Source organism: Aegilops tauschii, unplaced genomic scaffold (genome assembly GCF_002575655.3).
Source record: "Aegilops tauschii subsp. strangulata cultivar AL8/78 unplaced genomic scaffold, Aet v6.0 ptg000500l_obj, whole genome shotgun sequence".
In the NCBI taxonomy this organism is placed as follows: Eukaryota; Viridiplantae; Streptophyta; class Magnoliopsida; order Poales; family Poaceae; genus Aegilops; species Aegilops tauschii.
The window spans coordinates 24114-95136 of NW_027332738.1; the positions used below are offsets into that span (position 1 = coordinate 24114).

General features: G+C 43.4%; 3 protein-coding genes and 3 long non-coding RNA genes across 9 annotated transcripts in view; all 6 read left to right on the top strand.

Annotated features, from left to right (window-relative positions):
* The first annotated feature begins 9089 nt into the window (after window positions 1–9089).
* LOC141031176 (LEAF RUST 10 DISEASE-RESISTANCE LOCUS RECEPTOR-LIKE PROTEIN KINASE-like 2.3) lies at window positions 9090–15120 on the top strand. 2 transcript variants are annotated; one of them, XM_073506205.1, is made up of 5 exons: window positions 9090–9151; window positions 10246–10719; window positions 11313–11687; window positions 13013–14055; window positions 15018–15120. In XM_073506205.1, exons 1-4 carry the CDS (start codon window positions 9112–9114, stop codon window positions 14050–14052), a joined length of 1929 nt encoding a protein of 642 aa, XP_073362306.1. In that variant the 5' UTR covers window positions 9090–9111; the 3' UTR covers window positions 14053–14055; window positions 15018–15120. The 2 variants fall into 2 exon arrangements, with proteins under 2 accessions (XP_073362306.1, XP_073362305.1); XM_073506204.1 differs by having other exon boundaries at window positions 13013–15120.
* A 1669-nt stretch (window positions 15121–16789) lies between these two features.
* Window positions 16790–17139, top strand: LOC141031173 (uncharacterized). Its single transcript, XR_012193230.1, has 2 exons — window positions 16790–16902; window positions 16977–17139. It is a non-coding gene; the product is annotated as an uncharacterized lncRNA (long non-coding RNA).
* Window positions 17140–18290: 1151 nt separating this feature from the next.
* LOC141031172 (uncharacterized) lies at window positions 18291–21000 on the top strand. Its single transcript, XR_012193229.1, has 4 exons — window positions 18291–18332; window positions 18412–18521; window positions 18609–18662; window positions 20632–21000. It is a non-coding gene; the product is annotated as an uncharacterized lncRNA (long non-coding RNA).
* Window positions 21001–31219: 10219 nt separating this feature from the next.
* On the top strand, window positions 31220–43446 carry LOC141031174 (LEAF RUST 10 DISEASE-RESISTANCE LOCUS RECEPTOR-LIKE PROTEIN KINASE-like 2.3). 2 transcript variants are annotated; one of them, XM_073506203.1, is made up of 4 exons: window positions 31221–39046; window positions 39640–40014; window positions 41340–42382; window positions 43345–43446. In XM_073506203.1, the coding sequence occupies exons 1-3, from the start codon at window positions 38536–38538 to the stop codon at window positions 42377–42379; spliced, it is 1926 nt and encodes a 641-aa protein (XP_073362304.1). In that variant the 5' UTR covers window positions 31221–38535; the 3' UTR covers window positions 42380–42382; window positions 43345–43446. The 2 variants fall into 2 exon arrangements, with proteins under 2 accessions (XP_073362303.1, XP_073362304.1); XM_073506202.1 differs by having other exon boundaries at window positions 31220–39046; window positions 41340–43446.
* A 92-nt stretch (window positions 43447–43538) lies between these two features.
* Window positions 43539–50877, top strand: LOC141031175 (uncharacterized). Of its 2 annotated transcripts, XR_012193232.1 has the most exons (3): window positions 43539–44777; window positions 44954–48255; window positions 48950–50877. It is a non-coding gene; the product is annotated as an uncharacterized lncRNA (long non-coding RNA). The 2 variants fall into 2 exon arrangements; XR_012193231.1 differs by having other exon boundaries at window positions 44954–50877.
* A 15247-nt stretch (window positions 50878–66124) lies between these two features.
* LOC141031170 (LEAF RUST 10 DISEASE-RESISTANCE LOCUS RECEPTOR-LIKE PROTEIN KINASE-like 2.3) overlaps window positions 66125–71023 on the top strand; it is a 14275-nt gene continuing 9376 nt past the window's right edge. The window contains exons 1-4 of the mRNA XM_073506199.1: window positions 66125–66757; window positions 67852–68325; window positions 68919–69293; window positions 70619–71023. The exon at window positions 70619–71023 is cut by the window's right edge and continues 1809 nt beyond it. Of these exons, the coding sequence (XP_073362300.1) occupies window positions 66718–66757; window positions 67852–68325; window positions 68919–69293; window positions 70619–71023 (1294 nt within the window). The 5' untranslated portion in view covers window positions 66125–66717. The remainder of the gene's footprint in view (window positions 66758–67851; window positions 68326–68918; window positions 69294–70618) is intronic.

Here is a 71023-nt window from a genome sequence, read left to right on the forward strand (position 1 = left end):
TACATTTTTCGGTATTTTCAAGCCGCGCACTACATAAAAGAAAAACTCAATTCGCCCTGGTGGGGCGGCCAAGTTGCCTCCTGCCACACCCAATGATCTCTGCTGCCACCTCGACAATCCCTTCGAAAACCCACTCAGGGTTTAAACTAGGCCGGAATAAGAGTTCAGTGTGCTGATTTCAGGGATTAAAAGTTTGGGGTTCAATTTAGCAATCGTTTACAAGTTTAAGGTTTGTTTCTGATTTTTTTTCCTTAGATCTTTGCCTCAATCTAACAGCGCGCGAGCGACCTGCGGAGGGTTCGGCCGGTCGACCGGACCGAATCGTTTCCCTTATTCTTTTTTTTTGTGGTGTCTGCGACATCGTTTCCCTTAATCAAGTTGTGCGTTTTCGACGTCGACTGGTCGCTCATTTTTTGTTTCGATCCCAATCTTTCTTGGCAAGAAAAGTTGAACTCAGAAAAGGTTGAAAGTTGGCATGGTATCATAATTTCACCCACATAGCATGTGCAAAAAAGTACAGAGGGTTACCGCAAAAACTGGATGCACTTCGTGTACAAAATGGACAATCTCTTTCGAAGTATCAGGGTTTCGGACGAAAACTCATCTGTTACAAAGGCATTTCATTTTTTAAATAACCTAAGCATTAACAAATTGAATATAATGATAAAACACACTAATATTAAACATAAGAAAAAAGAATCACTGAAAAATCTATTTTCAAAGTTAAGTTATTCACAAACTAGTGATTCACACAAATTTCAAATATTTCAAAATTTAAACTATTCAAATTTGTAAACTACCGGCACTAACAGAAAGTTTGTAATTTTTTGTACCTAAAGCAAAAATATTCACAAAAAAACTCTAAATACAGCAAAAAAACAAATCAAAAATAAATAAAGCAAAAAAAAAGAAAATTAAAAAGCCCACCTACTGGGCCAGAGCGGCCTGCATACGACTAGAAACCCAACCTGTAGTTGGGCCAGGATGCAGGCCCGCAAGCCCAGTAGGCCCACATGCAGAGTAGGAGAGGTAGGCCCAGAAGGCCTACTTTTGAGAGGAGCTCAAAGCAGTGCCCGCGCCGGGGCTTATAAACTGGTCTGGGCGCTCCTCAACTAGCGAGATGGGACTAAACTTCTGCGCCCCTCGCCTGGCAGCGCACACCCTTTAGTACCGGGTCGTGGCTCCAACCGGTACTAAAGGGGGGTCTTTAGTACCGGTTGGTGCCACCACCCGGTACTAAAGGGGGGCACTTCCCGCCGCTTGGCCTGGCCAAAACAGACCTTTAGTATCGGTTGGTGGCTTCAACCGGTACTAAAAGGTGTGTTCTATATAAGAAAACACTTCAATTTTTTTTTTCAGTTTCTCATCTCTCCCTCTGCTTCTTTCTCCTCTGCCCCGTCGCTGTCCGTGTCGCTGTCCGTCGCCGGCCCGGCCGTCCCCGTCCCCGTCGTCCTCGTCGCCGCGCCCCGCCCCGTCGTCCCGTCGTCCCCGCCCGGCCCGTCCCCGTCCCCGTCGTCGCCGCCCCGTCCCCATCCCCGTCGTCACCGCCCGTCTCCGTCCCCGTCGCTGCCCCCCGTTGCCGCGCCTCGCCGGTGAGCTCCTGCCCCGGCCGCCATGTCCACACACACATTTTATTTTTTTGACATTTCCATCATTTTCTTTTAGTTATTTTAAAACTGAAAAGGCGATCCAGGGGGTGCAAAGAAAGTTAGTAATGGCGCACCTTCATAAAGTGCGCCATTACTATGTGTATGACTTGGTCAAAGTTAGTAATGGCGCACTTTGTGTAGGTGCGCCATTACTAAGTTTGACATAGTAATGGCGCACCTATGCAAAGTGCGCCATTACTAAGTTTGACGCAGTCATACACATAGTAATGGCGCACTTTGTACATGTGCACCATTACTATGTCAATTAGTAATGGCACGCTATCATGTGGTGCGCCACTGCTAATAATTTTTTTTTCAAAACTAGTAATGGCGCACCACACATCAGATGCGCCATTAGTAATATGTCAATAATGGCGCACCTGTATGTGGTGCGCCATTAATGTCCATATTAGCTATAGCCCTTTTCCTAGTAGTGACATGTATGACATCATAATCTCCGCACTGGTTCACCTCCTCCTTCGACATTGGCATAGTTTCAGACTCATACGTCTTTACTGTTGCCAACTTGTCGGTTTTTTATATTTATTTATTTTGTTAAATTATTCATTTGTGGTTGCGTGCATCTTAGCTATAGAGGCACATCCGACAATGCACAAGTCAGCTCAAGCTACATCTAGCAACACTATATCTCGTCAATAGATAATAGCATCTATAGCAGATTCCCTATCCTAAAATTTCAAAATGCATTCCTCATCCAAAAAAAACTATTTTCAGGGGATTATACTTTTCTTCATCTAGCAAGTTCCCTATAGCTTTATCTCTCAAAAAATTATTTTGCCAATCGATTCAAACCTTTGCTCAAATAATTGAAACAAATTCATCACATTTCAAAGCAACATAAACTATTCAATGCACCACAGCATAATTGAACTACGAGCATAGATAAAGTCCAACTGATCCATCAAACAACTAAACATAACCATAATTTGTGCTAAAAGGTACCGAATGAATGAGTTCGTTGAAAAAACCAAACACATGGTGGACAAAAAGATCATAGTTCACATACGAACATTCTTTTGTAAAAGTGAACAACTTTTGAAAATGCAAACAATCTATGAATATTTTCCGAAATCTTGAACAATTTTGAAATTAAAAACATTTTCTGAAAACATGGAGAATTGTTGATTTTTTTGGAATAGCGAATCATTTTAGAAATGTCAACCATTTTCTGAAAATCTGAACAATTTTTAAAATTATGAACATTTTTAGAAATTATGAGTATTTTTCTTAGAAAATGCAATTAAAAAAAAAGTAACATGTTTTGAGAATATGTGAGTTTTGGGGAAAATTATAAAAGAATAAGAAAATAAAAAAAACATAAACACAAGTAAAGTAAGCTAATGTGAAAAAAATGCTCAAGGAACCTTCTAGAAGGTTCTAAAACCGGTAAAAACCTAAGCCGGCCCATATCTTGATGTTCGCTCGGTCGCATGTACGTCTTGTCAACAGTTTGCAAGGTGGCGAATAGGGAATTCCGGCTAAGCAAGCGACGCTAAATCCTGCGCCCTCTGCACCCGCTATAGTACAATAGTGCTGCGATCCAAACGGGGGACGTCCTGCTTAATTGTACACTGCAGTAACCACCCCGCCATCCCCAACTGGACGTGCTAGCTTTCATCTTTTTATGTCTTTTCTTCGTTAATTTTTCTTTTGTTTTTATTTCGTTTTTTGTTTTTATTTTTCTTCTTCCTGGGTTTGACGAACGTTTTTTTTTCAAATTCGATGAACTTTTTCCAAATTTAAAGAACTTTTTTTCCAATCCGATGAACTTTTTTAAGATTGGTGAAATTTTTTCAAAATCGATGAACTGTTTTTCAAATCTATGGTATTTTTTAAAAAGTGATGAAGTTTTCCCAATTTCATGAACTTTTTTCCGAAATTTGATGCAAAAATCAATGAACTTCTCCAAATCGAGGAACTGTTTTTCAAATTTGATGATTTTTTTTTGAAAAGTTAACACAGTCAACTGCAAAGCGGTCAAACGTTTAATGGTCAACACAGTCAACTCAATTGAACGATCAAAGCGGTCAATTGAACTGAACGAGCGAGTTTCTTTTTGTGGAGCGATCGAAGGAAGGAGAGCTCCTCCTTGGCGCCTTCAGCGCCCGCTGGCGATTCCAGCGCCCACTGTGTCACTAGCATGGGCCTGGCCCAGCAGCGAACGCTGGCTGCTGCCGCTCGCTTGATCGCTGGCTATCGCTGCCCGCTCGATCGCTGGCTCCCGCTTGATCTTTTTTTCTTCATTCTAAAAATGCTACAGTACAGACTATTTTTCTTAGAAAAAACCGGTTTGCTACTGTATGTACACTTGTCTTAGAAAAAAGTTCATCAACTTTAAAAATAAGTTCATTGAATTTGAAAAAAAAAAATCATCGTGTTTCAAAAAAGTTCATCGAGTTTGAAAAAAGTTCATCGAGTTTCAAAAAAGTTCATCGAGTTTGAGAAAAAGTTCATCGAGCTTCAAAAAAGTTCATCGAGCTTCAAAAAAGTTCATCGAGTTTGAGAAAAAGTTCATCGAGCTCAAAAACTGTTCATCGAGTTTGAAAAAAGTTCACCGAGTTAGAAAAAAGTTCATCGAGATTTTAAAAAAGTTCATTGATTTTAAAAAAAGTTCATCGAATTTGAGAAAAAGTTCACCAAAATTTGAAATATAAATTTCATCGAATTTGAGAAAAAGTTCATAGATTTTGCATCAAACCCAGGAAGAAAGAGAAAAAAGAAAAACGGAAAATGGAAAAAGGAAAAAGGAAAAAGGAAAAAAGAAAAGACAAGGAAGAAAAGAACAAGAAAGATGCACGTAACCACATTACGCTTGCTAGCGTGGTGGTTAGTGATGTGTGCTGCTGAAGCAGGAGGTTGCTTGTTCGAATCCCGGTTCACCCGCTTTTCTTTTGCTTCGCGATTTTTGCGGGAAGCAAAACGGGCCGGCCCAAAAACGCGACGCGAGGAGAGGGGGGTATGCGCCCGATTGCGGGAACAACTAAAACGGGCGAGGCGCCAAATAGGATTTAGCTGAAGGAAGGGATCGATCCAGATAAGTGGGCCGGCCCAAGTGAGCTTGGACATAAGCGCCATGAGGCAAAAGCAGTGCATAAGGCACCAATGAAGAGGACTCGCAAGCGACACGCGTTCGGAGGCGAGAGTGGTTCATGGGCTGGCCCGACATGTTAGGCGAGCAATATTAACGCTCATCAGTACTACCTCTATATACCATTTTTTATTCAATTTGCATGGGATTCAGGTAGCACCGCGAGTGCCATCGATAAACCATCTTTTGTTCGTCGATGACAGCCTGTTGGTCTTCAAGGCAAACGATATGGGTGCTACAGAGGGAACCTAGTTCTGTACATATACTATCAAGCAACAGGGCAACGAATCAATTACTCGAGGTCTTCAATTTTCTTCAGTAAAGGGTTGTCGGATACCACACGCCAAGAAATAAAGTCTCTCCTCAACGTCCCAAATGAAACCTTGGGCGAGAACTAATTGGGCATGCCGTCCGACATTGGAAATTCCAAGAACGGGGCCTTCAAGTATCTAAAGGACCGATTATGGAGTAAGATTCAGGGCATGTCCAGTCCCAGAGGTGCAAGCCATGGAAGCAGCGTGAGGTCCAATCCTATGCCCGAGAGGTTCATATATCTCAGGCTCTCCCAAGATCACAATAAATTTGAAGGATGGCCATCACTTTGGATATCCAACAAATTCGAACAGAGATCAAGTGCTCCAGATGCTCCAAAGAAAATAGGGATAGACGCCTGTTAAATATGTTTTCCGGCCATGGTATTGCTGATCACAAATCGACTCATTATTTCCATGTTGGAGCTCCAGGACATGTCCAGTCCGGTTGCTGCACCGGACACCGCTCCACTAGCAGTAGTCGCTGCCTTTCCGCCACGAGACGCTGCTCTGGGCCATGGAGAGAACCGCTGCTACCGGACCTCTAGGTGCGTCAGATATGCATGAATGGGCAGGATCAATTGACCAATCTATTTCAATATACCCCCTTGAAACGTTTGCATCTAGCCCCTGAAAACATCATGTCTTTGCAACTTACTCTCCACGTCCAATGGATTAGCATATAGGCAGGCCAGCAAATTGACATATACCCCCTTGAAACGGTTGCATCTAGCCGCTGGAAACATCATGTCTTTGCATCGAGTAAAGTATATATAGCCAGCGTCATAGAACATTGTTCTGAATCAAAAGAGCCGGAGAGCATTTCACAGCCAATTGGCATATGTGTGAGATAAACCAAGAAAAGTAGCTTTCCTGACTGTGAAAAGATAAACAACAAACTCACTGAATACAACATGTGCGTGAATGGGTGTTGCAAAATCTCTTTTCACAAACTAGGTGCTTGACTAAAACAAACAAATATAGTCACTTTCAGTGCAATCAAGAAGCAATATTTAATTTCTCCGAAGTTCCGAAGTTCTAAATTTTAAGTTTCAAAGAAGAGCAGATTGCTTAACACTTCTTTGGAACTGAGTGGCCATTCTAGAGGAAGCTGTACACAATTGTATGAAATGTTTCAGAGAAACAAAAGTAAACTGCAAATCGATGTTTGGCCATCAACCTATTGTAAAATTGGGGATGCGTTGACAATACTGTCCATGGGTAGAAACAAAGGCAAACTGCTAACCGATGTTCGGCCTCTCCTTCTCTCTTATTCAGCATCAATATCTCTAAACCACAGTCGGCCATGTCCTAGAACCAAGTGACCGAGGTGAGAGGTAAAAACATAATCAAAATGATCAAAATGATATGCTCAGGACTATGATCAAAATATAAAACATGTCAACCCTTAAAATACCAAATCAATAGTATTAGATTTATCATGAAATATATTTTCATATGATATGTGTACTATTCCTACATGTTGTAGATATAGATAATTTTCTCTGTAGTTTCGGTTAAAATTTATGAAGTTTGATTTTTCCTGAAAGTCAATGCGCAATATATGACGGAAAAGGTAGCTTCCTCGATGGCTCCATGGTGCGATGTGATTATTGCCGTCCGATGTCATGCATGAATCGCAGAAATTTGCCAACGTGGCCTGACATGAGAGAATCATTCGCTCCCTTGTGTTTCATGCGCGACACGTTCATCACCGTCAGATTTGCTAGACTCCACCTTCTTGGATCTTCTAGTCACAAACAATTTTCAAAGAGAAACACGGATTGAAAGAAAGAATGGATGCTTGTATTTTGATAATTTGTTCAGGCTTATATACTGTCTGAACAGTCGTTTACAATGTCAGTTGTTACATGTTTCCATCCTACGGAAGAGGTAAACTGCCATACACAATGTTTGGACAAAGTAGGTCTTCCAACTGCTGGTAGTTTAGCCTAAAGATAACGCTAATTGTCTATTAGCCTAATGCTAACTACCCATGACAATTTTGACCAACAGATAGCCAACACCACGTCATCCCCTTTCCATCTCGTTCGGATTCGTCGCTATCTTGAAGCCTATGCTCTACAATATGTTTACCGTGGTAGGTAGGGGAGATTCTACAACAACTCTCATCGCTCGCTCGGGGATTGGCTACGAGCTACATCATGCGTGAGACTTCCCTGAGAAAGCACATATTGGGGGGTATTAGGGGTGTTGATTTCGGATGAGGAAATTTGAAGCCTCACTGGACTACAATCTATCTGACGCCAACATCTACGCGTGAGATTTTCCATGAGAAAGCACATATTGGGGGGATTAGAAAAAATGTTTATAATATAAAAACTATATAGAAAATAAAATATGCCAAATGAAAAAAATCAGGAAGAAAGAAAAAAGAAGGAAAACCAAAGCCAAAATACGACACAGGAAAAAGAGGAAAAAACTCATCAGCAGCCAACGACCGAGAACAACACAGCGAACCCACGCGTACATATCCTAAAAAAAGACGCCGATAAGTGCCACACGTGTGGGCGTTAGGGGGGCTGCCCACACATTTTGTGTGGTGTATAAGAGGAACAGCCCACACACCCACGTGTGGGCAAAAAAAGTAATGCCCACACACCTCTTTTTTCCCTCCCGACCCCTCTCACACGCGTGCGTGTGGGCGAAATAGATAACGCCCACACGCCCCGTACGTCAGGCCTCGTACCTCGTGGTCCCGCATGCCCGCGTGACAGTCACCGCGCGTCCTGCAGTTGCCATGGTCCAGACCCTCGTCCATGTTCGTTTAACTGCAGTTGCCATGTCGCTGAACTTCGGTTGCCATGTCAGACAACTACAGTTGCCATGGTGCTCAACTGCAGTTGTCATGTATGATCTGATCTACTGTAGTTGCCATGATTTCAAAACTTTAGGAGTTGCCACCCACTAAACACTAGCAGTTGCCATGTAGCACTACAAGAAGGCATGGCAAAAAAACATGTTCGGGTAAAAAAGAGAGTTGCCATGTGCTCACAAGCACGCTAGGGCAGTTGCCATGTAAAAGAAAGAGTTGCCATCTGCTTACGTGCACGCTACGGCAGTTGCCATGTACCATGCAAAAACACATGGCAACTCGGGTAAAAAAGAGTTGCCATCTGCTTACAAGCAAAGCTAGGGCAGTTGTCATATACCTGCAGAAACACATGGCAACTACCAGCTTTGGGTGTGGGCTAGGAGACGGGCGTGTGGGCGAAGTGATAAACGCCCACACACCAGCCCCCGTGTGGTGAAAAAAGGACGTGTGGGCGACCGGATGAATGCCCACACACCAGCTTAGTCCTACGTGGCACACAAAAACTGCTAAAACGCACCAAGATTCGTGCAGAATTGGTTGGACGAGGATCCATGCGTGTGGGCGAGTTGCCAGACGCCCACACGTGTGGGCGTTAACATTTTCGTAAAAAAAAAGAAGAACCCACGTGTACATGACCGGCCCACCTTCCTCCGCTGCGAGCGATGAGAGTTGTTGGGGCATAGACGCGACTGCTTGACGCCCGCCAATGCCCCCAACAACCCCAGCCGCAACCACGATTCCGCCGCCGCCGCCGAGCTCTTCACTTCGGGCACCGCTGCTGCTGCGAGGCGACACTATGAGGATTTTGACGATGTTGCCATGCCAGATGCCGCAAGCATGGTGCCGTGCAGTCGATGAGAGCGAGAGGGAGGCACGGCCGCACGGGTAGTGATGCGCGATGCGTGCGTGAGCATTGCCCAAGGTTGATAGAGGGTCACGCCTCACGCGGCTACTGATTATTTCATATCTACAGCCGGCTGGCGCCTAGCGCCGGCCAACGCGGCCGAACACCGAACGTCCGCGTTCTCCCACCTGCTCCCTTGTTTCTGCCAAGTCTCTTTCTCCTACCAAACTCCCACCATAGGTTGAGTCATAGCAGAGAGGAAAAGAAAGCAGACACAAATTCGCAGCGCGGCGCGGCTCCGGCTTCCTGTAAACGTAGCCAGGTGTCGCCGGTGCCGGTCCTTACCGCCGCCGCGCCAGGAGATGATGCTGCCCGGGCATGCCTTGTGCCGCGCTGAACAAGGTAAGCCAGACTCCCCTTATCTGAGCTCACTCCAAGGTTGCGTTGCAACACCGGGACCCGTGCTTGATGTCTTGTTTGCTTTGCTTCGTTAGAGAATCTCCAACAGATGCGCTAGATTAGCCGCGCGCTGAAAAAAACGACTATATTGCGTGATCGAAACTGGCGCTCGAGCAGACAAACCTGTTGGAAAGTCGGACTTTGCTTAGCGTTTCTGTGGGGGTGTGAGGTGACGGCAATTCAGTGTTCACCGTGGTGGCTGTTCTAGGATCTTCGTTGCCCCGCTTGTTCACTGTCCAAATCGTTTGGAGCTCGGTTGGGAGTCGTGGGAATGGTGGAGGTGAGTAGCTCCTGCGCTGCCCTTGCTTTGCTGTGTAGCGGGAGCCTAATCAGGGAATGCTTCAAGAGCTTAGAATTGTCTCATGCCATGAACCCGTGTCTTTGATGGAACATTTGCACTATATTTTCTTGCCCGTTCTTATTAAATAGCCCTGCTTCAGTACTCCCGCCGTTAAAAAATACTTGTCGTGGTTTTAGTTAGCTCAAAAGATCCGTTGCTCATTGGTGGAACACTTCACTGTATTTTTTTAACCGTTCTTATCAAATAGTGCTGCTTCAGTAGGTAGATCTGTTTCTAGAGAGAACTAGTTAATTATTGGCTTAATAAGGAATGCTTTGGAGGCAATCGAGACGATAAGTATTCTGAGTGTCCTTAATTCACCATCGCTTTGAGATAAACATAAGTGTGTCTGTTTTGTACTTAAAAAAAAGTCTGTACTCTAGCCTCATTTCGCATCAACTCAGTTAAATTAAAAGTATGTACTCTAGCCTCATTTCGCATCAACTCAGTTAAATTGCATTAGTGGTAGATGGTCTTGAAAACATTTCGACCTGACTAGTTAGAAAGGCAGGTTGTGTATTACTCCCTCCGTCCCATAATATAAGAGCGCTTTTGACACTAATGGGCCATGCGGACCATGGGCTGTTCACACTAATTCTGTAGATATGTGAGTTCATATCAATTAGTTGCACTTCTCAGCATACCCCTATCTTAATTAAGATGATGCTGATTGGTTGGTTGTACTGTTTCTTGGCAGGACTGTTTGAAGATGCTCCAAGGAAACTTTTATTTAATTTCTTGGTCGTTATATTGGCTCTGGAATTTATCAATAAGGCTGATTTGATTGCCAAAACATCGGCTCTAAAGGCTGACACTCACACTCCTATTATGTCTGCTTCACAAGAATGGAGTTCAGTTCGGCCCATGGTATCCCAAACCAAAGTTGTCACAAGTATTGCAATGAGTCAGCATAGACAAAAGAAGCCATATTCATCACCATCAGCTCTATCATCTGTGCACTCTCCTATCTCTGCGCCGAGCTATAGCTCCATCTCGGGTGCTTCTGAACTCTCTTTTGATTCACTGGACCTGTTCGATCCTTCGATGCAGCACAACAGGCGCTCAGCAGAAGAGGTTCCTGCTCATGTGGATGCTGACCTCCCTGATGCAGCTTCGAATACTAGTACAGCTCCTTCTGGAGTGGTGCAGCCCCCACTATCTCCATACGATGGTAACTTTTCAAGTTTTCCTAGATCCTGAAATAATTTAATTCCAAATGATTTCATCATGTCAAACATGACTACAAATTACATAAAAGGTGATACTTGTGTATTTTAATCTATTCTGCATCTTCCTCATTTGGGAAAGTAGCACCATGTGACTGATCGTAATATCAATTGTCTTACCCATAGTTTTAAATAGCACGCTATGCCTCTTAGCGGCGGACCTTTTCTAAACGCTATAGCGCGCTATTTAAAATGTGTGTTCATGTATTTGGACCAAAGTGCCTTAGCACAGTACCTCTTCTAAACGCTATAGCGTGTTATAACAGAGCTATATCGCGCTATTTAAAACCACTCTTACCTGGCTGTAAATTATATAAGCTTGTTAGCTTTTATTAGTTCAAGCATAATGTTTTGATCCATCATTTTGGAATGGTGACTGATGAAATGGTTGGTAGCAGTTTCATAAATAATCAATGGTGATGGATAACATTTGACATCAATCATAGATACTTATGTATGTTAGTACACCCTGATATTTGCTCTAGATGCGCTGTCGTACAGTCAAATATGTTATATAATTCACTCTCTGTTTCACTAGGCTGTTGTGCTCCGAACATGGTACAGAGACGAGGTAGCGAGAACTGCCATTGTGTTTACCCGGTAAGAGTTGTGCTCTTTCTTCACAATGTTTCCTTGAATTCAAATTGGAGCAACGAATTTCTTGAGGAGCTTGCGTCACATCTCAACTTGCGGGTTACTCAGTTTGAGATTGTAAATTTCTATGTTGTTGGAACTTCTGGGCTAAATATGACAATGGACATAGCTCCCCACACTGGAAATAGCTTCTCATCCGAACAAGTTACTGCGATGAATTATTCTCTTAGCCTGCATACAATTCGGATCAATCCAGTACTGATTGGGGACTACAATCTTCTTGATCTAGTGTGGTTCAGGCCATTGGCTCCAGCTCCTGGTAATCCTTTGACACCTTGACATTCTTCTATGTGTTACAAAGCTGTAGATCTTTTAGTGTCTAATTAAGGTAGAGAAACTGGAATTCCACTTCATTTAGTTCTCTTTTAATTATGTCCGATTGTCGACTGCTTGAACCTTGAACCACCAACTTGTCCATTCTATCTGTCAGATGCAAACTCAAACAATCCTCGATGACACATCTTACTACTCATCCGGTTTGAAGATCTTGCTACTCATTCGAGCATTTCTGATCGCTGTAAATCAAGCCTGTCAGATCTAACTATGAATCGTCAGTTCCCTCACGTTTCTTCAGGTGTGGCAATGCCTGTAATTTGAATAAAGTTGTTCAGGTTAGTGGTTAAACTGAAACCCATCTTGAACCAGGAACCTTGCCTCGGACTACTTGTTCTCGACTTAGTTGGCACTGGAAACTTGAACCAATTTATTTCTGGCGAACACCCACATAGATGGATTTAACTGATTTATTCACGGGACTGCTCGACAGGAACCACCTTATGGTTGTGGGCAAGACATATCCATATGAATGATGTGTGTTGAACTGCTTAGCATATTGACAGCAAACAAATCCATCCGTGGCTGATAATATCATCTGTTTAGCACCGTGACCTATTCAGAAGTAGATCATCAACATCTTCTCCTGTGAACACTAGTTAAGTTGTGTTCGTCACTTGACAGTATTCGCTTACACATTGGCATTGACTATTCTGACCTGAAATTGCCGATGACACCTGAACAATCACACCAATCTGATCTCAAAACGAATTCATCACCACTAATCCTAAAACTGACAAGAGGCTTCCCTATTGGTCACTATAAGATCAACTTCAAGTGATGATCTTTTCTTGAGAAAATAAGAACTGGCCCTTATTTTTCATGTATAAACTTATCTCTCTCAGAGGTTAATGGTTATGCATAGAAAACAACGGCCTTTCTTATTCTAGAGAAAACAACAGTGGTTGTTCCTGTAACAGAAATTACTAATGTGCTAGACTAGTAGATGAATAGCAAGTTAATTCTGTTCAAATGTGTACGATAAACAAAAGGAATATATTTGTCCGTCCTTTAACAAGCTCTGCTTCAATTGTATGTATTTAGTAGTTGTGTCCAGTTTATTTGAAAAGTGCACGAGTTCTTGACACACTGGTTAATTCTGGAGTTTATGACGCATATACAAATAGGTTTGCCAAAAGGGTCTTTAACTAGAATATTTCCACACATTTTGCAAGATGCAATCACTAACTAGAAGATTGTAGAAGTTACTTCCCCGTTTGATGCCTTTTCCCCTCCAAAATTTTGATGCAGATGCAATAGCAGGCAGCTCGAGCGTACTTATGCTTCTTTTTGCATTTTGGTTGGGCTACAGGAAGTACGGATCCAAAAGGAAATCAAAGGAGAGAGCAAAGATTGAGTCCATCCTACAAAAGAATGGAACTGTCCATTTGAAACGGTACACTTATGCCCAAGTGAAAAGAATAACGAGATCTTTTGCTGAAAAGCTAGGTCAAGGTGGATTTGGTGCTGTTTACAGAGGCGACCTCTTTGATGGTCGTCAGATAGCAGTCAAAATACTCAAGGACTACAAGACTGATGGGGAGGATTTCATCAATGAGGTAGCTAGCATTAGTAGAACTTCTCACGTTAACGTTCTTAATCTCTTAGGATTTTGCTTGGAAGGATCTAAAAGGGCATTAATTTATGACTATATGCCTAATGGTTCACTTGAAAAGTATGCCTTCAAGGATGGCTCTAAAGGTGGAAATACTTTAGGTTGGGAAAAATTATTTGATATAGCAGTGGGCATTGCTCGAGGACTTGAATATCTCCACAGAGGATGCAATACCCGCATGGTGCATTTTGATATCAAGCCCCACAACATTCTATTGGATCAAAATTTCTGTCCAAAGATTTCTGATTTTGGACTAGCCAAGCAGTGCCTCAATAAAGAAAGTGTTATTTCCATTGGTGGTGCAAGAGGAACAATAGGCTATATAGCCCCCGAGATTTATTCGAAGCAATTTGGAACAGTAAGTACTAAGTCTGATGGTTACAGTTATGGAATGATGGTTCTTGAGATGGTTGGGGCAAGGGACAAGAATATCAGCCAAAATAGTGAATCTACCAGCCAATATTTCCCACAATGGATTTATGAACATTTAGATGAATATTGTCTTAGTGCTTCCGAGATAAATGGAGGGACCTCAGAGATTGTAAGGAAGATGATAGTGGTAGGGAGGTGCATACAGTTGAGTCCTACAGATCGTCCAACAATGACTAGAGTTGTCGAGATGCTTGAAGGGAGCACAACTAACATCGAATTGCCACCAACGGTGCTCTTGAGTTGATAGGTTTGTATTGTTCTCCGGCACTTGCTCAAGTATTGCATAATTTGTGAGAAAGATTGGAAATTTTTAATTCTTAAATGATGGACTGAAAATTTAAAGACTTCCGAGTGCCATTTGTGTGTATGCAGTGGGGATTCCACCAAATTATTGACCGAGTGTGACCATATTTGTGGAGACATATTCTAATTGGGCCTAGCAATTGGCAGCTCATGACGGGCGTGAGGGCGTGTGCACGTTTTTTTTCTTCTTTTTTCTCCTGGTTTTGTTGTTTTTCTATTTTTATTATAAATTTTCCTCTCGGTAGTGTTTTTTAGAAAATTTGATTACTTTTAAATATACAAACTTTTTTAATTTATCATATATTTCTAATTCGTGAAAATTTCTTAAAATTTTGTGATTTTTAAAATTCGTAAACACTTTTGCAAATTCCTGAGTATTTTATTTTTTTGAACATTATTCCAAATCTGTCATAATTTTGAAAATTTATGAATCTTTTAAATCCGTGAATTTTTTATTTCACCAACTTTTTCAAAACTGAAAATGATAAAAGATAGCATTCTTTTCCAAGCCAGCAGGAGTGAACCAGAGGATTGTGGGCCGTGGCCCGTGCCCATTTTTGTGGCAACCTGGCCCTTAAAGCGCAAAATAGGAGCATTTTCTATTTACCGCGCATTGCGACTTAATATCGAGTCTTACATAGAGCCTACGAGCGAGTGGCTGGACTGGGCCATCTCAGTTTTGGTTTTTTTAGAAAGCATGCTTGTATTCAAATCATCAAATCTCTACTTCTAATGGACGAGTTGGTTGAATAGTCCCCACACTTTCGTCTGGTTTTTTTTCGACTGGTTTTTTTTCGTCCCACCTTCGTCTGGTTTTTTTTCGTCGTTTTTTTTTTCGTCTGGTTTTTCTTTCGTATCTCACCCCGCACGTAAAACTAACCTCAATCTCGATCTGTTTCATCTCAGCCTCCAGCCCCGAGAGGAGCCGCCGCCGCCGCCGAGAGGAGACGCCCCAGCCCCGAGAGGAGCCACCGCCGCCGAGAGGAGACGCCCCAACCCCGAGAGGATCCGCCGCCGCCTCCCTCGCCCGCGGCCATGATGACCGATCTGGCGTGGGCGCCGCAGATCACCCTCTGGTCCATGGTCTCGACCAGGTACGAATCCCTCCTCCACTTCTTCTGGTTTGGTTATTTCCGCATCTTGATCTGATTCGGGCGTGTGTGCAGTTTGCTATGATCTGGCGACGGGATGCAAGGAGAAGCTGCTGCGGTTTCAAGGGGCCGTGAGGATGCCCACCATGAAGGCGTGTCTGGGATGATGGAGGTGATATCCAGGCCCTGCTGATATCGGCCAGGTCCCCGATGCCGTCGACTGGCGGCGGCCACCGTGTCCTCTTCCATGGCGTCGGCGGGGCCTTCCCCTGCCAAGCGCAGCGGCTCCTTGGCTGGATCACCGTCGCACACCTCGCCGGCGTGGTCGGCAAGATCTGCATCTCGATCCTCGCCACTCTCCATCCTCTTGCAGGTAATAGGCTTTCCGCCCCCTCTTTTATCTCCCGCGTTCTCGTGTGCACGGATTGTGAGCGTGAAGGAATATTTCTCTTCTATTTCATGGTGCTGCTGTGCTCCTTCTGCCTTCACACTGCACATATATAGATTCTTCAAAGGAATTGGATGCTGATAATATCAACTTAGTTCCCTGAATGTGATATATATATATATTCTTCCCTCGCTTTGAATTGATTGCCCCAAACAATATATCTCTGGTTGACAGTCATGGCCTATTATTATTGTTGTTAATTTACAACACTCTGCGCTGTATTGTCCAATCATGGTCCAAACTTAAACCTTGGCTGTGGATTCATTGTATGTACCATATGCTGTTCATAGCTACAAAATTGCAATCTCTTGAAAATGTTCTTGAATACAGTAATTTTTTTGTCACATAACCCATATGCTGATGATAAAGTTTGTTGTATGAGCTTGTGGCATACTGATCCGACAGGTGGCAGGTATGCGTTCAGATGTTGCAGCTCTAAGGAAGGGTAGTATATGGCACATGGCTTTGTGGGTTGTTCGACAAGAAGTGTTTTGGGCATATTCGAAAGGCAATCTTGTCAAAATTGTACATCGATTTTCTTATTCCGCCATCAGCTTCTATTGATATGAGCGATACAAAAAGTTCAGCACTGAATTTTAGTATGTTAACTTGCAAGATTTCTCGTGACTATTTTTTTTGTTATAGGTTTATAAATTTCGAAATATAGTTGCAGCTTCACGGAATGGACGGCCCAAATTATGTTAGTGTCTATATGTTTACTTGGTGGTGGTCTAGCGTGAGTGACACCTGCATCTGTAACTTACCCATTGGATGTTGTTCGAAATCACCTGACAACACAGGTGATGCTTTTCTTCCTTTTGTGATTTGTGAATAACACTAAGCCAATCAATCAATCAATATAACTTCCAGTTAGAACTTAGAGCATCTTTACCTAACGCTTTCATGCAATGCAGCTTTACAGACCAAAGGAACAGGTTTTAGTAAGCTAAACTTTCATGTCTATAAAATTCTGCAGAAAACCACTAGGTATTACAAGGGCATCTTTCACACGTTGTCTACAATTTGTAGAGAAGAGAGTGGTAGAGGATTGTATAAAGGCCTTTGGTCCACCTTATTGGTAAGCCGTCTGCTTCTACTGAGAATTGTTTTTTAGTTGACTTCCCAGTAACTTTTATGAGTTACAGGGAGTTGGACCTGATATATCAATCAACGTTTATGTATATGAATCCCTGAGGTCTCATTGGCAAATGGAAAGTTGAATGTCAAACTGTGCGACCAATGATTTGCTATGGTACCTCCCTCTTCTCTCTTCTATGAACCCTATAACACACGTCTCAAATCTTAATTTCTTTTATCCTATTGCAGGTTAATTCCAGTTGGCTGTGTTAACCTACAGTAATCAATCAAGTCAACAAATATAACAATGATACTTTGTCTTCTGATTTTTGGTGGTGATTTTTTTTGTGACTGAACTAACAGGAGCTGAAGCATGTGTTCTTATTTTTTTATATGACTAGATGCATATGAACTGAAGCTCCATAATTTTCTTTTCAAGTCGACATTGGTGGCAACCAATACAATTAGCGTTATTTACAACCAATGAAGTCTTATAATTTTCTTTCTTAGAAATATACAGTGACACTGACTATCATTTAGTAGCTCTACCGGCACTAGCCAAAAACAATAATATTTATTTATTTAACCACCAAATAGAACAATAGGTTATTCTGCATTATGGGTACACAAATCACAACACTATATTTCAGCTGTAGAAATCTGTGTGGATGCCTGCTGATATTTTAAGCCTACATATTGCCGATTTGGTTTGAGGAATGCTTGAAGCATAATTTACTCCCTAATGTGCAAATAGCAGTATCATTTTTTGTCAAGAAACTGAGAAGACGGAAGAGAGTTGGTGTTGTCAGTGTGGTGAGCCTATGCGGCAACCACAAGGCTGAAGTCTGCTTTGATCGTTGTTCAAGATTTGAGCTTTGGCTCCGGTTTTGATAGCTCTATATCAGTGAGTTTAGTACAGTAACTATTTTAAGTATCTTTACTGTGCATAGTTGCATACATTTTATTCATGGATTAGTCTTGGTAATATTAACATTTGAAAAGCAATTTTTGTGTGACCATTTTTTCATCTTAGTATCTCCATCTACCAGCAAAAGGCAACGTGCACAAACCTGTATTTAACATGCAACATGAGATAGTGTGCATCGAAACTATGCTTATGTTTGTGACATTCATGTGGCATCTCATGCAGATAGATTTTATTATCCATTTCTGTAGCATGCAATGTTTATTTTCTTCTTTTGGTCCATAATCCCTCCTCAAAGAAATATAAGAGTGTTTAGATCACTAAAGAAGTGATCTAAACGCTCTTATATTTCTTTACATAGGGAGTACATGTCATGATTGTTGGATACACATGCAGACTTTCAGCGAGTTTTTGTTCTCGGACTTGGGATCCACAGTCCAAAGTTGATTGGTGGATCAAGTGAACTTGGTGCATCTCCATTCAAGCTGGTGTACAATTACCAGCCTGCTTGTTTAGCGCAGTCTCCACAATCATACAAGCAAATGAGCATCTGTGGTGGCTTTGGGCGCGTGTTTGAGGCTGGTCCGGTATTTAGATCAGAAAAATCAAACACTCACAGGCATCTGTGTGAGTTTATTGGGTTGGATGCAGAAATGGAGATTAAGAAGCACTACTTTGAGGCAAGGAAGATTTGGAGGAAATAATTCTTTAGTTTGTCTATTGAAGCGATGCTGACCAAGTACTGATTTTTGTTTTCAGGTTTGTGATATCATAGATTGCTAATTGTAGCAATATTCAAACACCCAAATGAAAATTGTCAGAAGGAACTCGAGACAATAAATAGGCAGTATCCATTTGAACCTCTGAAGGTAAGACATTACTCCTTACTGTTTTGTGTTGTTATATGTGTGCTTTTGCTTAATTTACTGTCTCAACTTCTTCTAATTTATATACAGTACCTAGAGAAAACGTTGAAGCTAACGTACGAGGAAGGGATTAAAATGCTCAAGGTACTAACATGTACTTTTATGTATGTCTATGATATCATTATTGTGGCGTTGTATACAATATGCTCTTTTTTGTTGTTCTCACAGTATGATCGATACTAGAACTTAATAGCCCAATTATATTGCATGAAAGGCCTTTGTTGGAAATGATAAAACAGCTAGACAGTGAAATGCCGACCAGCCCCATGTCACTCCATCCCCATGGGCGACCCTAAGCCCGGCGACCCCCACCCTCCTCCCCTCACCGTCGCCGAGCGGGCGGCGGCGGGGACGGTTCCTTTTCTCCGCGGTTGTGTCCTCCATGAGTTGGGGAGCTCATGGGGCGGGCGGCAAGCGGAGGGCGACGGCCAGCGCGGTGTCGTGCCTCTTGCGTCGGCGGATGTGGTGAGGTGGGTGGCCTAGGAGGCGTGGGCGACTCGGTTGCTGGGGCAGCTGCCCGGGAGCGGGCTCGAAGGCTCAGATCATGGCGGTCCCGATCTGTCCGCTCCGGCCATGGGGCTGGCCGTTGGATACTGTGACATGGGCATGGTTGGGCTGCGTCCAGGCCGTGCTTACTGCGTGAGCTTTGGCTTTCGTGGTGTATCTGAGGCTCGGTTGTGTTGTGTTGTGCGTTGGTGTTGACTCGCCTCCATGTTGGTCGTGCGGATCGATCGAAGGGCTCTCGGAACTGGTGGTCATGGTTTGCTGCTGCCCGTATAGCGTGGTCTTGGCTTGCTCTCGATCCGCGGTGGCTGAGTTCCTTCCTCGGGGCTGGGTTAGGTCGAGGGGCTTAGGACGAAAGTCTTGGTTTGATGGGCGTTGAAGGATACCAGCGACCATGGCGTTGTAGCTCCCTCCTCTTTGGAGTTGTCATCGATGAGTTCCTCCTCTTCACTAGACCATGGCTTGCTGGTTTTAAGGGTTGCCGTGGGGGTTGTTGGTGTGGGCGGCCATCTCCTGAGGTCTGCCAGCTGTTGTGGGTCACTCTGGGCGAAATCTTAAGTCTTCGAAGGGGGTCGATGACCGCGACTTACTTTGTCCGTGTCAACAAACAATTCGAAATACCTCGACTTTTTCAGAACAGGTCCGAGTCAAATAGCAATGATTCGAAGCACTTCTTTTTCCATTACACTATTTCAGAAACCTAATGACTCGATTGTATGGATATGGAAAATACAGGATTTCCGATCCTAGCGGGAAAAGGAGGGAAACGGCGGCGCCCTTGGGCGTCGTTATCCTTCTTGAAGGCATCTCGGAAGAGTTCATCCACTCATCTCTGGGGTGTGGGCAAGTTGGTGGTATAGTTTCGAGTTGGCTGATGTCGGAATTGTTGTTTCTTTTTTGTTTCTCTTCTTTTTTCGGGGCTTTGCACAATTTTCCCTTTTAAATCGCGTGGTTTTCGGCCTTGTTTTCCTCATAAACAGGGCCATTCTGTAATTTTATTTTCCTCTCTTAATGAATTGGGCAAAGCTCCTGCCTTTCTCCTAAAAAAGGCCTTTGTTGGGTAGACAATACATCTACATATAACAACTGTGCAGACTACAAATGTTTTCCCCATTCCTTCCCAAATTAGAAAAGGTATAATTAAGTTCAATGACATGTGGGTTTACCAAGGTAACCAATCAAGCTAAACTGGATTAGCATTTTTTTTCTACTCCCTCCGTCGTAAAATATAAGAGCGTTTTTGACACTATACTAGAGTCAAAAACACTCTTATATTATGGGACGGAGGGAGTAACTTCTATGAATGCCACACAAATTGTAAAGGTAATTTCTATACATGTGTGTGATTTTGCAGCATACCAATGAAGCCTTAAAAATAACTTGGATTGGTAAAAAGTAAAATTAGACGGTGGGAGCTGTGTGAGTACGCAAGTTGTACCTTGTCGGTTTTGATGACAAGAAGTCTCTCTATGAGGGCATCCATAGCTTGATGATTTTGCACCTCTAAGATTGCCTTTAATGATTTTCTGTTTGCCTTTATATATTGCAGGTTTCATTCTGGAATCCTCTAGGCAGGGTGCTTGCAATCCCCTACATCTCGGCTGCAACAAAAAAGACCCAACGAGGCTGTTGTTTCAAGCTCAGACCCTCTTCATTGCACGCGGTGCTAGAAGGAGAACTGGGTTGTGGTGGTGTTGCTGGTCGTTTTCCTTTTTACTTTTGCACTTTGGCCATCATAAACGACACAGGCTTGCTCCCCGGATGGATCTCTTTCTCTCCCTGGATCTTTTAAACAGGTGTTGTGATTAAAATTGTGATAAATCAGTGTTCATCACTATTCTTTTTGGACTTGAATAGATCTATGTCTAAATTACACATAATGTGTAGGAGAAAATTACTATAGCTGGACTTTCATGTCTTTCTTGAATCCATGGCAAAGCATAGTCACCTTAGTACTATGTTGCTTTGCACATGTCTTCTCTTGGCCTTATTAAAGATCTTGTTTCCATGGCTTTAAACACAAGATGATATTTTTGTAGCATATTTCATATAAGTTTTCCTCCTATAAGGCTATAATTTCAAATTCAAGCCCACCCAACACACAAAGTTTCTATCTTCTTATTTTCTATACAAGTAGTAGCTTGCGCAGCGGTGGTGTTGATGAACGACACCCAATGCAGAGGCGGCAGTTACCATAGGGAAGAGGTCAAGAACATCTAGCTCTTGTGGTGTTCCTCCTCATTGTTGTCATCTCCATCAACAGCAACAATGACGACCGGCTCATGGGACGGCTACTAGAGAGGGAGCGAGGAAGGGGGAGACAGATCTTTCAGGTACAATGGTACGACAACCATGTTTTGAAATATCAATGAGATTTGGTGCTAAGTTAGCATCGTGTTTTATCCAATCTATCAAACACCATAAGTTTCATGTCGAATGTGTTTTAGAAATATGTTCTTCCATAAATATGGTTTTAGTCCTTCATATTTTAGTATCGTTGTAAATTTATCCATTCACATATCACTCTGAGAAACATTTTTAATTGGGGGAAGGAAGAATGGAAGAAAAGAAGAGTGCTTTGACGTAAAAAAAAAAGAAGTCGTCAATATAGCCCGTTGCAACGCACGGGCGTTCTACTAGGAGATGCAAGTGAAGTGGAATAATGAAAATACATTGCATCAAGTACATTTTCCGATTGTTACTGTAATTTTTTTCTATACATGTGAAAATGGAAGTGCATTATGCTTATGTATGCAATCAAAAATAATAATTAAAAGGCCCGTGGCAACGCATGGGCATTGTACTAGGGAAATAAGACGAATAGACATGCAGACTAAGCTCCATATCCAAGGGATTTTGGTAGTACATGCCATGTTTATGCTCACTGTTGAATAGTCTGTATATAACTATTTATGCAATACTTGGACCATAGGAGCAATTCATTCTGTATATTTTGCTGGGGATTGTGCCTTGCAGTCAATTTATAGAAGGGTAAGATGTATCGCAATATCTTTGACTTGCATTCTCTGTGATGTCAAGTAAGAAAATAGAATATATACTCTTTGAATTATCTTTTCTTTTTTTCGATGTCTCTATCTTACTTCTATAATCCAATTGGCATTCTCTAGAGTTTCTGTTGATGAAACATTTGTTTTGTGATGTGAGGAGGTTCTGTTTGTGACTTTGCAATCAATATTCGTAGATACGGTTCGTAGATCATGATATCTGCACAATCTCAATCTACTCCTGTGACCATATATTGTATTAATGGGTTGTGTCAGGGTTATTTTATCAACTGTTGGGTTGTTGATCTACATTACGGTTTAATTCTTACACGAATTAATGTTGACTCGATTCTCTGTAGTAGGTTGAGAGGCTTCTCCTCTCATGATTTACTCTGATTAGTTTGCCTGGCTCCATGCTCCTCATGATTTCTTTGAATTTTTCTGTAGGAGCTCGGTCAAAAATCACCTAAGGAAAATCTGTCGTTCTTCTCTACAAGGGTTGCATGTGGAATTTGAGGAGAATCTGTGCACCAGCATCCGACTCCTTGATGTTGCTCTGATCATATTGTGTAAATATATTTCTAATAAAGCAATCGCCCGATGGTGTACATGTTGTAAATAACAAGATGTAATCATCAAGTGTGAGAGATGGCAACATCATGATGGGATGGTATGTACTGTTGTGCTCATCAATAGAGTTAGATCACTTTTCTGTCTGAGAGTCGATTTTTTTGTGTTAGATGGATTGACAAGTACCAAAGATTGATGCCAAGCAGAACTAAAACCTGTCCATGGATTACCTTCGGTCCCGCATTCCAATCAACAGCATTGGGCCGAGCGAGCGCGCGGGTGGCGCAAGAGGCAATGGGCAGCCGGTGGAGACTGAGTGGTGAGCGGCGGTGGCGAGGTCGAGCAATTGGCACCAGCGGCGAGTAGGCAATTACCGTGACGGGCGAGCGGACGAGGCGTGTAGGTGTCACGATTGCATCACAATTGGAATAAAGTAAACAATGCATACGTGTGGCTATTGACTGATTTTGTGTGTTGTGTGCTTGTGTTAACAGCCAGCCAAATCAATCAGCCAAGGGCCATTATGTACGTGAGTGTGTTAACAGTGGGTATATCTGAAGATTATTTCTCAACTCGGCATGTGGGTAGAGACTAAAAAGACGATGCCATGGTAGCATGGCAGACCTGGCAAGTGCCACGAACATCATGATATTCTTCCTTTTCTTAATTCCTTGATTTGAAAATTAATTTGCTCTGCATGTATAGGAACATAGCAGTCGGGCAAACGACACTTTGGCATCTTGATCTATCAAGGGATTTTTTTTTACTTTAGAAAATGTGGGTTCGGATTGGTCTGTTGAGTTATGGCTGGCTGATCGGAATAATTTTTCTATTTAAAAAATGTAGCAAATAGCATTTCATTAGAGATTGGTCTGTTGAGTTATGGCTGGCTGATCATAATAATTTTCCTATTTAAAAATGTAGCAAATAGCATTTCATTAGAGATGGCTTTGCAGCAAATTGCAAATCACGCAAACCAAGCCATCGTCGCCTCGTTGCTCTCGCCGGGAGCGACAACAACCGCCGGTCTCTTCTTCGCCTTCTTAGCCGGCATCTCCTCCATCCGGATGCCCTGCGGCACGAGCCACTCCGCCACCGAATGGGACTCGACCTCCAGGAAGTTTAGATCCGTCTTCGGCCGTCCGGCACGCCACACCGCCACGTCGTAGGCACAAGCAGCCTCATCGGCGGTGGGATACGTGCCGAGCCACCAACGCTGCCCGGCATCGGAGAACTCCAGTCCGAAGGTCCCGGAGGGCTTCGCCCTCATGCCGAAGAAACCGGACTTTCCCTTCGGCGTCTTCTTCGGCGCCATCGGGGAGCGGGCGGCGGCCAAGCGGGGAGCGGGGCGGCGACGTGCGGCGCGGGGCGGACGCGGACGGAGCGGGGCGGCGGCGTGCGGCGCGGAGCAGAAGCGGACGGAGCGGGGCGGTGGACGGACCGGAGAGGAGGCGAACGGAGCAGGGCCGGAGAGGAGGCGGACGGAGCGGGGCCGGGCGGAGGATGGACCGGAGGCGGAGGCGGCCGGAGAGGAGGCGGGCGGGGTCGGGGCGGCCGGAGCGGAGGCGAACGTGATGGGGCAGCGCAGCGGTAGGCGGCGGCCTAGGCGGGGTGGAATCAGTGGTGGGGATCTGGATCTACGACGGGGCGAGACCTTAGAATGTTAACATGTAACTCTTGCAAACTATTTCAAAAGCCCGTGGCAACGCACGGCCAGTCTACTAGTAATACATAGTCCTTGACACGTACAAGTAAGCACACCCTAACGCACACACAAAAAACTAGAAAAACAAAGAGCACTCTAACAAGTAGTAAAATACAAAGTGTTAGAGTTGTGTCGAATATTATTGTACAAAGTAGGTTATAGTTGCACTTGGTTTTTGAACTATGTGTAGACAAGGTAGTAGTTGTGTCCTAATAGGACACTTCTATCCTAGGCCTTTCATATATATCGAGGGTTGACACACGATGTAACCTATGCCAACATAATAGCACATGCACGCAGGGGAGGCGGTGGCGCGTGTTGACGCCCGGGTGGCCGGTGTGCGGTATTGTAGCGGTGTCACGGGGAGTAGCGCCCGTAGTCAGGCCCCGGGGATGTAGTCATGATGGTGAACCTCGTTAACAAGTCTTGGTGATGTGCTTGTGTGATTGCTTGATCCTCGGTAGATCGATGGTGCGCTTCGGATTCATTCTAACCAGTAGTATCATGAGCAAGGTTTTGAAGAGGTTTTGGATCGTTGTTGATCAAGAGGAAAAGCTCCGATGGTCGGTCTTGAAGAGAGGCGTCGTGTTCTATTCCGATCTACTGACGGTACGCAGCAGATAAGGTCTGATGTGAAGGTCAGATGGTCGTGACACGGAGGCCAAAGCAGCAGGTTTGGAAGCAATCGGAAGCAACCAAGGCAGCGGCAGGTCGGATCTGAAGCAGCGGCGGCTAGGGCACGGAGCGCAGCGAGCGTCGCAGGAGGCAGTCACCAGGGCGGGCCAAGGCGTGGAATTTTCTGCGGGACGGCTGTATTTTGGTTTTCTGCGGGACGGCTGCAGGCCCAGGTGCTGGGTGGCCGAGAAGGTAGCGGTGCTGCTGATCCTGGACGTGTACGTCATGTATACGTGTGCCTTGCTTGGTGTTGTGCAGACACGTGGTTTGTTTTGAGAAAACAAAGTGTTGCTAGGTCCAACACGTGTGCACAAGAGTGGTTTGGCATGGATCGAAAGGATTTGATTCTTTTCTGCTAGGTGCGCGGAGAAGCTAATAAATCAAACACGAGCATAATAATTTGCAGACGAGGGACTTGTCAGATTCAAGTTTGCATGAAAGTTTTGCTAGGTTGGTTTGATCAGATGGCTTGGAGCGTGTGGAGAGGCAACAGAGGACGTGGACAAGCGTGTCATGTGGATCATGCATACACAGGGCGTCAAGCAATGCATGGAGAAGTGCGGGCGACACGACGCAGGGTGGAGCATGGTTGTAGTCGGATAATTTCGGCTGGGTTGGACTGGACAGTGACAGTCTGACGGATCGGCAGGGATGTTGGTCAAAGCAGAAGACGGCGGTGATTTCAGTGATGACGGCATAAGCGCGTGATGCTGATGGTGGTCGAATTCTGGGGCGTGGAAACACGTGGTGCATACCTGAGGGCTTGTGCGGCTTCGACAGACTATGTCGCGGGGTTGATTCAAGATGGTGCACACATGAGAGAGCTTGAAGTCGACGGGGCGCGGGGTAGCATGGCCAGCTACATGGAGTCATGTTGAAGGTGAAGCTGGAGTCTGATGGATGACTACACTCTGTGCTGATGGAGGGGCTATGACGTAAGAATTCGGACAGTCGAAGCCTATTTCAGCGGGATAGCGAGAGACACATGGTTCAGACTAGTTACCAGTGGTCTGATGGAGACGTGATACTCGACATCGGTTAGTGATGATCGATGGTTCTCTGCAGTGGGGGTTAAGTGGTGTGGGTTCGCGACCCTTGAGACTCGATCGGGACAGCAGAGGCTCGACGCGGTGATAGCGGCGAGGTATGCGGTAAGCACGGGACACAACGACAGGCCAAGGCACTAGTGGTCAGACATGTGGTCAGACAAAGTGTGCAGGGGTGCTGAAGCAGTGTTGGAGAGTACCGGATTCTAGTTGGTGACTGGGTCTATCGGTGCCGGTTGATGGACAGGAGTTGACCATGGAGAATCTGAGAAAGTCGCGGAAAGTCTGAAATTGTCAAAAGCTGAGAGAGTACATGGCCGTATATTCTGTGGTTTTCAGTGCACATGGCAAAGTGCGGATGACAAATACAGAAGGAGGCGGAGTGCTATAGTTGTGGGACATGCCAGAGACTATCCGGAATAAGGACGAGACAACTGTGAATTTGACTCATGATGACAAAGGGCGACGGTGAAATTTCTTCAAGTTTTAGACAAGGAATCAAGAAAGAGCAGTGACGTTGAGTTTAGGTAACTCCTATATGTAGCATCCAATATGTAAGTTGTTCACTTTCATGCAGACAGTGGTCGGTGTGTGATGGCGTTGAGTGGATACTCCAGAAATTGGGAGCCCAAAGTAGAGTAATGAAGAACTTAATTTTTGCTCGAGTGCTGACTGTGAAGAGGACGAGAAGGGACTACAGTTGCAGGTGGAGTCACATGGAGTCTAGGAGTAGCAGCAGTGCTCATGGTGTATCTCAAGTGCAATGTACATGGAAGTTCGATGCATGGATGAATTCAAGGTGCTGGAGAATATTCGCCAAGGTAGAGTTGTTAGAGTTGTGTCGAATATTATTGTAAAAGATAGGTTACAGTTGGACTTGGTTTTTTAAACTGTGTGTAGACATGGTAGGAGTTGTGTCCTAATAGGACACTTGTATCCTAGGCCTCTCATATATATCGAGAGTAGACACACGATGTAACCTATGCCAACATAATAACACAGGCACACAGGGGGAGCCGGCGGCGTCTGCCGGCGCCCGGATGGCTGGTGTGCGGTATTGTAGCGGTGTCACGGGGAGGAGCGCCCGTAGTCGGGCCCCGGGATGTAGCCATGATGGTGAACATCGTTAACAAATCTTGGTGACGTGCTTGTCTGATTGCTTGGTCCTCGGGATATCCCTCTAGTAGCAGCACAAAGAAAGAGGAAGAACGGCAACCGAAAATCATACCGACGAAAAAGGAAAAATCTTTGTCTTCACACAACCACCACCCATCCAAGGCCTAAACCGGTCAGTAGACCTCCAGACACCATAGCCCGCGACCTCAACGAAACCCGGGGATCTTCGACCCCGCTGGCTCCTAGACGAATGCAAGAGCCCCACCTAATCGCGAACGGAGCCCGAGGAAACTTATTCAGACGCGATGCCGCCGCAACAGCCTCGACATCATCTCCTTCAACACTAACCCTATTGAGAACCCATCCGATGCACAGCTCCGAGGTTCCCCCTCCCTCCCGCTATCGGAGTGGCCGGCGAAGGGAGAGGGAACCAGTGGCAGCGCCGACGGCACTCGAACGTGGTCGCCTCCTTTTGTCTGTGTACGAGTAGCAATGTGGACATGAGTCGTCCATCCTATTTTAGCTAGGTAGTGCGTCTACACGTTCCAGATTTTGGAAGCTTCTAATTCTTGGTTTTTAGTTTTCTTTTTTTTCATTTATCTGTTTATTTTCCTTGATTTTTTGAGGATTTTTTCTTTTAAAAAAAGTTTAGAAAATTTCAGAAGTGGTCGTGCTTAAAAGAAAAAATCTTCCTTTTAGGGGAAAAATCAAGATCTCAAAAAATCAGAATTTTTAAAATTGTTCAAAAAACTTAAAAAAATTTGTTCACAAAACATTTTCTAGAAAATGCGCATGTTTTTCATAAAAATGTTGTAAAAGTGGCAAAAAATGTTTATTTTTCTTAAAATTAAATAGTTTTCGTGTTTGTTTTTGAAACCATAATAATTTTCCCGTTTTTATAGAAAAGAAAGTAAAAAAACATCCTTAAAACAAGTAAAATTAAAAAGATCTAGTTAAATCACTAAATACCAGCGGACGACAATGTCACTGCTAGCGGACGGAATGGTCCGACCCATAGCGGACGTTCTATGATTCATTCCGTCATTTTGACGCACAGAGTGTCTTATAGGAGCTCTCCTCGCGAAGAGCAGTGAATAGGGCCACTGACTCTGTACATTTTAAAACCAAGCTGATAGAAACCAAATCGAGCCTATTTTTCTTTGGTTAATACGATTTTTTATTTATGGTATGGTATAGAATCTAGATAAGGATGAAGAGGGACCTTGGGCGGCGCATGGACATCACACGAAACGTGTCACCAGGGAGTGTCAAAACCGTTGTTTGTTGGAAAAGTCCAAAATAAACCTTAATTTGTAGGCGAAAGCTAAATCGAGCCTGAACTTCTAATCCTCGAAATCAGCACACCAAACAATCTGATCCCCGTCTATTTTAAACCTAGAGCGTGTTTACAGGGATTGTCAACGTGGCATCAGATTTCAAAACATGTTCCACATTTTCTTGAAATTTTCAATCATTTTGAAATCAGAATATTCCTAAAAGCATAAGAATTCCAATTTTTTTTGCAAAAATGTGAACAACTTTTTGGAATTATGAACAGTTTTTGAAACCTGAATAAAATTTAAAGTGCAAAAAAACTTTCAAAATTTGTTCCAAGTTTTTAAAAAATTAGAAAGTGTTCGCATTTTAAAATTTTGCTCAGGTTTCAAAATTTATTCACATTTTTTAAAAAAATTTATGTTTAAAAATGTTCATGTTTTAAAAAATTGTTCTCAGTTAAATTTTTTGTTCATGTTTAAAAATTTGTTAGCGTTTAAACAATGGTTCATGTTTATAAAATGTGCGGGGATTTCAAAAATGCTTCATGTTTTCCAAATTTGTTGTTGCTTTTCAAAAAATGTTCATAATTCCAAAAGTTGTCCACAACTTTGCAAAAATGTTTCTAAATTGAAATATTGTTTTTTTGTTTCAAGAATATTTGGATTCAGTATTGTTGATAATTTTCAAGAAAATGTTTTTGAATTTCGACACCATGTTGTGTGCTTAAATATTTTCGCGCTTCTCATTTATCACCAACAGTCATCAGTTAGAGTGGTTAGCCGGAGTTGTTCAGCAGCGTTAGATCACAAGTGTGATTCCCTGTGAGTCTTACATTTTTCGGTATTTTCAAGCCGCGCACTACATAAAAGAAAAACTCAATTCGCCCTGGTGGGGCGGCCAAGTTGCCTCCTGCCGCACCCAATGATCTCTGCTGCCACCTCGACAATCCCTTCGAAAACCCACTCAGGGTTTAAACTAGGCCGGAATAAGAGTTCAGTGTGCTGATTTCAGGGATTAAAAGTTTGGGGTTCAATTTAGCAATCGTTTACAAGTTTAAGGTTTGTTTCTGATTTTTTTTTCCTTAGATCTTTGCCTCAATCTAACAGCGCGCGAGCGACCTGCGGAGGGTTCGGCCGGTCGACCGGACCGAATCGTTTCCCTTATTCTTTTTTTTTGTGGTGTCTGCGACATCGTTTCCCTTAATCAAGTTGTGCGTTTTCGACGTCGACTGGTCGCTCATTTTTTGTTTCGATCCCAATCTTTCTTGGCAAGATAAGTTGAACTCAGAAAAGGTTGAAAGTTGGCATGGTATCATAATTTCACCCACATAGCATGTGCAAAAAAGTACAGAGGGTTACCGCAAAAACTGGATGCACTTCGTGTACAAAATGGACAATCTCTTTCGAAGTATCAGGGTTTCGGACGAAAACTCATCTGTTACAAAGGCATTTCATTTTTTAAATAACCTAAGCATTAACAAATTGAATATAATGATAAAACACACTAATATTAAACATAAGAAAAAAGAATCACTGAAAAATCTATTTTCAAAGTTAAGTTATTCACAAACTAGTGATTCACACAAATTTCAAATATTTCAAAATTTAAACTATTCAAATTTGTAAACTACCGGCACTAACAGAAAGTTTGTAATTTTTTGTACCTAAAGCAAAAATATTCACAAAAAAACTCTAAATACAGCAAAAAAACAAATCAAAAATAAATAAAGCAAAAAAAATAAAGCAAAAAAAAAGAAAATTAAAAAGCCCACCTACTGGGCCAGAGCGGCCTGCATACGACTAGAAACCCAACCTATAGTTGGGCCAGGATGCAGGCCCGCAAGCCCAGTAGGCCCACATGCAGAGTAGGAGAGGTAGGCCCAGAAGGCCTACTTTTGAGAGGAGCTCAAAGCAGTGCCCGCGCCGGGGCTTATAAACTGGTCTGGGCGCTCCTCAACTAGCGAGATGGGACTAAACTTCTGCGCCCCTCGCCTGGCAGCGCACACCCTTTAGTACCGGGTCGTGGCTCCAACCGGTACTAAAAGGGGGTCTTTAGTACCGGTTGGTGCCACCACCCGGTACTAAAGGGGGGCACTTCCCGCCGCTTGGCCTGGCCAAAACAGACCTTTAGTATCGGTTGGTGGCTTCAACCGGTACTAAAAGGTGTGTTCTATATAAGAAAACACTTCAAATTTTTTTTTCAGTTTCTCATCTCTCCCTCTGCTTCTTTCTCCTCTGCCCCGTCGCTGTCCGTGTCGCTGTCCGTCGCCGGCCCGGCCGTCCCCGTCCTCGTCGCCGCGCCCCGCCCCGTCGTCCCGTCGTCCCCGCCCGGCCCGTCCCCGTCCCCGTCGTCGCCGCCCCGTCCCCATCCCCGTCGTCACCGCCCGTCTCCGTCCCCGTCGCTGCCCCCCGTTGCCGCGCCTCGCCGGTGAGCTCCTGCCCCGGCCGCCATGTCCACACACACATTTTATTTTTTTGACATTTCCATCATTTTCTTTTAGTTATTTTAAAACTGAAAAGGCGATCCAGGGGGTGCAAAGAAAGTTAGTAATGGCGCACCTTCATAAAGTGCGCCATTACTATGTGTATGACTTGGTCAAAGTTAGTAATGGCGCACTTTGTGTAGGTGCGCCATTACTAAGTTTGACATAGTAATGGCGCACCTATGCAAAGTGCGCCATTACTAAGTTTGACGCAGTCATACACATAGTAATGACGCACTTTGTACATGTGCACCATTACTATGTCAATTAGTAATGGCACGCTATCATGTGGTGCGCCACTGCTAATAATTTTTTTTTCAAAACTAGTAATGGCGCACCACACATCAGATGCGCCATTAGTAATATGTCAATAATGGCGCACCTGTATGTGGTGCGCCATTAATGTCCATATTAGCTATAGCCCTTTTCCTAGTAGTGACATGTATGACATCATAATCTCCGCACTGGTCCACCTCCTCCTTCGACATTGGCATAGTTTCAGACTCATACGTCTTTACTGTTGCCAACTTGTCGGTTTTTTATATTTATTTATTTTGTTAAATTATTCATTTGTGGTTGCGTGCATCTTAGCTATAGAGGCACATCCGACAATGCACAAGTCAGCTCAAGCTACATCTAGCAACACTATATCTCGTCAATAGATAATAGCATCTATAGCAGATTCCCTATCCTAAAATTTCAAAATGTATTCCTCATCAAAAAAAAACTATTTTCAGGGGATTATACTTTTCTTCATCTAGCAAGTTCCCTATAGCTTTATCTCTCAAAAAATTATTTTGCCAATCGATTCAAACCTTTGCTCAAATAATTGAAACAAATTCATCACATTTCAAAGCAACATAAACTATTCAATGCACCACAGCATAATTGAACTACGAGCATAGATAAAGTCCAACTGATCCATCAAACAACTAAACATAACCATAATTTGTGCTAAAAGGTACCGAATGAATGAGTTCGTTGAAAAAACCAAACACATGGTGGACAAAAAGATCATAGTTCACATACTAAAAGCTAATGTGAAAAAAATGCTCAAGGAACCTTCTAGAAGGTTCTAAAACCGGTAAAAACCTAAGCCGGCCCATTTCTTGATGTTCGCTCGGTCGCATGTACGTCTTGTCAACAGTTTGCAAGGTGGCGAATAGGGAATTCCGGCTAAGCAAGCGACGCTAAATCCTGCGCCCTCTGCACCCGCTATAGTACAATAGTGCTGCGATCCAAACGGGGGACGTCCTGCTTAATTGTACACTGCAGTAACCACCCCGCCATCCCCAACTGGACGTGCTAGCTTTCATCTTTTTATGTCTTTTCTTCGTTAATTTTTCTTTTGTTTTTATTTCGTTTTTTGTTTTTATTTTTCTTCTTCCTGGGTTTGACGAACGTTTTTTTTTCAAATTCGATGAACTTTTTCCAAATTTAAAGAACTTTTTTTCCAATCCGATGAACTTTTTTAAGATTGGTGAAATTTTTTCAAAATCGATGAACTGTTTTTCAAATCTATGGTATTTTTTAAAAAGTGATGAAGTTTTCCCAATTTCATGAACTTTTTTCCGAAATTTGATGCAAAAATCAATGAACTTCTCCAAATCGAGGAACTGTTTTTCAAATTTGATGATTTTTTTTTGAAAAGTTAACACAGTCAACTGCAAAGCGGTCAAACGTTTAATGGTCAACACAGTCAACTCAATTGAACGATCAAAGCGGTCAATTGAACTGAACGAGCGAGTTTCTTTTTGTGGAGCGATCGAAGGAAGGAGAGCTCCTCCTTGGCGCCTTCAGCGCCCGCTGGCGATTCCAGCGCCCACTGTGTCACTAGCATGGGCCTGGCCCAGCAGCGAACGCTGGCTGCTGCCGCTCGCTTGATCGCTGGCTATCGCTGCCCGCTCGATCGCTGGCTCCCGCTTGATCTTTTTTTCTTCATTCTAAAAATGCTACAGTACAGACTATTTTTCTTAGAAAAAACCGGTTTGCTACTGTATGTACACTTGTCTTAGAAAAAAGTTCATCAACTTTAAAAATAAGTTCATTGAATTTGAAAAAAAAAATCATCGTGTTTCAAAAAAGTTCATCGAGTTTGAAAAAAGTTCATCGAGTTTCAAAAAAGTTCATCGAGTTTGAGAAAAAGTTCATCGAGCTTCAAAAAAGTTCATCGAGCTTCAAAAAAGTTCATCGAGTTTGAGAAAAAGTTCATCGAGCTCAAAAACTGTTCATCGAGTTTGAAAAAAGTTCACCGAGTTAGAAAAAAGTTCATCGAGATTTTAAAAAAGTTCATTGATTTTAAAAAAAGTTCATCGAATTTGAGAAAAAGTTCACCAAAATTTGAAATATAAATTTCATCGAATTTGAGAAAAAGTTCATAGATTTTGCATCAAACCCAGGAAGAAAGAGAAAAAAGAAAAACGGAAAATGGAAAAAGGAAAAAGGAAAAAGGAAAAAAGAAAAGACAAGGAAGAAAAGAACAAGAAAGATGCACGTAACCACATTACGCTTGCTAGCGTGGTGGTTAGTGATGTGTGCTGCTGAAGCAGGAGGTTGCTTGTTCGAATCCCGGTTCACCCGCTTTTCTTTTGCTTCGCGATTTTTGCGGGAAGCAAAACGGGCCGGCCCAAAAACGCGACGCGAGGAGAGGGGGGTATGCGCCCGATTGCGGGAACAACTAAAACGGGCGAGGCGCCAAATAGGATTTAGCTGAAGGAAGGGATCGATCCAGATAAGTGGGCCGGCCCAAGTGAGCTTGGACATAAGCGCCATGAGGCAAAAGCAGTGCATAAGGCACCAATGAAGAGGACTCGCAAGCGACACGCGTTCGGAGGCGAGAGTGGTTCATGGGCTGGCCCGACATGTTAGGCGAGCAATATTAACGCTCATCAGTACTACCTCTATATACCATTTTTTATTCAATTTGCATGGGATTCAGGTAGCACCGCGAGTGCCATCGATAAACCATCTTTTGTTCGTCGATGACAGCCTGTTGGTCTTCAAGGCAAACGATATGGGTGCTACAGAGGGAACCTAGTTCTGTACATATACTATCAAGCAACAGGGCAACGAATCAATTACTCGAGGTCTTCAATTTTCTTCAGTAAAGGGTTGTCGGATACCACACGCCAAGAAATAAAGTCTCTCCTCAACGTCCCAAATGAAACCTTGGGCGAGAACTAATTGGGCATGCCGTCCGACATTGGAAATTCCAAGAACGGGGCCTTCAAGTATCTAAAGGACCGATTATGGAGTAAGATTCAGGGCATGTCCAGTCCCAGAGGTGCAAGCCATGGAAGCAGCGTGAGGTCCAATCCTATGCCCAAGAGGTTCATATATCTCAGGCTCTCCCAAGATCACAATAAATTTGAAGGATGGCCATCACTTTGGATATCCAACAAATTCGAACAGAGATCAAGTGCTCCAGATGCTCCAAAGAAAATAGGGATAGACGCCTGTTAAATATGTTTTCCGGCCATGGTATTGCTGATCACAAATCGACTCATTATTTCCATGTTGGAGCTCCAGGACATGTCCAGTCCGGTTGCTGCACCGGACACCGCTCCACTAGCAGTAGTCGCTGCCTTTCCGCCACGAGACGCTGCTCTGGGCCATGGAGAGAACCGCTGCTACCGGACCTCTAGGTGCGTCAGATATGCATGAATGGGCAGGATCAATTGACCAATCTATTTCAATATACCCCCTTGAAACGTTTGCATCTAGCCCCTGAAAACATCATGTCTTTGCAACTTACTCTCCACGTCCAATGGATTAGCATATAGGCAGGCCAGCAAATTGACATATACCCCCTTGAAACGGTTGCATCTAGCCGCTGGAAACATCATGTCTTTGCATCGAGTAAAGTATATATAGCCAGCGTCATAGAACATTGTTCTGAATCAAAAGAGCCGGAGAGCATTTCACAGCCAATTGGCATATGTGTGAGATAAACCAAGAAAAGTAGCTTTCCTGACTGTGAAAAGATAAACAACAAACTCACTGAATACAACATGTGCGTGAATGGGTGTTGCAAAATCTCTTTTCACAAACTAGGTGCTTGACTAAAACAAACAAATATAGTCACTTTCAGTGCAATCAAGAAGCAATATTTAATTTCTCCGAAGTTCCGAAGTTCTAAATTTTAAGTTTCAAAGAAGAGCAGATTGCTTAACACTTCTTTGGAACTGAGTGGCCATTCTAGAGGAAGCTGTACACAATTGTATGAAATGTTTCAGAGAAACAAAAGTAAACTGCAAATCGATGTTTGGCCATCACCCTATTGTAAAATTGGGGATGCGTTGACAATACTGTCCATGGGTAGAAACAAAGGCAAACTGCTAACCGATGTTCGGCCTCTCCTTCTCTCTTATTCAGCATCAATATCTCTAAACCACAGTCGGCCATGTCCTAGAACCAAGTGACCGAGGTGAGAGGTAAAAACATAATCAAAATGATCAAAATGATATGCTCAGGACTATGATCAAAATATAAAACATGTCAACCCTTAAAATACCAAATCAATAGTATTAGATTTATCATGAAATATATTTTCATATGATATGTGTACTATTCCTACATGTTGTAGATATAGATAATTTTCTCTGTAGTTTCGGTTAAAATTTATGAAGTTTGATTTTTCCTGAAAGTCAATGCGCAATATATGACGGAAAAGGTAGCTTCCTCGATGGCTCCATGGTGCGATGTGATTATTGCCGTCCGATGTCATGCATGAATCGCAGAAATTTGCCAACGTGGCCTGACATGAGAGAATCATTCGCTCCCTTGTGTTTCATGCGCGACACGTTCATCACCGTCAGATTTGCTAGACTCCACCTTCTTGGATCTTCTAGTCACAAACAATTTTCAAAGAGAAACACTGATTGAAAGAAAGAATGGATGCTTGTATTTTGATAATTTGTTCAGGCTTATATACTGTCTGAACAGTCGTTTACAATGTCAGTTGTTACATGTTTCCATCCTACGGAAGAGGTAAACTGCCATACACAATGTTTGGACAAAGTAGGTCTTCCAACTGCTGGTAGTTTAGCCTAAAGATAACGCTAATTGTCTATTAGCCTAATGCTAACTACCCATGACAATTTTGACCAACAGATAGCCAACACCACGTCATCCCCTTTCCATCTCGTTCGGATTCGTCGCTATCTTGAAGCCTATGCTCTACAATATGTTTACCGTGGTAGGTAGGGGAGATTCTACAACAACTCTCATCGCTCGCTCGGGGATTGGCTACGAGCTACATCATGCGTGAGACTTCCCTGAGAAAGCACATATTGGGGGGTATTAGGGGTGTTGATTTCGGATGAGGAAATTTGAAGCCTCACTGGACTACAATCTATCTGACGCCAACATCTACGCGTGAGATTTTCCATGAGAAAGCACATATTGGGGGGATTAGAAAAAATGTTTATAATATAAAAACTATATAGAAAATAAAATATGCCAAATGAAAAAAATCAGGAAGAAAGAAAAAAGAAGGAAAACCAAAGCCAAAATACGACACAGGAAAAAGAGGAAAAAACTCATCAGCAGCCAACGACCGAGAACAACACAGCGAACCCACGCGTACATATCCTAAAAAAAGACGCCGATAAGTGCCACACGTGTGGGCGTTAGGGGGGCTGCCCACACATTTTGTGTGGTGTATAAGAGGAACAGCCCACACACCCACGTGTGGGCAAAAAAAGTAATGCCCACACACCTCTTTTTTCCCTCCCGACCCCTCTCACACGCGTGCGTGTGGGCGAAATAGATAACGCCCACACGCCCCGTACGTCAGGCCTCGTACCTCGTGGTCCCGCATGCCCGCGTGACAGTCACCGCGCGTCCTGCAGTTGCCATGGTCCAGACCCTCGTCCATGTTCGTTTAACTGCAGTTGCCATGTCGCTGAACTTCGGTTGCCATGTCAGACAACTACAGTTGCCATGGTGCTCAACTGCAGTTGTCATGTATGATCTGATCTACTGTAGTTGCCATGATTTCAAAACTTTAGGAGTTGCCACCCACTAAACACTAGCAGTTGCCATGTAGCACTACAAGAAGGCATGGCAAAAAAACATGTTCGGGTAAAAAAGAGAGTTGCCATGTGCTCACAAGCACGCTAGGGCAGTTGCCATGTAAAAGAAAGAGTTGCCATCTGCTTACGTGCACGCTACGGCAGTTGCCATGTACCATGCAAAAACACATGGCAACTCGGGTAAAAAAGAGTTGCCATCTGCTTACAAGCAAAGCTAGGGCAGTTGTCATATACCTGCAGAAACACATGGCAACTACCAGCTTTGGGTGTGGGCTAGGAGACGGGCGTGTGGGCGAAGTGATAAACGCCCACACACCATAGGTTGAGTCATAGCAGAGAGGAAAAGAAAGCAGACACAAATTCGCAGCGCGGCGCGGCTCCGGCTTCCTGTAAACGTAGCCAGGTGTCGCCGGCGCCGGTCCTTACCGCCGCCGCGCCAGGAGATGATGCTGCCCGGGCATGCCTTGTGCCGCGCTGAACAAGGTAAGCCAGACTCCCCTTATCTGAGCTCACTCCAAGGTTGCGTTGCAACACCGGGACCCGTGCTTGATGTCTTGTTTGCTTTGCTTCGTTAGAGAATCTCCAACAGATGCGCTAGATTAGCCGCGCGCTGAAAAAAACGACTATATTGCGTGATCGAAACTGGCGCTCGAGCAGACAAACCTGTTGGAAAGTCGGACTTTGCTTAGCGTTTCTGTGGGGGTGTGAGGTGACGGCAATTCAGTGTTCGCCGTGGTGGCTGTTCTAGGATCTTCGTTGCCCCGCTTGTTCACTGTCCAAATCGTTTGGAGCTCGGTTGGGAGTCGTGGGAATGGTGGAGGTGAGTAGCTCCTGCGCTGCCCTTGCTTTGCTGTGTAGCGGGAGCCTAATCAGGGAATGCTTCAAGAGCTTAGAATTGTCTCATGCCATGAACCCGTGTCTTTGATGGAACATTTGCACTATATTTTCTTGCCCGTTCTTATTAAATAGCCCTGCTTCAGTACTCCCGCCGTTAAAAAATACTTGTCGTGGTTTTAGTTAGCTCAAAAGATCCGTTGCTCATTGGTGGAACACTTCACTGTATTTTTTTAACCGTTCTTATCAAATAGTGCTGCTTCAGTAGGTAGATCTGTTTCTAGAGAGAACTAGTTAATTATTGGCTTAATAAGGAATGCTTTGGAGGCAATCGAGACGATAAGTATTCTGAGTGTCCTTAATTCACCATCGCTTTGAGATAAACATAAGTGTGTCTGTTCTGTACTTAAAAAAAAAGTCTGTACTCTAGCCTCATTTCGCATCAACTCAGTTAAATTAAAAGTATGTACTCTAGCCTCATTTCGCATCAACTCAGTTAAATTGCATTAGTGGTAGATGGTCTTGAAAACATTTCGACCTGACTAGTTAGAAAGGCAGGTTGTGTATTACTCCCTCCGTCCCATAATATAAGAGCGCTTTTGACACTAATGGGCCATGCGGACCATGGGCTGTTCACACTAATTCTGTAGATATGTGAGTTCATATCAATTAGTTGCACTTCTCAGCATACCCCTATCTTAATTAAGATGATGCTGATTGGTTGGTTGTACTGTTTCTTGGCAGGACTGTTTGAAGATGCTCCAAGGAAACTTTTATTTAATTTCTTGGTTGTTATATTGGCTCTGGAATTTATCAATAAGGCTGATTTGATTGCCAAAACATCGGCTCTAAAGGCTGACACTCACACTCCTATTATGTCTGCTTCACAAGAATGGAGTTCAGTTCGGCCCATGGTATCCCAAACCAAAGTTGTCACAAGTATTGCAATGAGTCAGCATAGACAAAAGAAGCCATATTCATCACCATCAGCTCTATCATCTGTGCACTCTCCTATCTCTGCGCCGAGCTATAGCTCCATCTCGGGTGCTTCTGAACTCTCTTTTGATTCACTGGACCTGTTCGATCCTTCGATGCAGCACAACAGGCGCTCAGCAGAAGAGGTTCCTGCTCATGTGGATGCTGACCTCCCTGATGCAGCTTCGAATACTAGTACAGCTCCTTCTGGAGTGGTGCAGCCCCCACTATCTCCATACGATGGTAACTTTTCAAGTTTTCCTAGATCCTGAAATAATTTAATTCCAAATGATTTCATCATGTCAAACATGACTACAAATTACATAAAAGGTGATACTTGTGTATTTTAATCTAATCTGCATCTTCCTCATTTGGGAAAGTAGCACCATGTGACTGATCGTAATATCAATTGTCTTACCCATAGTTTTAAATAGCACGCTATGCCTCTTAGCGGCGGACCTTTTCTAAACGCTATAGCGCGCTATTTAAAATGTGTGTTCATGTATTTGGACCAAAGTGCCTTAGCACAGTACCTCTTCTAAACGCTATAGCGTGTTATAACAGAGCTATATCGCGCTATTTAAAACCACTCTTACCTGGCTGTAAATTATATAAGCTTGTTAGCTTTTATTAGTTCAAGCATAATGTTTTGATCCATCATTTTGGAATGGTGACTGATGAAATGGTTGGTAGCAGTTTCATAAATAATCAATGGTGATGGATAACATTTGACATCAATCATAGATACTTATGTATGTTAGTACACCCTGATATTTGCTCTAGATGCGCTGTCGTACAGTCAAATATGTTATATAATTCACTCTCTGTTTCACTAGGCTGTTGTGCTCCGAACATGGTACAGAGACGAGGTAGCGAGAACTGCCATTGTGTTTACCCGGTAAGAGTTGTGCTCTTTCTTCACAATGTTTCCTTGAATTCAAATTGGAGCAACGAATTTCTTGAGGAGCTTGCGTCACATCTCAACTTGCGGGTTACTCAGTTTGAGATTGTAAATTTCTATGTTGTTGGAACTTCTGGGCTAAATATGACAATGGACATAGCTCCCCACACTGGAAATAGCTTCTCATCCGAACAAGTTACTGCGATGAATTATTCTCTTAGCCTGCATACAATTCGGATCAATCCAGTACTGATTGGGGACTACAATCTTCTTGATCTAGTGTGGTTCAGGCCATTGGCTCCAGCTCCTGGTAATCCTTTGACACCTTGACATTCTTCTATGTGTTACAAAGCTGTAGATCTTTTAGTGTCTAATTAAGGTAGAGAAACTGGAATTCCACTTCATTTAGTTCTCTTTTAATTATGTCCGATTGTCGACTGCTTGAACCTTGAACCACCAACTTGTCCATTCTATCTGTCAGATGCAAACTCAAACAATCCTCGATGACACATCTTACTACTCATCCGGTTTGAAGATCTTGCTACTCATTCGAGCATTTCTGATCGCTGTAAATCAAGCCTGTCAGATCTAACTATGAATCGTCAGTTCCCTCACGTTTCTTCAGGTGTGGCAATGCCTGTAATTTGAATAAAGTTGTTCAGGTTAGTGGTTAAACTGAAACCCATCTTGAACCAGGAACCTTGCCTCGGACTACTTGTTCTCGACTTAGTTGGCACTGGAAACTTGAACCAATTTATTTCTGGCGAACACCCACATAGATGGATTTAACTGATTTATTCACGGGACTGCTCGACAGGAACCACCTTATGGTTGTGGGCAAGACATATCCATATGAATGATGTGTGTTGAACTGCTTAGCATATTGACAGCAAACAAATCCATCCGTGGCTGATAATATCATCTGTTTAGCACCGTGACCTATTCAGAAGTAGATCATCAACATCTTCTCCTGTGAACACTAGTTAAGTTGTGTTCGTCACTTGACAGTATTCGCTTACACATTGGCATTGACTATTCTGACCTGAAATTGCCGATGACACCTGAACAATCACACCAATCTGATCTCAAAACGAATTCATCACCACTAATCCTAAAACTGACAAGAGGCTTCCCTATTGGTCACTATAAGATCAACTTCAAGTGATGATCTTTTCTTGAGAAAATAAGAACTGGCCCTTATTTTTCATGTATAAACTTATCTCTCTCAGAGGTTAATGGTTATGCATAGAAAACAACGGCCTTTCTTATTCTAGAGAAAACAACAGTGGTTGTTCCTGTAACAGAAATTACTAATGTGCTAGACTAGTAGATGAATAGCAAGTTAATTCTGTTCAAATGTGTACGATAAACAAAAGGAATATATTTGTCCGTCCTTTAACAAGCTCTGCTTCAATTGTATGTATTTAGTAGTTGTGTCCAGTTTATTTGAAAAGTGCACGAGTTCTTGACACACTGGTTAATTCTGGAGTTTATGACGCATATACAAATAGGTTTGCCAAAAGGGTCTTTAACTAGAATATTTCCACACATTTTGCAAGATGCAATCACTAACTAGAAGATTGTAGAAGTTACTTCCCCGTTTGATGCCTTTTCCCCTCCAAAATTTTGATGCAGATGCAATAGCAGGCAGCTCGAGCGTACTTATGCTTCTTTTTGCATTTTGGTTGGGCTACAGGAAGTACGGATCCAAAAGGAAATCAAAGGAGAGAGCAAAGATTGAGTCCATCCTACAAAAGAATGGAACTGTCCATTTGAAACGGTACACTTATGCCCAAGTGAAAAGAATAACGAGATCTTTTGCTGAAAAGCTAGGTCAAGGTGGATTTGGTGCTGTTTACAGAGGCGACCTCTTTGATGGTCGTCAGATAGCAGTCAAAATACTCAAGGACTACAAGACTGATGGGGAGGATTTCATCAATGAGGTAGCTAGCATTAGTAGAACTTCTCACGTTAACGTTCTTAATCTCTTAGGATTTTGCTTGGAAGGATCTAAAAGGGCATTAATTTATGACTATATGCCTAATGGTTCACTTGAAAAGTATGCCTTCAAGGATGGCTCTAAAGGTGGAAATACTTTAGGTTGGGAAAAATTATTTGATATAGCAGTGGGCATTGCTCGAGGACTTGAATATCTCCACAGAGGATGCAATACCCGCATGGTGCATTTTGATATCAAGCCCCACAACATTCTATTGGATCAAAATTTCTGTCCAAAGATTTCTGATTTTGGACTAGCCAAGCAGTGCCTCAATAAAGAAAGTGTTATTTCCATTGGTGGTGCAAGAGGAACAATAGGCTATATAGCCCCCGAGGTTTATTCGAAGCAATTTGGAACAGTAAGTACTAAGTCTGATGTTTACAGTTATGGAATGATGGTTCTTGAGATGGTTGGGGCAAGGGACAAGAATATCAGCCAAAATAGTGAATCTACCAGCCAATATTTCCCACAATGGATTTATGAACATTTAGATGAATATTGTCTTAGTGCTTCCGAGATAAATGGAGGGACCTCAGAGATTGTAAGGAAGATGATAGTGGTAGGGAGGTGCATACAGTTGAGTCCTACAGATCGTCCAACAATGACTAGAGTTGTCGAGATGCTTGAAGGGAGCACAACTAACATCGAATTGCCACCAACGGTGCTCTTGAGTTGATAGGTTTGTATTGTTCTCCGGCACTTGCTCAAGTATTGCATAATTTGTGAGAAAGATTGGAAATTTTTAATTCTTAAATGATGGACTGAAAATTTAAAGACTTCCGAGTGCCATTTGTGTGTATGCAGTGGGGATTCCACCAAATTATTGACCGAGTGTGACCATATTTGTGGAGACATATTCTAATTGGGCCTAGCAATTGGCAGCTCATGACGGGCGTGAGGGCGTGTGCACGTTTTTTTTCTTCTTTTTTCTCCTGGTTTTGTTGTTTTTCTATTTTTATTATAAATTTTCCTCTCGGTAGTGTTTTTTAGAAAATTTGATTACTTTTAAATATACAAACTTTTTTAATTTATCATATATTTCTAATTCGTGAAAATTTCTTAAAATTTTGTGATTTTTAAAATTCGTAAACACTTTTGCAAATTCCTGAGTATTTTATTTTTTTGAACATTATTCCAAATCTGTCATAATTTTGAAAATTTATGAATCTTTTAAATCCGTGAATTTTTTATTTCACCAACTTTTTCAAAACTGAAAATGATAAAAGATAGCATTCTTTTCCAAGCCAGCAGGAGTGAACCAGAGGATTGTGGGCCGTGGCCCGTGCCCATTTTTGTGGCAACCTGGCCCTTAAAGCGCAAAATAGGAGCATTTTCTATTTACCGCGCATTGCGACTTAATATCGAGTCTTACATAGAGCCTACGAGCGAGTGGCTGGACTGGGCCATCTCAGTTTTGGTTTTTTTAGAAAGCATGCTTGTATTCAAATCATCAAATCTCTACTTCTAATGGACGAGTTGGTTGAATAGTCCCCACACTTTCGTCTGGTTTTTTTTCGACTGGTTTTTTTTCGTCCCACCTTCGTCTGGTTTTTTTTCGTCGTTTTTTTTTTCGTCTGGTTTTTCTTTCGTATCTCACCCCGCACGTAAAACTAACCTCAATCTCGATCTGTTTCATCTCAGCCTCCAGCCCCGAGAGGAGCCGCCGCCGCCGCCGAGAGGAGACGCCCCAGCCCCGAGAGGAGCCACCGCCGCCGAGAGGAGACGCCCCAACCCCGAGAGGATCCGCCGCCGCCTCCCTCGCCCGCGGCCATGATGACCGATCTGGCGTGGGCGCCGCAGATCACCCTCTGGTCCATGGTCTCGACCAGGTACGAATCCCTCCTCCACTTCTTCTGGTTTGGTTATTTCCGCATCTTGATCTGATTCGGGCGTGTGTGCAGTTTGCTATGATCTGGCGACGGGATGCAAGGAGAAGCTGCTGCGGTTTCAAGGGGCCGTGAGGATGCCCACCATGAAGGCGTGTCTGGGATGATGGAGGTGATATCCAGGCCCTGCTGATATCGGCCAGGTCCCCGATGCCGTCGACTGGCGGCGGCCACCGTGTCCTCTTCCATGGCGTCGGCGGGGCCTTCCCCTGCCAAGCGCAGCGGCTCCTTGGCTGGATCACCGTCGCACACCTCGCCGGCGTGGTCGGCAAGATCTGCATCTCGATCCTCGCCACTCTCCATCCTCTTGCAGGTAATAGGCTTTCCGCCCCCTCTTTTATCTCCCGCGTTCTCGTGTGCACGGATTGTGAGCGTGAAGGAATATTTCTCTTCTATTTCATGGTGCTGCTGTGCTCCTTCTGCCTTCACACTGCACATATATAGATTCTTCAAAGGAATTGGATGCTGATAATATCAACTTAGTTCCCTGAATGTGATATATATATATATTCTTCCCTCGCTTTGAATTGATTGCCCCAAACAATATATCTCTGGTTGACAGTCATGGCCTATTATTATTGTTGTTAATTTACAACACTCTGCGCTGTATTGTCCAATCATGGTCCAAACTTAAACCTTGGCTGTGGATTCATTGTATGTACCATATGCTGTTCATAGCTACAAAATTGCAATCTCTTGAAAATGTTCTTGAATACAGTAATTTTTTTGTCACATAACCCATATGCTGATGATAAAGTTTGTTGTATGAGCTTGTGGCATACTGATCCGACAGGTGGCAGGTATGCGTTCAGATGTTGCAGCTCTAAGGAAGGGTAGTATATGGCACATGGCTTTGTGGGTTGTTCGACAAGAAGTGTTTTGGGCATATTCGAAAGGCAATCTTGTCAAAATTGTACATCGATTTTCTTATTCCGCCATCAGCTTCTATTGATATGAGCGATACAAAAAGTTCAGCACTGAATTTTAGTATGTTAACTTGCAAGATTTCTCGTGACTATTTTTTTTGTTATAGGTTTATAAATTTCGAAATATAGTTGCAGCTTCACGGAATGGACGGCCCAAATTATGTTAGTGTCTATATGTTTACTTGGTGGTGGTCTAGCGTGAGTGACACCTGCATCTGTAACTTACCCATTGGATGTTGTTCGAAATCACCTGACAACACAGGTGATGATTTTCTTCCTTTTGTGATTTGTGAATAACACTAAGCCAATCAATCAATCAATATAACTTCCAGTTAGAACTTAGAGCATCTTTACCTAACGCTTTCATGCAATGCAGCTTTACAGACCAAAGGAACAGGTTTTAGTAAGCTAAACTTTCATGTCTATAAAATTCTGCAGAAAACCACTAGGTATTACAAGGGCATCTTTCACACGTTGTCTACAATTTGTAGAGAAGAGAGTGGTAGAGGATTGTATAAAGGCCTTTGGTCCACCTTATTGGTAAGCCGTCTGCTTCTACTGAGAATTGTTTTTTAGTTGACTTCCCAGTAACTTTTATGAGTTACAGGGAGTTGGACCTGATATATCAATCAACGTTTATGTATATGAATCCCTGAGGTCTCATTGGCAAATGGAAAGTTGAATGTCAAACTGTGCGACCAATGATTTGCTATGGTACCTCCCTCTTCTCTCTTCTATGAACCCTATAACACACGTCTCAAATCTTAATTTCTTTTATCCTATTGCAGGTTAATTCCAGTTGGCTGTGTTAACCTACAGTAATCAATCAAGTCAACAAATATAACAATGATACTTTGTCTTCTGATTTTTGGTGGTGATTTTTTTTGTGACTGAACTAACAGGAGCTGAAGCATGTGTTCTTATTTTTTTATATGACTAGATGCATATGAACTGAAGCTCCATAATTTTCTTTTCAAGTCGACATTGGTGGCAACCAATACAATTAGCGTTATTTACAACCAATGAAGTCTTATAATTTTCTTTCTTAGAAATATACAGTGACACTGACTATCATTTAGTAGCTCTACCGGCACTAGCCAAAAACAATAATATTTATTTATTTAACCACCAAATAGAACAATAGGTTATTCTGCATTATGGGTACACAAATCACAACACTATATTTCAGCTGTAGAAATCTGTGTGGATGCCTGCTGATATTTTAAGCCTACATATTGCCGATTTGGTTTGAGGAATGCTTGAAGCATAATTTACTCCCTAATGTGCAAATAGCAGTATCATTTTTTGTCAAGAAACTGAGAAGACGGAAGAGAGTTGGTGTTGTCAGTGTGGTGAGCCTATGCGGCAACCACAAGGCTGAAGTCTGCTTTGATCGTTGTTCAAGATTTGAGCTTTGGCTCCGGTTTTGATAGCTCTATATCAGTGAGTTTAGTACAGTAACTATTTTAAGTATCTTTACTGTGCATAGTTGCATACATTTTATTCATGGATTAGTCTTGGTAATATTAACATTTGAAAAGCAATTTTTGTGTGACCATTTTTTCATCTTAGTATCTCCATCTACCAGCAAAAGGCAACGTGCACAAACCTGTATTTAACATGCAACATGAGATAGTGTGCATCGAAACTATGCTTATGTTTTTGTGACATTCATGTGGCATCTCATTTTATTATCCATTTCTGTAGCATGCAATGTTTATTTTCTTCTTTTGGTCCATAATCCCTCCTCAAAGAAATATAAGAGTGTTTAGATCACTAAAGAAGTGATCTAAACGCTCTTATATTTCTTTACATAGGGAGTACATGTCATGATTGTTGGATACACATGCAGACTTTCAACGAGTTTTTGTTCTCGGACTTGGGATCCACAGTCCAAAGTTGATTGGTGGATCAAGTGAACTTGGTGCATCTCCATTCAAGCTGGTGTACAATTACCAGCCTGCTTGTTTAGCGCAGTCTCCACAATCATACAAGCAAATGAGCATCTGTGGTGGCTTTGGGCGCGTGTTTGAGGCTGGTCCGGTATTTAGATCAGAAAAATCAAACACTCACAGGCATCTGTGTGAGTTTATTGGGTTGGATGCAGAAATGGAGATTAAGAAGCACTACTTTGAGGCAAGGAAGATTTGGAGGAAATAATTCTTTAGTTTGTCTATTGAAGCGATGCTGACCAAGTACTGATTTTTGTTTTCAGGTTTGTGATATCATAGATTGCTAATTGTAGCAATATTCAAACACCCAAATGAAAATTGTCAGAAGGAACTCGAGACAATAAATAGGCAGTATCCATTTGAACCTCTGAAGGTAAGACATTACTCCTTACTGTTTTGTGTTGTTATATGTGTGCTTTTGCTTAATTTACTGTCTCAACTTCTTCTAATTTATATACAGTACCTAGAGAAAACGTTGAAGCTAACGTACGAGGAAGGGATTAAAATGCTCAAGGTACTAACATGTACTTTTATGTATGTCTATGATATCATTATTGTGGCGTTGTATACAATATGCTCTTTTTTGTTGTTCTCACAGTATGATCGATACTAGAACTTAATAGCCCAATTATATTGCATGAAAGGCCTTTGTTGGAAATGATAAAACAGCTAGACAGTGAAATGCCGACCAGCCCCATGTCACTCCATCCCCATGGGCGACCCTAAGCCCGGCGACCCCCACCCTCCTCCCCTCACCGTCGCCGAGCGGGCGGCGGCGGGGACGGTTCCTTTTCTCCGCGGTTGTGTCCTCCATGAGTTGGGGAGCTCATGGGGCGGGCGGCAAGCGGAGGGCGACGGCCAGCGCGGTGTCGTGCCTCTTGCGTCGGCGGATGTGGTGAGGTGGGTGGCCTAGGAGGCGTGGGCGACTCGGTTGCTGGGGCAGCTGCCCGGGAGCGGGCTCGAAGGCTCAGATCATGGCGGTCCCGATCTGTCCGCTCCGGCCATGGGGCTGGCCGTTGGATACTGTGACATGGGCATGGTTGGGCTGCGTCCAGGCCGTGCTTACTGCGTGAGCTTTGGCTTTCGTGGTGTATCTGAGGCTCGGTTGTGTTGTGTTGTGCGTTGGTGTTGACTCGCCTCCATGTTGGTCGTGCGGATCGATCGAAGGGCTCTCGGAACTGGTGGTCATGGTTTGCTGCTGCCCGTATAGCGTGGTCTTGGCTTGCTCTCGATCTGCGGTGGCTGAGTTCCTTCCTCGGGGCTGGGTTAGGTCGAGGGGCTTAGGACGAAAGTCTTGGTTTGATGGGCGTTGAAGGATACCAGCGACCATGGCGTTGTAGCTCCCTCCTCTTTGGAGTTGTCATCGATGAGTTCCTCCTCTTCACTAGACCATGGCTTGCTGGTTTTAAGGGTTGCCGTGGGGGTTGTTGGTGTGGGCGGCCATCTCCTGAGGTCTGCCAGCTGTTGTGGGTCACTCTGGGCGAAATCTTAAGTCTTCGAAGGGGGTCGATGACCGCGACTTACTTTGTCCGTGTCAACAAACAATTCGAAATACCTCGACTTTTTCAGAACAGGTCCGAGTCAAATAGCAATGATTCGAAGCACTTCTTTTTCCATTACACTATTTCAGAAACCTAATGACTCGATTGTATGGATATGGAAAATACAGGATTTCCGATCCTAGCGGGAAAAGGAGGGAAACGGCGGCACCCTTGGGCGTCGTTATCCTTCTTGAAGGCATCTCGGAAGAGTTCATCCACTCATCTCTGGGGTGTGGGCAAGTTGGTGGTATAGTTTCGAGTTGGCTGATGTCGGAATTGTTGTTTCTTTTTTGTTTCTCTTCTTTTTTCGGGGCTTTGCACAATTTTCCCTTTTAAATCGCGTGGTTTTCGGCCTTGTTTTCCTCATAAACAGGGCCATTCTGTAATTTTATTTTCCTCTCTTAATGAATTGGGCAAAGCTCCTGCCTTTCTCCTAAAAAAGGCCTTTGTTGGGTAGACAATACATCTACATATAACAACTGTGCAGACTACAAATGTTTTCCCCATTCCTTCCCAAATTAGAAAAGGTATAATTAAGTTCAATGACATGTGGGTTTACCAAGGTAACCAATCAAGCTAAACTGGATTAGCATTTTTTTCTACTCCCTCCGTCGTAAAATATAAGAGCGTTTTTGACACTATACTAGAGTCAAAAACACTCTTATATTATGGGACGGAGGGAGTAACTTCTATGAATGCCACACAAATTGTAATGGTAATTTCTATACATGTGTGTGATTTTGCAGCATACCAATGAAGCCTTAAAAATAACTTGGATTGGTGAAAAGTAAAATTAGACGGTGGGAGCTGTGTGAGTACGCAAGTTGTACCTTGTCGGTTTTGATGACAAGAAGTCTCTCTATGAGGGCATCCATAGCTTGATGATTTTGCACCTCTAAGATTGCCTTTAATGATTTTCTGTTTGCCTTTATATATTGCAGGTTTCATTCTGGAATCCTCTAGGCAGGGTGCTTGCAATCCCCTACATCTCGGCTGCAACAAAAAAGACCCAACGAGGCTGTTGTTTCAAGCTCAGACCCTCTTCATTGCACGCGGTGCTAGAAGGAGAACTGGGTTGTGGTGGTGTTGCTGGTCGTTTTCCTTTTTACTTTTGCACTTTGGCCATCATAAACGACACAGGCTTGCTCCCCGGATGGATCTCTTTCTCTCCCTGGATCTTTTAAACAGGTGTTGTGATTAAAATTGTGATAAATCAGTGTTCATCACTATTCTTTTTGGACTTGAATAGATCTATGTCTAAATTACACATAATGTGTAGGAGAAAATTACTATAGCTGGACTTTCATGTCTTTCTTGAATCCATGGCAAAGCATAGTCACCTTAGTACTATGTTGCTTTGCACATGTCTTCTCATGGCCTTATTAAAGATCTTGTTTCCATGGCTTTAAACACAAGATGATATTTTTGTAGCATATTTCATATAAGTTTTCCTCCTATAAGGCTATAATTTCAAATTCAAGCCCACCCAACACACAAAGTTTCTATCTTCTTATTTTCTATACAAGTAGTAGCTTGCGCAGCGGTGGTGTTGATGAACGACACCCAATGCAGAGGCGGCAGTTACCATAGGGAAGAGGTCAAGAACATCTAGCTCTTGTGGTGTTCCTCCTCATTGTTGTCATCGCCATCAACAGCAACAATGACGACCGGCTCATGGGACGGCTACTAGAGAGGGAGCGAGGAAGGGGGAGACAGATCTTTCAGGTACAATGGTACGACAACCATGTTTTGAAATATCAATGAGATTTGGTGCTAAGTTAGCATCGTGTTTTATCCAATCTATCAAACACCATAAGTTTCATGTCGAATGTGTTGTAGAAATATGTTCTTCCATAAATATGGTTTTAGTCCTTCATATTTTAGTATCGTTGTAAATTTATCCATTCACATATCACTCTGAGAAACATTTTTAATTGGGGGAAGGAAGAATGGAAGAAAAGAAGAGTGCTTTGACGTAAAAAAAAGAAGTCATCAATATAGCCCGTTGCAACGCACGGGCGTTCTACTAGGAGATGCAAGTGAAGTGGAATAATGAAAATACATTGCATCAAGTACATTTTCCGATTGTTACTGTAATTTTTTTCTATACATGTGAAAATGGAAGTGCATTATGCTTATGTATGCAATCAAAAAAAAATTAAAAGGCCCGTGGCAACGCATGGGCATTGTACTAGGGAAATAAGACGAATAGACATGCAGACTAAGCTCCATATCCAAGGGATTTTGGTAGTACATGCCATGTTTATGCTCACTGTTGAATAGTCTGTATATAACTATTTATGCAATACTTGGACCACAGGAGCAATTCATTCTGTATATTTTGCTGGGGATTGTGCCTTGCAGTCAATTTATAGAAGGGTAAGATGTATCGCAATATCTTTGACTTGCATTCTCTGCGATGTCAAGTAAGAAAATAGAATATATACTCTTTGAATTATCTTTTCTTTTTTTCGATGTCTCTATCTTACTTCTATAATCCAATTGGCATTCGCTAGAGTTTCTGTTGATGAAACATTTGTTTTGTGATGTGAGGAGGTTCTGTTTGTGACTTTGCAATCAATATTCGTAGATACGGTTCGTAGATCATGATATCTGCACAATCTCAATCTACTCCTGTGACCATATATTGTATTAATGGGTTGTGTCAGGGTTATTTTATCAACTGCTGGGTTGTTGATCTACATTACGGTTTAATTCTTACACGAATTAATGTTGACTCGATTCTCTGTAGTAGGTTGAGAGGCTTCTCCTCTCATGATTTACTCTGATTAGTTTGCCTGGCTCCATGCTCCTCATGATTTCTTTGAATTTTTCTGTAGGAGCTCGGTCAAAAATCACCTAAGGAAAATCTGTCGTTCTTCTCTACAAGGGTTGCATGTGGAATTTGAGGAGAATCTGTGCACCAGCATCCGACTCCTTGATGTTGCTCTGATCATATTGTGTAAATATATTTCTAATAAAGCAATCGCCCGATGGTGTACATGTTGTAAATAACAAGATGTAATCATCAAGTGTGAGAGATGGCAACATCATGATGGGATGGTATGTACTGTTGTGCTCATCAATAGAGTTAGATCACTTTTCTGTCTGAGAGTCGATTTTTTTGTGTTAGATGGATTGACAAGTACCAAAGATTGATGCCAAGCAGAACTAAAACCTGTCCATGGATTACCTTCGGTCCCGCATTCCAATCAACATCATTGGGCCGAGCGAGCGCGCGGGTGGCGCAAGAGGCAATGGGCAGCCGGTGGAGACTGAGTGGTGAGCGGCGGTGGCGAGGTCGAGCAATTGGCACCAGCGGCGAGTAGGCAATTACCGTGACGGGCGAGCGGACGAGGCGTGTAGGTGTCACGATTGCATCACAATTGGAATAAAGTAAACAATGCATACGTGTGGCTATTGACTGATTTTGTGTGTTGTGTGCTTGTGTTAACAGCCAGCCAAATCAATCAGCCAAGGGCCATTATGTACGTGAGTGTGTTAACAGTGGGTATATCTGAAGATTATTTCTCAACTCGGCATGTGGGTAGAGACTAAAAAGACGATGCCATGGTAGCATGGCAGACCTGGCAAGTGCCACGAACATCATGATATTCTTCCTTTTCTTAATTCCTTGATTTGAAAATTAATTTGCTCTGCATGTATAGGAACATAGCAGTCGGGCAAACGACACTTTGGCATCTTGATCTATCAAGGGATTTTTTTTTACTTTAGAAAATGTGGGTTCGGATTGGTCTGTTGAGTTATGGCTGGCTGATCGGAATAATTTTTCTATTTAAAAAATGTGGCAAATAGCATTTCATTAGAGATTGGTCTGTTGAGTTATGGTTGGCTGATCATAATAATTTTCCTATTTAAAAATGTAGCAAATAGCATTTCATTAGAGATGGCTTTGCAGCAAATTGCAAATCACGCAAACCAAGCCATCGTCGCCTCGTTGCTCTCGCCGGGAGCGACAACAACCGCCGGTCTCTTCTTCGCCTTCTTAGCCGGCATCTCCTCCATCCGGATGCCCTGCGGCACGAGCCACTCCGCCACCGCATGGGACTCGACCTCCAGGAAGTTTAGATCCGTCTTCGGCCGTCCGGCACGCCACACCGCCACGTCGTAGGCACAAGCAGCCTCATCGGCGGTGGGATACGTGCCGAGCCACCAACGCTGCCCGGCATCGGAGAACTCCAGTCCGAAGGTCCCGGAGGGCTTCGCCCTCATGCCGAAGAAACCGGACTTTCCCTTCGGCGTCTTCTTCGGCGCCATCGGGGAGCGGGCGGCGGCCAAGCGGGGAGCGGGGCGGCGACGTGCGGCGCGGGGCGGACGCGGACGGAGCGGGGCGGCGGCGTGCGGCGCGGAGCAGAAGCGGACGGAGCGGAGCGGTGGACGGACCGGAGAGGAGGCGAACGGAGCAGGGCCGGAGAGGAGGCGGACGGAGCGGGGCCGGGCGGAGGATGGACCGGAGGCGGAGGCGGCCGGAGAGGAGGCGGGCGGGGTCGGGGCGGCCGGAGCGGAGGCGAACGTGATGGGGCAGCGCAGCGGTAGGCGGCGGCCTAGGCGGGGTGGAATCAGTGGTGGGGATCTGGATCTACGACGGGGCGAGACCTTAGAATGTTAACATGTAACTCTTGCAAACTATTTCAAAAGCCCGTGGCAACGCACGGCCAGTCTACTAGTAATACATAGTCCTTGACACGTACAAGTAAGCACACCCTAACGCACACACAAAAAACTAGAAAAACAAAGAGCACTCTAACAAGTAGTAAAATACAAAGTGTTAGAGTTGTGTCGAATATTATTGTACAAAGTAGGTTATAGTTGCACTTGGTTTTTGAACTATGTGTAGACAAGGTAGTAGTTGTGTCCTAATAGGACACTTCTATCCTAGGCCTTTCATATATATCGAGGGTTGACACACGATGTAACCTATGCCAACATAATAGCACATGCACGCAGGGGAGGCGGTGGCGCGTGTTGACGCCCGGGTGGCCGGTGTGCGGTATTGTAGCGGTGTCACGGGGAGTAGCGCCCGTAGTCAGGCCCCGGGGATGTAGTCATGATGGTGAACCTCATTAACAAGTCTTGGTGATGTGCTTGTGTGATTGCTTGATCCTCGGTAGATCGATGGTGCGCTTCGGATTCATTCTAACCAGTAGTATCATGAGCAAGGTTTTGAAGAGGTTTTGGATCGTTGTTGATCAAGAGGAAAAGCTCCGATGGTCGGTCTTGAAGAGAGGCGTCGTGTTCTATTCCGATCTACTGACGGTACGCAGCAGATAAGGTCTGATGTGAAGGTCAGATGGTCGTGACACGGAGGCCAAAGCAGCAGGTTTGGAAGCAATCGGAAGCAACCAAGGCAGCGGCAGGTCGGATCTGAAGCAGCGGCGGCTAGGGCACGGAGCGCAGCGAGCGTCGCAGGAGGCAGTCACCAGGGCGGGCCAAGGCGTGGAATTTTCTGCGGGACGGCTGTATTTTGGTTTTCTGCGGGACGGCTGCAGGCCCAGGTGCTGGGTGGCCGAGAAGGTAGCGGTGCTGCTGATCCTGGACGTGTACGTCATGTATACGTGTGCCTTGCTTGGTGTTGTGCAGACACGTGGTTTGTTTTGAGAAAACAAAGTGTTGCTAGGTCCAACACGTGTGCACAAGAGTGGTTTGGCATGGATCGAAAGGATTTGATTCTTTTCTGCTAGGTGCGCGGAGAAGCTAATAAATCAAACACGAGCATAATAATTTGCAGACGAGGGACTTGTCAGATTCAAGTTTGCATGAAAGTTTTGCTAGGTTGGTTTGATCAGATGGCTTGGAGCGTGTGGAGAGGCAACGGAGGACGTGGACAAGCGTGTCATGTGGATCATGCATACACAGGGCGTCAAGCAATGCATGGAGAAGTGCGGGCGACACGACGCAGGGTGGAGCATGGTTGTAGTCGGATAATTTCGGCTGGGTTGGACTGGACAGTGACAGTCTGACGGATCGGCAGGGATGTTGGTCAAAGCAGAAGACGGCGGTGATTTCAGTGATGACGGCATAAGCGCGTGATGCTGATGGTGGTCGAATTCTGGGGCGTGGAAACACGTGGTGCATACCTGAGGGCTTGTGCGGCTTCGACAGACTATGTCGCGGGGTTGATTCAAGATGGTGCACACATGAGAGAGCTTGAAGTCGACGGGGCGCGGGGTAGCATGGCCAGCTACATGGAGTCATGTTGAAGGTGAAGCTGGAGTCTGATGGATGACTACACTCTGTGCTGATGGAGGGGCTATGACGTAAGAATTCGGACAGTCGAAGCCTATTTCAGCGGGATAGCGAGAGACACATGGTTCAGACTAGTTACCAGTGGTCTGATGGAGACGTGATACTCGACATCGGTTAGTGATGATCGATGGTTCTCTGCAGTGGGGGTTAAGTGGTGTGGGTTCGCGACCCTTGAGACTCGATCGGGACAGCAGAGGCTCGACGCGGTGATAGCGGCGAGGTATGCGGTAAGCACGGGACACAACGACAGGCCAAGGCACTAGTGGTCAGACATGTGGTCAGACAAAGTGTGCAGGGGTGCTGAAGCAGTGTTGGAGAGTACCGGATTCTAGTTGGTGACTGGGTCTATCGGTGCCGGTTGATGGACAGGAGTTGACCATGGAGAATCTGAGAAAGTCGCGGAAAGTCTGAAATTGTCAAAAGCTGAGAGAGTACATGGCCGTATATTCTGTGGTTTTCAGTGCACATGGCAAAGTGCGGATGACAAATACAGAAGGAGGCGGAGTGCTATAGTTGTGGGACATGCCAGAGACTATCCGGAATAAGGACGAGACAACTGTGAATTTGACTCATGATGACAAAGGGCGACGGTGAAATTTCTTCAAGTTTTAGACAAGGAATCAAGAAAGAGCAGTGACGTTGAGTTTAGGTAACTCCTATATGTAGCATCCAATATGTAAGTTGTTCACTTTCATGCAGACAGTGGTCGGTGTGTGATGGCGTTGAGTGGATACTCCAGAAATTGGGAGCCCAAAGTAGAGTAATGAAGAACTTAATTTTTGCTCGAGTGCTGACTGTGAAGAGGACGAGAAGGGACTACAGTTGTAGGTGGAGTCACATGGAGTCTAGGAGTAGCAGCAGTGCTCATGGTGTATCTCAAGTGCAATGTACATGGAAGTTCGATGCATGGATGAATTCAAGGTGCTGGAGAATATTCGCCAAGGTAGAGTTGTTAGAGTTGTGTCGAATATTATTGTAAAAGATAGGTTACAGTTGGACTTGGTTTTTTAAACTGTGTGTAGACATGGTAGGAGTTGTGTCCTAATAGGACACTTGTATCCTAGGCCTCTCATATATATCGAGAGTAGACACACGATGTAACCTATGCCAACATAATAACACAGGCACACAGGGGGAGCCGGCGGCGTCTGCCGGCGCCCGGATGGCTGGTGTGCGGTATTGTAGCGGTGTCACGGGAAGGAGCGCCCGTAGTCGGGCCCCGGGATGTAGCCATGATGGTGAACATCGTTAACAAATCTTGGTGACGTGCTTGTCTGATTGCTTGGTCCTCGGGATATCCCTCTAGTAGCAGCACAAAGAAAGAGGAAGAACGGCAACCGAAAATCATACCGACGAAAAAGGAAAAATCTTTGTCTTCACACAACCACCACCCATCCAAGGCCTAAACCGGTCAGTAGACCTCCAGACACCATAGCCCGCGACCTCAACGAAACCCGGGGATCTTCGACCCCGCTGGCTCCTAGACGAATGCAAGAGCCCCACCTAATCGCGAACGGAGCCCGAGGAAACTTATTCAGACGCGATGCCGCCGCAACAGCCTCGACATCATCTCCTTCAACACTAACCCTATTGAGAACCCATCCGATGCACAGCTCCGAGGTTCCCCCTCCCTCCCGCTATCGGAGTGGCCGGCGAAGGGAGAGGGAACCAGTGGCAGCGCCGACGGCACTCGAACGTGGTCGCCTCCTTTTGTCTGTGTACGAGTAGCAATGTGGACATGAGTCGTCCATCCTATTTTAGCTAGGTAGTGCGTCTACACGTTCCAGATTTTGGAAGCTTCTAATTCTTGGTTTTTAGTTTTCTTTTTTTTCATTTATCTGTTCATTTTCCTTGATTTTTTGAGGATTTTTTCTTTTAAAAAAAGTTTAGAAAATTTCAGAAGTGGTCGTGCTTAAAAGAAAAAATCTTCCTTTTAGGGGAAAAATCAAGATCTCAAAAAATCAGAATTTTTAAAATTGTTCAAAAAACTTAAAAAAATTTGTTCACAAAACATTTTCTAGAAAATGCGCATGTTTTTCATAAAAATGTTGTAAAAGTGGCAAAAAATGTTTATTTTTCTTAAAATTAAATAGTTTTCGTGTTTGTTTTTGAAACCATAATAATTTTCCCGTTTTTATAGAAAAGAAAGTAAAAAAACATCCTTAAAACAAGTAAAATTAAAAAGATCTAGTTAAATCACTAAATACCAGCGGACGACAATGTCACTGCTAGCGGACGGAATGGTCCGACCCATAGCGGACGTTCTATGATTCATTCCGTCATTTTGACGCACAGAGTGTCTTATAGGAGCTCTCCTCGCGAAGAGCAGTGAATAGGGCCACTGACTCTGTACATTTTAAAACCAAGCTGATAGAAACCAAATCGAGCCTATTTTTCTTTGGTTAATACGATTTTTTATTTATGGTATGGTATAGAATCTAGATAAGGATGAAGAGGGACCTTGGGCGGCGCATGGACATCACACGAAACGTGTCACCAGGGAGTGTCAAAACCGTTGTTTGTTGGAAAAGTCCAAAATAAACCTTAATTTGTAGGCGAAAGCTAAATCGAGCCTGAATTTCTAATCCTCGAAATCAGCACACCAAACAATCTGATCCCCGTCTATTTTAAACCTAGAGCGTGTTTACAGGGATTGTCAACGTGGCATCAGATTTCAAAACATGTTCCACATTTTCTTGAAATTTTCAATCATTTTGAAATCAGAATATTCCTAAAAGCATAAGAATTCCAATTTTTTTTGCAAAAATGTGAACAACTTTTTGGAATTATGAACAGTTTTTGAAACCTGAATAAAATTTAAAGTGCAAAAAAACTTTCAAAATTTGTTCCAAGTTTTTAAAAAATTAGAAAGTGTTCGCATTTTAAAATTTTGCTCAGGTTTCAAAATTTATTCACATTTTTTAAAAAACTTTATGTTTAAAAATGTTCATGTTTTAAAAAATTGTTCTCAGTTAAATTTTTTGTTCATGTTTAAAAATTTGTTAGCGTTTAAACAATGGTTCATGTTTATAAAATGTCCGGGGATTTCAAAAATGCTTCATGTTTTCCAAATTTGTTGTTGCTTTTCAAAAAATGTTCATAATTCCAAAAGTTGTCCACAACTTTGCAAAAATGTTTCTAAATTGAAATATTGTTTTTTTGTTTCAAGAATATTTGGATTCAGTATTGTTGATAATTTTCAAGAAAATGTTTTTGAATTTCGACACCATGTTGTGTGCTTAAATATTTTCGCGCTTCTCATTTATCACCAACAGTCATCAGTTAGAGTGGTTAGCCGGAGTTGTTCAGCAGCGTTAGATCACAAGTGTGATTCCCTGTGAGTCTTACATTTTTCGGTATTTTCAAGCCGCGCACTACATAAAAGAAAAACTCAATTCGCCCTGGTGGGGCGGCCAAGTTGCCTCCTGCCGCACCCAATGATCTCTGCTGCCACCTCGACAATCCCTTCGAAAACCCACTCAGGGTTTAAACTAGGCCGGAATAAGAGTTCAGTGTGCTGATTTCAGGGATTAAAAGTTTGGGGTTCAATTTAGCAATCGTTTACAAGTTTAAGGTTTGTTTCTGATTTTTTTTTTCCTTAGATCTTTGCCTCAATCTAACAGCGCGCGAGCGACCTGCGGAGGGTTCGGCCGGTCGACCGGACCGAATCGTTTCCCTTATTCTTTTTTTTTTGTGGTGTCTGCGACATCGTTTCCCTTAATCAAGTTGTGCGTTTTCGACGTCGACTGGTCGCTCATTTTTTGTTTCGATCCCAATCTTTCTTGGCAAGAAAAGTTGAACTCAGAAAAGGTTGAAAGTTGGCATGGTATCATAATTTCACCCACATAGCATGTGCAAAAAAGTACAGAGGGTTACCGCAAAAACTGGATGCACTTCGTGTACAAAATGGACAATCTCTTTCGAAGTATCAGGGTTTCGGACGAAAACTCATCTGTTACAAAGGCATTTCATTTTTAAAATAACCTAAGCATTAACAAATTGAATATAATGATAAAACACACTAATATTAAACATAAGAAAAAAGAATCACTGAAAAATCTATTTTCAAAGTTAAGTTATTCACAAACTAGTGATTCACACAAATTTCAAATATTTCAAAATTTAAACTATTCAAGTTTGTAAACTACCGGCACTAACAGAAAGTTTGTAATTTTTTGTACCTAAAGCAAAAATATTCACAAAAAAACTCTAAATACAGCAAAAAAACAAATCAAAAATAAATAAAGCAAAAAAAATAAAGCAAAAAAAAAAAGAAAATTAAAAAGCCCACCTACTGGGCCAGAGCGGCCTGCATACGACTAGAAACCCAACCTGTAGTTGGGCCAGGATGCAGGCCCGCAAGCCCAGTAGGCCCACATGCAGAGTAGGAGAGGTAGGCCCAGAAGGCCTACTTTTGAGAGGAGCTCAAAGCAGTGCCCGCGCCGGGGCTTATAAACTGGTCTGGGCGCTCCTCAACTAGCGAGATGGGACTAAACTTCTGCGCCCCTCGCCTGGCAGCGCACACCCTTTAGTACCGGGTCGTGGCTCCAACCGGTACTAAAGGGGGGTCTTTAGTACCGGTTGGTGCCACCACCCGGTACTAAAGGGGGGCACTTCCCGCCGCTTGGCCTGGCCAAAACAGACCTTTAGTATCGGTTGGTGGCTTCAACCGGTACTAAAAGGTGTGTTCTATATAAGAAAACACTTCAAATTTTTTTTTCAGTTTCTCATCTCTCCCTCTGCTTCTTTCTCCTCTGCCCCGTCGCTGTCCGTGTCGCTGTCCGTCGCCGGCCCGGCCGTCCCCGTCCTCGTCGTCCTCGTCGCCGCGCCCCGCCCCGTCGTCCCGTCGTCCCCGCCCGGCCCGTCCCCGTCCCCGTCGTCGCCGCCCCGTCCCCATCCCCGTCGTCACCGCCCGTCTCCGTCCCCGTCGCTGCCCCCCGTTGCCGCGCCTCGCCGGTGAGCTCCTGCCCCGGCCGCCATGTCCACACACACATTTTATTTTTTTGACATTTCCATCATTTTCTTTTAGTTATTTTAAAACTGAAAAGGCGATCCAGGGGGTGCAAAGAAAGTTAGTAATGGCGCACCTTCATAAAGTGCGCCATTACTATGTGTATGACTTGGTCAAAGTTAGTAATGGCGCACTTTGTGTAGGTGCGCCATTACTAAGTTTGACATAGTAATGGCGCACCTATGCAAAGTGCGCCATTACTAAGTTTGACGCAGTCATACACATAGTAATGGCGCACTTTGTACATGTGCACCATTACTATGTCAATTAGTAATGGCACGCTATCATGTGGTGCGCCACTGCTAATAATTTTTTTTTCAAAACTAGTAATGGCGCACCACACATCAGATGCGCCATTAGTAATATGTCAATTATGGCGCACCTGTATGTGGTGCACCATTAATGTCCATATTAGCTATAGCCCTTTTCCTAGTAGTGACATGTATGACATCATAATCTCCGCACTGGTCCACCTCCTCCTTCGACATTGGCATAGTTTCAGACTCATACGTCTTTACTGTTGCCAACTTGTCGGTTTTTTATATTTATTTATTTTATTAAATTATTCATTTGTGGTTGCGTGCATCTTAGCTATAGAGGCACATCCGACAATGCACAAGTCAGCTCAAGCTACATCTAGCAACACTATATCTCGTCAATAGATAATAGCATCTATAGCAGATTCCCTATCCTAAAATTTCAAAATGTATTCCTCATCCAAAAAAAACTATTTTCAGGGGATTATACTTTTCTTCATCTAGCAAGTTCCCTATAGCTTTATCTCTCAAAAAATTATTTTGCCAATCGATTCAAACCTTTGCTCAAATAATTGAAACAAATTCATCACATTTCAAAGCAACATAAACTATTCAATGCACCACAGCATAATTGAACTACGAGCATAGATAAAGTCCAACTGATCCATCAAACAGCTAAACATAACCATAATTTGTGCTAAAAGGTACCGAATGAATGAGTTCGTTGAAAAAACCAAACACATGGTGGACAAAAAGATCATAGTTCACATACGAACATTCTTTTGTAAAAGTGAACAACTTTTGAAAATGCAAACAATCTATGAATATTTTCCGAAATCTTGAACAATTTTGAAATTAAAAACATTTTCTGAAAACATGGAGAATTGTTGATTTTTTTGGAATAGCGAATCATTTTAGAAATGTCAACCATTTTCTGAAAATCTGAACAATTTTTAAAATTATGAACATTTTTAGAAATTATGAGTATTTTTCTTAGAAAATGCAATTAAAAAAAAATTAACATGTTTTGAGAATATGTGAGTTTTGGGGAAAATTATAAAAGAATAAGAAAATAAAAAAAACATAAACACAAGTAAAGTAAGCTAATGTGAAAAAAATGCTCAAGGAACCTTCTAGAAGGTTCTAAAACCGGTAAAAACCTAAGCCGGCCCATATCTTGATGTTCGCTCGGTCGCATGTACGTCTTGTCAACAGTTTGCAAGGTGGCGAATAGGGAATTCCGGCTAAGCAAGCGACGCTAAATCCTGCGCCCTCTGCACCCGCTATAGTACAATAGTGCTGCGATCCAAACGGGGGACGTCCTGCTTAATTGTACACTGCAGTAACCACCCCGCCATCCCCAACTGGACGTGCTAGCTTTCATCTTTTTATGTCTTTTCTTCATTAATTTTTCTTTTGTTTTTATTTCGTTTTTTGTTTTTATTTTTCTTCTTCCTGGGTTTGACGAACGTTTTTTTTTCAAATTCGATGAACTTTTTCCAAATTTAAAGAACTTTTTTTCCAATCCGATGAACTTTTTTAAGATTGGTGAAATTTTTTCAAAATCGATGAACTGTTTTTCAAATCTATGGTATTTTTTAAAAAGTGATGAAGTTTTCCCAATTTCATGAACTTTTTTCCGAAATTTGATGCAAAAATCAATGAACTTCTCCAAATCGAGGAACTGTTTTTCAAATTTGATGATTTTTTTTTGAAAAGTTAACACAGTCAACTGCAAAGCGGTCAAACGTTTAATGGTCAACACAGTCAACTCAATTGAACGATCAAAGCGGTCAATTGAACTGAACGAGCGAGTTTCTTTTTGTGGAGCGATCGAAGGAAGGAGAGCTCCTCCTTGGCGCCTTCAGCGCCCGCTGGCGATTCCAGCGCCCACTGTGTCACTAGCATGGGCCTGGCCCAGCAGCGAACGCTGGCTGCTGCCGCTCGCTTGATCGCTGGCTATCGCTGCCCGCTCGATCGCTGGCTCCCGCTTGATCTTTTTTTCTTCATTCTAAAAATGCTACAGTACAGACTATTTTTCTTAGAAAAAACCGGTTTGCTACTGTATGTACACTTGTCTTAGAAAAAAGTTCATCAACTTTAAAAATAAGTTCATTGAATTTGAAAAAAAAAAATCATCGTGTTTCAAAAAAGTTCATCGAGTTTGAAAAAAGTTCATCGAGTTTCAAAAAAGTTCATCGAGTTTGAGAAAAAGTTCATCGAGCTTCAAAAAAGTTCATCGAGCTTCAAAAAAGTTCATCGAGTTTGAGAAAAAGTTCATCGAGCTCAAAAACTGTTCATCGAGTTTGAAAAAAGTTCACCGAGTTAGAAAAAAGTTCATCGAGATTTTAAAAAAGTTCATTGATTTTAAAAAAAGTTCATCGAATTTGAGAAAAAGTTCACCAAAATTTGAAATATAAATTTCATCGAATTTGAGAAAAAGTTCATAGATTTTGCATCAAACCCAGGAAGAAAGAGAAAAAAGAAAAACGGAAAATGGAAAAAGGAAAAAGGAAAAAGGAAAAAAGAAAAGACAAGGAAGAAAAGAACAAGAAAGATGCACGTAACCACATTACGCTTGCTAGCGTGGTGGTTAGTGATGTGTGCTGCTGAAGCAGGAGGTTGCTTGTTCGAATCCCGGTTCACCCGCTTTTCTTTTGCTTCGCGATTTTTGCGGGAAGCAAAACGGGCCGGCCCAAAAACGCGACGCGAGGAGAGGGGGGTATGCGCCCGATTGCGGGAACAACTAAAACGGGCGAGGCGCCAAATAGGATTTAGCTGAAGGAAGGGATCGATCCAGATAAGTGGGCCGGCCCAAGTGAGCTTGGACATAAGCGCCATGAGGCAAAAGCAGTGCATAAGGCACCAATGAAGAGGACTCGCAAGCGACACGCGTTCGGAGGCGAGAGTGGTTCATGGGCTGGCCCGACATGTTAGGCGAGCAATATTAACGCTCATCAGTACTACCTCTATATACCATTTTTTATTCAATTTGCATGGGATTCAGGTAGCACCGCGAGTGCCATCGATAAACCATCTTTTGTTCGTCGATGACAGCCTGTTGGTCTTCAAGGCAAACGATATGGGTGCTACAGAGGGAACCTAGTTCTGTACATATACTATCAAGCAACAGGGCAACGAATCAATTACTCGAGGTCTTCAATTTTCTTCAGTAAAGGGTTGTCGGATACCACACGCCAAGAAATAAAGTCTCTCCTCAACGTCCCAAATGAAACCTTGGGCGAGAACTAATTGGGCATGCCGTCCGACATTGGAAATTCCAAGAACGGGGCCTTCAAGTATCTAAAGGACCGATTATGGAGTAAGATTCAGGGCATGTCCAGTCCCAGAGGTGCAAGCCATGGAAGCAGCGTGAGGTCCAATCCTATGCCCGAGAGGTTCATATATCTCAGGCTCTCCCAAGATCACAATAAATTTGAAGGATGGCCATCACTTTGGATATCCAACAAATTCGAACAGAGATCAAGTGCTCCAGATGCTCCAAAGAAAATAGGGATAGACGCCTGTTAAATATGTTTTCCGGCCATGGTATTGCTGATCACAAATCGACTCATTATTTCCATGTTGGAGCTCCAGGACATGTCCAGTCCGGTTGCTGCACCGGACACCGCTCCACTAGCAGTAGTCGCTGCCTTTCCGCCACGAGACGCTGCTCTGGGCCATGGAGAGAACCGCTGCTACCGGACCTCTAGGTGCGTCAGATATGCATGAATGGGCAGGATCAATTGACCAATCTATTTCAATATACCCCCTTGAAACGTTTGCATCTAGCCCCTGAAAACATCATGTCTTTGCAACTTACTCTCCACGTCCAATGGATTAGCATATAGGCAGGCCAGCAAATTGACATATACCCCCTTGAAACGGTTGCATCTAGCCGCTGGAAACATCATGTCTTTGCATCGAGTAAAGTATATATAGCCAGCGTCATAGAACATTGTTCTGAATCAAAAGAGCCGGAGAGCATTTCACAGCCAATTGGCATATGTGTGAGATAAACCAAGAAAAGTAGCTTTCCTGACTGTGAAAAGATAAACAACAAACTCACTGAATACAACATGTGCGTGAATGGGTGTTGCAAAATCTCTTTTCACAAACTAGGTGCTTGACTAAAACAAACAAATATAGTCACTTTCAGTGCAATCAAGAAGCAATATTTAATTTCTCCGAAGTTCCGAAGTTCTAAATTTTAAGTTTCAAAGAAGAGCAGATTGCTTAACACTTCTTTGGAACTGAGTGGCCATTCTAGAGGAAGCTGTACACAATTGTATGAAATGTTTCAGAGAAACAAAAGTAAACTGCAAATCGATGTTTGGCCATCACCCTATTGTAAAATTGGGGATGCGTTGACAATACTGTCCATGGGTAGAAACAAAGGCAAACTGCTAACCGATGTTCGGCCTCTCCTTCTCTCTTATTCAGCATCAATATCTCTAAACCACAGTCGGCCATGTCCTAGAACCAAGTGACCGAGGTGAGAGGTAAAAACATAATCAAAATGATCAAAATGATATGCTCAGGACTATGATCAAAATATAAAACATGTCAACCCTTAAAATACCAAATCAATAGTATTAGATTTATCATGAAATATATTTTCATATGATATGTGTACTATTCCTACATGTTGTAGATATAGATAATTTTCTCTGTAGTTTCGGTTAAAATTTATGAAGTTTGATTTTTCCTGAAAGTCAATGCGCAATATATGACGGAAAAGGTAGCTTCCTCGATGGCTCCATGGTGCGATGTGATTATTGCCGTCCGATGTCATGCATGAATCGCAGAAATTTGCCAACGTGGCCTGACATGAGAGAATCATTCGCTCCCTTGTGTTTCATGCGCGACACGTTCATCACCGTCAGATTTGCTAGACTCCACCTTCTTGGATCTTCTAGTCACAAACAATTTTCAAAGAGAAACACGGATTGAAAGAAAGAATGGATGCTTGTATTTTGTCGTTTACAATGTCAGTTGTTACATGTTTCCATCCTACGGAAGAGGTAAACTGCCATACACAATGTTTGGACAAAGTAGGTCTTCCAACTGCTGGTAGTTTAGCCTAAAGATAACGCTAATTGTCTATTAGCCTAATGCTAACTACCCATGACAATTTTGACCAACAGATAGCCAACACCACGTCATCCCCTTTCCATCTCGTTCGGATTCGTCGCTATCTTGAAGCCTATGCTCTACAATATGTTTACCGTGGTAGGTAGGGGAGATTCTACAACAACTCTCATCGCTCGCTCGGGGATTGGCTACGAGCTACATCATGCGTGAGACTTCCCTGAGAAAGCACATATTGGGGGGTATTAGGGGTGTTGATTTCGGATGAGGAAATTTGAAGCCTCACTGGACTACAATCTATCTGACGCCAACATCTACGCGTGAGATTTTCCATGAGAAAGCACATATTGGGGGGATTAGAAAAAATGTTTATAATATAAAAACTATATAGAAAATAAAATATGCCAAATGAAAAAAATCAGGAAGAAAGAAAAAAGAAGGAAAACCAAAGCCAAAATACGACACAGGAAAAAGAGGAAAAAACTCATCAGCAGCCAACGACCGAGAACAACACAGCGAACCCACGCGTACATATCCTAAAAAAAGACGCCGATAAGTGCCACACGTGTGGGCGTTAGGGGGGCTGCCCACACATTTTGTGTGGTGTATAAGAGGAACAGCCCACACACCCACGTGTGGGCAAAAAAAGTAATGCCCACACACCTCTTTTTTCCCTCCCGACCCCTCTCACACGCGTGCGTGTGGGCGAAATAGATAACGCCCACACGCCCCGTACGTCAGGCCTCGTACCTCGTGGTCCCGCATGCCCGCGTGACAGTCACCGCGCGTCCTGCAGTTGCCATGGTCCAGACCCTCGTCCATGTTCGTTTAACTGCAGTTGCCATGTCGCTGAACTTCGGTTGCCATGTCAGACAACTACAGTTGCCATGGTGCTCAACTGCAGTTGTCATGTATGATCTGATCTACTATAGTTGCCATGATTTCAAAACTTTAGGAGTTGCCACCCACTAAACACTAGCAGTTGCCATGTAGCACTACAAGAAGGCATGGCAAAAAAACATGTTCGGGTAAAAAAGAGAGTTGCCATGTGCTCACAAGCACGCTAGGGCAGTTGCCATGTAAAAGAAAGAGTTGCCATCTGCTTACGTGCACGCTACGGCAGTTGCCATGTACCATGCAAAAACACATGGCAACTCGGGTAAAAAAGAGTTGCCATCTGCTTACAAGCAAAGCTAGGGCAGTTGTCATATACCTGCAGAAACACATGGCAACTACCAGCTTTGGGTGTGGGCTAGGAGACGGGCGTGTGGGTGAAGTGATAAACGCCCACACACCAGCCCCCGTGTGGTGAAAAAAGGACGTGTGGGCGACCGGATGAATGCCCACACACCAGCTTAGTCCTACGTGGCACACAAAAACTGCTAAAACGCGCCAAGATTCGTGCAGAATTGGTTGGACGAGGATCCATGCGTGTGGGCGAGTTGCCAGACGCCCACACGTGTGGGCGTTAACATTTTCGTAAAAAAAAAAGAAGAACCCACGTGTACATGACCGGCCCACCTTCCTCCGCTGCGAGCGATGAGAGTTGTTGGGGCATAGACGCGACTGCTTGACGCCCGCCAATGCCCCCAACAACCCCAGCCGCAACCACGATTCCGCCGCCGCCGCCGAGCTCTTCACTTCGGGCACCGCTGCTGCTGCGAGGCGACACTATGAGGATTTTGACGATGTTGCCATGCCAGATGCCGCAAGCATGGTGCCGTGCAGTCGATGAGAGCGAGAGGGAGGCACGGCCGCACGGGTAGTGATGCGCGATGCGTGCGTGAGCATTGCCCAAGGTTGATAGAGGGTCACGCCTCACGCGGCTACTGATTATTTCATATCTACAGCCGGCTGGCGCCTAGCGCCGGCCAACGCGGCCGAACACCGAACGTCCGCGTTCTCCCACCTGCTCCCTTGTTTCTGCCAAGTCTCTTTCTCCTACCAAACTCCCACCATAGGTTGAGTCATAGCAGAGAGGAAAAGAAAGCAGACACAAATTCGCAGCGCGGCGCGGCTCCGGCTTCCTGTAAACGTAGCCAGGTGTCGCCGGCGCCGGTCCTTACCGCCGCCGCGCCAGGAGATGATGCTGCCCGGGCATGCCTTGTGCCGCGCTGAACAAGGTAAGCCAGACTCCCCTTATCTGAGCTCACTCCAAGGTTGCGTTGCAACACCGGGACCCGTGCTTGATGTCTTGTTTGCTTTGCTTCGTTAGAGAATCTCCAACAGATGCGCTAGATTAGCCGCGCGCTGAAAAAAACGACTATATTGCGTGATCGAAACTGGCGCTCGAGCAGACAAACCTGTTGGAAAGTCGGACTTTGCTTAGCGTTTCTGTGGGGGTGTGAGGTGACGGCAATTCAGTGTTCGCCGTGGTGGCTGTTCTAGGATCTTCGTTGCCCCGCTTGTTCACTGTCCAAATCGTTTGGAGCTCGGTTGGGAGTCGTGGGAATGGTGGAGGTGAGTAGCTCCTGCGCTGCCCTTGCTTTGCTGTGTAGCGGGAGCCTAATCAGGGAATGCTTCAAGAGCTTAGAATTGTCTCATGCCATGAACCCGTGTCTTTGATGGAACATTTGCACTATATTTTCTTGCCCGTTCTTATTAAATAGCCCTGCTTCAGTACTCCCGCCGTTAAAAAATACTTGTCGTGGTTTTAGTTAGCTCAAAAGATCCGTTGCTCATTGGTGGAACACTTCACTGTATTTTTTTAACCGTTCTTATCAAATAGTGCTGCTTCAGTAGGTAGATCTGTTTCTAGAGAGAACTAGTTAATTATTGGCTTAATAAGGAATGCTTTGGAGGCAATCGAGACGATAAGTATTCTGAGTGTCCTTAATTCACCATCGCTTTGAGATAAACATAAGTGTGTCTGTTCTGTACTAAAAAAAAAGTCTGTACTCTAGCCTCATTTCGCATCAACTCAGTTAAATTAAAAGTATGTACTCTAGCCTCATTTCGCATCAACTCAGTTAAATTGCATTAGTGGTAGATGGTCTTGAAAACATTTCGACCTGACTAGTTAGAAAGGCAGGTTGTGTATTACTCCCTCCGTCCCATAATATAAGAGCGCTTTTGACACTAATGGGCCATGCGGACCATGGGCTGTTCACACTAATTCTGTAGATATGTGAGTTCATATCAATTAGTTGCACTTCTCAGCATACCCCTATCTTAATTAAGATGATGCTGATTGGTTGGTTGTACTGTTTCTTGGCAGGACTGTTTGAAGATGCTCCAAGGAAACTTTTATTTAATTTCTTGGTCGTTATATTGGCTCTGGAATTTATCAATAAGGCTGATTTGATTGCCAAAACATCGGCTCTAAAGGCTGACACTCACACTCCTATTATGTCTGCTTCACAAGAATGGAGTTCAGTTCGGCCCATGGTATCCCAAACCAAAGTTGTCACAAGTATTGCAATGAGTCAGCATAGACAAAAGAAGCCATATTCATCACCATCAGCTCTATCATCTGTGCACTCTCCTATCTCTGCGCCGAGCTATAGCTCCATCTCGGGTGCTTCTGAACTCTCTTTTGATTCACTGGACCTGTTCGATCCTTCGATGCAGCACAACAGGCGCTCAGCAGAAGAGGTTCCTGCTCATGTGGATGCTGACCTCCCTGATGCAGCTTCGAATACTAGTACAGCTCCTTCTGGAGTGGTGCAGCCCCCACTATCTCCATACGATGGTAACTTTTCAAGTTTTCCTAGATCCTGAAATAATTTAATTCCAAATGATTTCATCATGTCAAACATGACTACAAATTACATAAAAGGTGATACTTGTGTATTTTAATCTAATCTGCATCTTCCTCATTTGGGAAAGTAGCACCATGTGACTGATCGTAATATCAATTGTCTTACCCATAGTTTTAAATAGCACGCTATGCCTCTTAGCGGCGGACCTTTTCTAAACGCTATAGCGCGCTATTTAAAATGTGTGTTCATGTATTTGGACCAAAGTGCCTTAGCACAGTACCTCTTCTAAACGCTATAGCGTGTTATAACAGAGCTATATCGCGCTATTTAAAACCACTCTTACCTGGCTGTAAATTATATAAGCTTGTTAGCTTTTATTAGTTCAAGCATAATGTTTTGATCCATCATTTTGGAATGGTGACTGATGAAATGGTTGGTAGCAGTTTCATAAATAATCAATGGTGATGGATAACATTTGACATCAATCATAGATACTTATGTATGTTAGTACACCCTGATATTTGCTCTAGATGCGCTGTCGTACAGTCAAATATGTTATATAATTCACTCTCTGTTTCACTAGGCTGTTGTGCTCCGAACATGGTACAGAGACGAGGTAGCGAGAACTGCCATTGTGTTTACCCGGTAAGAGTTGTGCTCTTTCTTCACAATGTTTCCTTGAATTCAAATTGGAGCAACGAATTTCTTGAGGAGCTTGCGTCACATCTCAACTTGCGGGTTACTCAGTTTGAGATTGTAAATTTCTATGTTGTTGGAACTTCTGGGCTAAATATGACAATGGACATAGCTCCCCACACTGGAAATAGCTTCTCATCCGAACAAGTTACTGCGATGAATTATTCTCTTAGCCTGCATACAATTCGGATCAATCCAGTACTGATTGGGGACTACAATCTTCTTGATCTAGTATGGTTCAGGCCATTGGCTCCAGCTCCTGGTAATCCTTTGACACCTTGACATTCTTCTATGTGTTACAAAGCTGTAGATCTTTTAGTGTCTAATTAAGGTAGAGAAACTGGAATTCCACTTCATTTAGTTCTCTTTTAATTATGTCCAATTGTCGACTGCTTGAACCTTGAACCACCAACTTGTCCATTCTATCTGTCAGATGCAAACTCAAACAATCCTCGATGACACATCTTACTACTCATCCGGTTTGAAGATCTTGCTACTCATTCGAGCATTTCTGATCGCTGTAAATCAAGCCTGTCAGATCTAACTATGAATCGTCAGTTCCCTCACGTTTCTTCAGGTGTGGCAATGCCTGTAATTTGAATAAAGTTGTTCAGGTTAGTGGTTAAACTGAAACCCATCTTGAACCAGGAACCTTGCCTCGGACTACTTGTTCTCGACTTAGTTGGCACTGGAAACTTGAACCAATTTATTTCTGGCGAACACCCACATAGATGGATTTAACTGATTTATTCACGGGACTGCTCGACAGGAACCACCTTATGGTTGTGGGCAAGACATATCCATATGAATGATGTGTGTTGAACTGCTTAGCATATTGACAGCAAACAAATCCATCCGTGGCTGATAATATCATCTGTTTAGCACCGTGACCTATTCAGAAGTAGATCATCAACATCTTCTCCTGTGAACACTAGTTAAGTTGTGTTCGTCACTTGACAGTATTCGCTTACACATTGGCATTGACTATTCTGACCTGAAATTGCCGATGACACCTGAACAATCACACCAATCTGATCTCAAAACGAATTCATCACCACTAATCCTAAAACTGACAAGAGGCTTCCCTATTGGTCACTATAAGATCAACTTCAAGTGATGATCTTTTCTTGAGAAAATAAGAACTGGCCCTTATTTTTCATGTATAAACTTATCTCTCTCAGAGGTTAATGGTTATGCATAGAAAACAACGGCCTTTCTTATTCTAGAGAAAACAACAGTGGTTGTTCCTGTAACAGAAATTACTAATGTGCTAGACTAGTAGATGAATAGCAAGTTAATTCTGTTCAAATGTGTACGATAAACAAAAGGAATATATTTGTCCGTCCTTTAACAAGCTCTGCTTCAATTGTATGTATTTAGTAGTTGTGTCCAGTTTATTTGAAAAGTGCACGAGTTCTTGACACACTGGTTAATTCTGGAGTTTATGACGCATATACAAATAGGTTTGCCAAAAGGGTCTTTAACTAGAATATTTCCACACATTTTGCAAGATGCAATCACTAACTAGAAGATTGTAGAAGTTACTTCCCCGTTTGATGCCTTTTCCCCTCCAAAATTTTGATGCAGATGCAATAGCAGGCAGCTCGAGCGTACTTATGCTTCTTTTTGCATTTTGGTTGGGCTACAGGAAGTACGGATCCAAAAGGAAATCAAAGGAGAGAGCAAAGATTGAGTCCATCCTACAAAAGAATGGAACTGTCCATTTGAAACGGTACACTTATGCCCAAGTGAAAAGAATAACGAGATCTTTTGCTGAAAAGCTAGGTCAAGGTGGATTTGGTGCTGTTTACAGAGGCGACCTCTTTGATGGTCGTCAGATAGCAGTCAAAATACTCAAGGACTACAAGACTGATGGGGAGGATTTCATCAATGAGGTAGCTAGCATTAGTAGAACTTCTCACGTTAACGTTCTTAATCTCTTAGGATTTTGCTTGGAAGGATCTAAAAGGGCATTAATTTATGACTATATGC

Bases quoted from the DNA above. Each gene is read 5' to 3' on its own strand.
- LOC141031174 (XM_073506202.1), top strand. From the start codon at position 38,536: ATGATGCTGATTGGTTGGTTGTACTGTTTCTTGGCAGGACTGTTTGAA. The intron at 39,047-39,639 runs GTAACTTTTCAA...CTGTTTCACTAG, and splicing joins CCCACTATCTCCATACGATG to GCTGTTGTGCTCCGAACATG. The intron at 40,015-41,339 runs GTAATCCTTTGA...ATTTTGATGCAG, and splicing joins GCCATTGGCTCCAGCTCCTG to ATGCAATAGCAGGCAGCTCG.
- LOC141031176 (XM_073506204.1), top strand. From the start codon at position 9,112: ATGATGCTGCCCGGGCATGCCTTGTGCCGCGCTGAACAAG. The intron at 9,152-10,245 runs GTAAGCCAGACT...GTTTCTTGGCAG, and splicing joins CTTGTGCCGCGCTGAACAAG to GACTGTTTGAAGATGCTCCA. The intron at 11,688-13,012 runs GTAATCCTTTGA...ATTTTGATGCAG, and splicing joins GCCATTGGCTCCAGCTCCTG to ATGCAATAGCAGGCAGCTCG.